This window comes from Prunus mume, linkage group LG3 (genome assembly GCF_029339155.1).
Source record: "Prunus mume cultivar Tortuosa linkage group LG3, ASM2933915v1, whole genome shotgun sequence".
In the NCBI taxonomy this organism is placed as follows: Eukaryota; Viridiplantae; Streptophyta; class Magnoliopsida; order Rosales; family Rosaceae; genus Prunus; species Prunus mume.
Genome location: NC_142700.1, coordinates 24,614,312 through 24,686,400, shown reverse-complemented (window position 1 = coordinate 24,686,400; position 72,089 = coordinate 24,614,312). Strand labels below are relative to the sequence as shown.

The window sequence follows — 72,089 nt, the reverse complement described above, 5'->3', positions numbered from 1 at the left end:
AGTGCAGTCAAATTAGGCAGGTGGCTGGGCAAATCATTGTCGAACATTTGTGTACTAACTACATGTACACGCAAATATATAAAGGTAAACGGAAACGAGGATACTTGCCAATCACATGCGCAGTTAAATCGGGCAGGTGGCTCGGAAAATCATTGTCGGAGAACTAACTATGATTTAAGCATAGGTACGCGAAATATTTGAAGGCAACCGAGAACAGAGAAACTGGTCAACCACGTGCAATCAAACCGGCGGTGGTTGGGAAATCATTGTCGGACACTGTATACTAAGTACACACAAATATATCCAAAGGCAACCGAATGGAAAAATTGGGCAACCACCTGCATCAAATCGGTCGGTGGTCGGAAATCATTGTCGCACAATTGTGTACTAACTACAGGTACACGCAAATCAGTAAAGGCAACCGGAAACGGGATCTTGCCAATCACATGCAATCAAATCTGTAGGTGGTGGAGAAATCATTATCGAAGAACTATAATCTATGCATAGGTATACGAAAATATTTAAAGGCAACCGGAAGGAGGAAACGGCCAACCACCTATGCATCAAATCGGGCAGGGTCGGGAAAATCATTATAGGAGAACTAACTATGATCTAAGCATACGAACACGAAATTATTTAAAGGAAACCGAACGGAGAAACTGGACAACCATCCGCGATCAAATCAGGCAGTGGTCGGGAAATCATTGTCGGACACTGTATACTAACTACTGGTACATGCAATTATGCAAAGGCAACCAAAATGGAGAAACTCACCAACCACCGTGCATCAAATCGGGCGGTGGTCGGGTAATCATTGTCGTACAACTATGACCTAAGCATAGGTACACTAAAATATTTAAAGGCAACGGGAGCGAGGAAACTGATCAACCACCTGCAATCAAATCGAGTAGGTGGCTAGGAAATCATTGCCGGACACCTGTGTACTAACTATAGGTACAGCAAATATGCAAAGGCAACCGAGAACTGGAAAACTTGTCAACCACCTATGCAGTCAAATCGGGTAGGTGGCTGCAGAAATCATTGTCGGACAACTAACTATGATCTAAGCATAGGTACCGTAAATATTTAAAGGCAACTAGGAGTGAGGAAACTGGTCAACCACCGCAATCAAATCGGTCGGTGGTGTGGAAATCATTATCGTTGACACTGTACTAACTATAGGTACACGCAAATCTGTAAAGGGAACCGAAAATGGGGATATCTTTGTGCATCAAATCGGGTAGGTGGTCAAGAAATCATTATCGGAGAACTATAATCTATGCATAGGTACACGAAAATATTTTAAGGCAAACGGGAAGGAGGAAATTGGCCAACCATCTATGCAGATCAAATCGAGAAGTGGCTGGGAAATCATTATTGGAGAACTAACTATGATCTAAGCATACGAACAAAAAATTATTTAAAGGCAACCGAACGGGAAACAGGGACAACTAACTATGATATAAGCATCAAATGGGGCATGTGGCTGGAAAATTCAATGTCGGACACTTGTGTACTAATTACAGTGTACGCAAATCTGCAAAGGCAACCAAAACGGAGATATCGCCAATCACCGCGTCAAATCGGGTAAGTCATTTGGAGAAATCGATGTCGGAGAACTATAATCTATGCATAGGTACACGAAAATATTTAAAGGCAACCGAAGAAGGAAATGGTCAACCACATGCATCAAATCGGGTAGCGGCTAGGAAAATCATTATAGGAGAACTAATTATGATCTAAGCATACGAATACGAAATTATTTAAAGGCAACCGAACGGGAAATGGATAACCACATGCGATCAAATGGGGCATGTGGTCGGAGAAACCATTGTCGGACACCGTATACTAACTACAGGTACATGCAATTATGTAAAGGCAACCGAGAATGGAGAACTCACCAACCACATGCGATCAAATCGGGCAGTGGTGGGTAATCATTGTCGTACAACTATGCATAGGTACACTAAAATATTTAAAGGCAATCGAACGAGGAAGCGATCAACCACATGCGTCAAATCGTGCGGTGGTCGAGGAAATCATTGTCGACACCGTGTCCCAAGCAGCACACAAATAGATCTAAAGGCAACCGAGAATCGAAAAATTGGGCGACGAACTGTATTGTCAAATCAATCAGGTCTTTGGGGAAATCATTGTCGGACAACTAACTATGATCTAAGCATAGGTATCCGAAAATATTTTAAGGTAACCGAACGAGGAAACTATTCAACCACCTGCGAGTCAAATCGGGCAAGTGGTGGGGAAATCATTGTCGGACACTTGTGTACTAACTATAGGTACACGCAAATATGCAAAGGCAACCGAGAACGGGAAAACTTGTCAACCACCTATGTCAAATCGGGCAGGTGGCTGCAAAATCATTGTCGGACAACTAACTATGATCTAAGCATAGGCACCGTAAATATTTAAAGGCAACTAGGAATGAGCTGGTCAACCACATGCGATCAAATTAGGCGGTGGTGAGAAATCATTGTCGGACACCTATTTACTAACTACAGTACACGCAAATATGTAAAGGCAACCGAGAACGGATACTTAGCCAACCACATTGCGATCAAATCGGACGGTGGTGGGAAATCATTGTCGGACAACTATAATCTAAGCAAATGTACCGAAAATATTTGAAGGCAACCCGGAATGAGAAACTAGTCAACCACCTGTGCATCAAATCGGGCGGTGGTGCAGAAATCATTGTCGGACAACTAATTACGATCTAAGCATAGGTACCCGTAAATATTTAAAGGCAACCAGAACGAGGAAACTAGTCAACCACATGCGTCAAATTGGGCAAGTGGTGAGGAATTCATTATCGGACACTTGCATACTAACTATAGGTACACGCAAATATGTAAAGGCAACCGAACGGAAATCGCCAACCACCGTGTCAAATCGAGCAAGTGGTCGAAATCATTGTCGGACATCGATGTACTAACTACAGGTACACACAAATATGTAAAGGCAACCGATAACGGGGATATTGGCCAACCACCGCGATCAAATCGGGCAGGTGGTTGGGAAATCATTATAGGAGAACTAACTATGTTCTAAGCATACGAACACGAAATTATTTAAAGGCAACCGAACGAGAAAACTAGACAACCACATGCGATCAAATCGGGCAGGTGGTGGAAATCATTGTCGGACACTGTGTACTAACTATAGGTACACGCAAATATGTAAAGGCAACCGAGAATGGGAAGTCCAACCACCAGCAGATCAAGTCGGGCAAGTGGTCGGGAAAATCATTGTCGACACTTGTGTACTAACTACTGTACACGCAAATGTGTAAAGGCAACCGAACGGGATATCGGCCAACCACATGCGAAGTCAAATCAGGCGGTGGCTAAGGAAATCGTAATAGGAGAACTATGATTTAAGCATACGAACACGAAATTATTTAAAGGCAACCGAGAACGGGAAATCGGACAACCACATGCGATCAAATTGGGGAGGTGGTGGGTAAATCATTATTGAACACACATATACTAACTACAAGTACATGCAATTATGTAAAGGCAACCGAATGGAGAAACTCACCAACCACATGCGTCAAATCGGGCGGTGGTGGGGTAATCATTGTCGCCCAACTATGACTGGTCAACCACCCGTAGTCAAATCGGCGCCGTGGATGGGGAAATCATTGCGGACACTGCGTGCCAGTACAGTACACAAATATATCTATAGGCAACCAGAACGGAAAAGCGGCCAACCACATGTGCAATCAAATTGGGCGGTAGCAGAGGAAATCATTGTCGGACAACTATGATCTAAGCATAGGTATCGAAAATATTCACAGCAACAAAACGAGGAAACTAGTCAACTATCTGTGCAGTCAAATTGGGCTAGTGGTGTGGAAATCATTGTCGGACACCTGTGTACTAACTATAGGTACACGCAAATATGTAAAGGCAACCGAGAATGGGGAAAGCGGCCGACCACATCTTTGTCTAATCGAGCAAGTGGTGGGAAATCATTGTCGGACACTGTACTAACTACAGGTACACGCAAATATGTAAAGGCAACCGAGAACAAGAAAACTTGCAAACCACATGTGCGAGTCAAATCGGGCAGGTGGTGTTGAAATCATTGTCGACAACTATGATCTAGGCATAAGTATCCGAAAATATTTAAAGGCAACCGTGAACGAGGAAACTATTCAACCACCTGTGCAGTCAAATTGGGCACGTGGCTGGGGAAATCATTGTCGGACAACTAACTATGATCTAAGCATAGGTATTCAAAAATATTTAAAGGCAACTGGGAACGAGGAAACTAGTCAACCACCTTTGCAGTCAAATTGGGCGGTGGTGGGAAATCATTATCGGACACTTGTGTACTAACTACAGTACACGCAAATATGTAAAGGCAACCGAGAATGAGGAACGAGCCAACCACATTGCGATCAAATCAGCTAGGTGGTCGGGAAATCATTATTGGACACCGTAAAGTACAAGTGCACACAAATATCTAAAAGCAATCGAGAACAGGAAATTGTCCAACCACCTATGCATCAAATCGGGCAGGTGGTCACAAATCATTGCCGATCAAGTAATCGTACTAAGCACAGTACAAGTAAATATTTAAAGGCAATCGAGAATGTGGAAACGGCCAAAGACTGTAGTCAAATCAAATGTGGCTTTGCAAATCATTGTTGAACAACTAACTTTGTACTAAGCAGAAGTACACCAAAACATTTAAAGGACAGGAACGGAGAAATCACCAATTGCTTGTGCGTTAAATAGGGTAGGTGACTGGGGAGATCATTGTTGAACACCTGTGTACTAAGTACAGGAACACGCAAATATCTATAGAAAACTAGGAACAGGGAAACTGGCCAACCACTTGTGCATTCAAATCGGGCTGGTGGCTAGGGAAATCTTGGTCATACAACTGTGTACTAAGCACAAGTACACACAAATATTTAAAGGCAAATGGGAACGGGAAAATGACCAACCACCGTGCCATCAAATCAGGCAGGTGGCTTTGAAAATCATTGTCGGAGAACTAATTATGTACTAAGCACAGGTACATGAAAATATTTAAAGGCAACTAGGAACGGAAAATTGGCCAACCACTTGTGCAATCAAATCGGCAAATGACTAGCGAAATCATTTTTGGACACCAGTGTACTAAGTGCAGTACATGCAAATATCTAAAAGCAATCTGCGAGGAAACTAGTCAACCACCGTGCATTCAAATCGATCAGTGGTCGAGGAAATCTTGGTCGGACAACGTGTACTAGGCACAGTACACGCAAATATCTAAATGCAATTGGGAACAGGAAAACTGGCTAACTACTTGTGCAATCAAATCGGGCAGGTGGCTGGGGAAATCATTGTCAAACACGTGTACTAAGCATAGGTACACAAATATCCAAAGGCAACTAGGAACATGGAAACTCGTCAATCACATGTGAAGTCAAATTGAGCATATTGATGGGGAAATCTTGGTCGGACAATAGTGTACTAAGAGATCTGAGTCCCAACTATAATCGAAATTCATTTCAAGGAAATTTCCCTCAGATCCATATTGTGATACAAAAGTACTACTTACATTATTTGATTATAGGTACCATAGAGATCTGCGCTAAAATAGGTTTCCAGCTCCTATACCCATTATTCCAATTTCTAATTTATATAAGCAACTGACGGCATAATTGCACTTAGTCCAAAGAAGAAGCGAATGAACACAACTATCTTATCACTGTTCTTGAAAAGATTATCCATAGTGCAAATTGTAATAATCGCAAAAGAAACTGCAAACTGCAGAGGAAATCAAACTACCAGAAGAAAAAAAAACCCCCACATAAAATTGTTAGGGATGACAAGCACTGAAAAGCCCAACGTTATATTTTCTACTCTTATTCAAATAGAACTTGATCTAGATTGCCACCAACGCACCATAACCTATCAATAGACCATCTCACTCTTCTTGCCTAGTGTACCTAATTATATTCATGATCTAACCTAACCCACAATACCTACGGTACATTAAGTCTACATTTTATCAATCAGAGGAGACACTTCCTTTCTTGCAAGTTGATCAATGTTGAGACTCAATCATTGTTCAACAATGCAAATACTAGAGCCATGCAACAATAGTTAGACTTCTATCCTACAAAGCCAAATAACTGAAAGTTTGAAGTATATTTCAAAAATACTCCAACAAAAACAAGAGCATGCAATGGTGGCAATAATTATTTACATAATAAATTTATAATATAAAAATATTATATAAAAAATGGGGTTACATTGATTGAATTATTGCTGAGACTTCTTCATAAATTAAACAAAAATACAAAAGAACAAAGAACCAACCTGCAAATCATATGCAATAAACCATGAGAGATGGAATATCCCATCTTCCAGCCCCATCATATAAAGACCTCTTTATCTTCTGTTCTTGAAACATTATGAATAAAAAACAAGTTGTAGTCAGGAACATAAAGGATGACAAACAAATTACTCTCGTCCAAAACATTAACCAAGAAAAAATAAACATAAAGAAATAAACAGAAACCATGAGGTGAATAAGGTAAATCTTGAGCTTTATTTCAAGTAAAATATAATAACAGGTAGCAAACCTTCTCAAACACAGAATAGCTGATCAACCGAGAAATTGGGTAGAGAAATCCCAAAAGATGCCTGCTCATCCAAGTTCCAAAACAACCAAACAGAAAATGTCAATATATTAATGCTAAGAAATATTGAAAGTGATCTGAAGATTACAACATGAACAATACAGAAATCGAAAAGCAAAAGAAAAAAACAGAAATAAAAAATTCAAGAGATACATACAGTACACACATGACACTTTTTATGATGGACTGGAACTCATCATCAGTGTATTCACGAGTTGGAAATGGGACTATTCGAATGTTTGACGGACCATAACTCGTCCATGGCACTTTAAGAGAGGAAGGTTCGCCAGAGGGCAAAGATGAAGGAAGTTCTATATTTTTGCTTGAGCAGACCTCCGACACCTATTCTCCAATTCAATAACCTGCAAAGTAAAAATATGAACGTAAAATAACAGGAAACTATGGCGCATGATTGAGCATGATTGCACATAAAATACAGACAGCACACAAGCACAAGCATGCATATACACAGATTCCTTCTGTATATCTAATGAACCTCCATTCAACATTTGCATCAACCACGTGGTAGTTACGGGTTTAAACATATAGGCAGTTTAAAAAATAGTAATCAAGAAAAAGCATAATTTTTTTATGAGGGAAAAGAATATACCTTGTCATAGAGGCGTTGGACACACTCCCTTGATGAAGGAGCTGACATTTTATCCATATGTGTAACCATCGGCCATCAAGTATGCTTGATTAACCAAAAACGGCATTGAATCTGCAGAAAATTAAAAACCCATCATCAGGATGAAAAACTAATTAACCCGATATTGTTTCTCAATAATATTTATAAATAATAAAAAAAAAGGCAGTCAAGGAAAGGATGAAGAACATAAAATAAAACCACATCATTTGAGCAACATATTTAGTTGACAGATTTCATGCTAAACATCCACCCAGATCAATCATTGTGAAAACCATCCATTATTACCCGCATATATATATATATATATATATCTAAATTTTATTTGACAACTTCTCAATTGTAAATATTTCAATATGTTATTGACTCTAAGAAAATCACAACATGCCATAATGGAATAGTCATGCCTTAAAATCCCAAAAGAGAAGATGAACTAAGTAGAAAACTTTGATGTATACACCTATGAATAAAGCCATAAAACAAAAAAATCAATATTTTTGCTTCAGCAGACCTCCGACACCTATTCTCCAATTCAATAACCTGCAAAGTAAAAATATGAACGTAAAATGACAGGAAACTATGGAGCATGATTGCACATAAAATACAGACAGCACACACGCACAAGCATGCATATACACAGATTCCTTCTGTATATCTAACAGAACCTCCATTCAACATTTGCATCAACCACGTGGTAGTTACGGGTTTAAACATATAGGCAGTTTAAAAAATAGTAATCAAGAAAAAGCATAATTTTTTTATGAGGGAAAAAAATATACCTTGTCATAGAGGCGTTGGGCACGCTCCCTTGATGAAGGAGCTGACATTTTATCCATATGTGTAACCATCGGCCATCAAGTATGCTTGATTAACCAAAAACGGCATTGAATCTGCAGAAAATTAAAAACCCATCATCAGGATGAAAAACTAATTAACCAGATATTGTTTCTCAATAATAAAAAAAAGGCAGTCAAGGAAAGGATGAAGAACATATAATAAAACCACATCATTTGAGCAACATATTTAGTTGACAGATTTCATGATAAACATCCACCCAGAACAATCATTGTGAAAACCATCCATTATTACCCGCTCATATATATATATATATATACATCTAAATTTTATTTTACAACTTCTCAATTGTAAATATTTCAATATGTTATTGACTCTAAGAAAATCACAACATGCCATAATGGAATAGTCATGCCTTAAAATCCCAAAAGAGAAGATGAACTAAGTAGAAAACTTTGATGAATACACCCATGAATAAAGCCATAAAACAAAAAAATCAATCAATCAAGGAGACAATAGTAGTGATCATGTACAAAAAGAATAAATCTCTACTGTAAAACCAAACATCTTACAAACCCAACAATACCATTAACAGTTTCTAAAACTCCTCTGTAACAATTCTAATCCATTCAACCAAAATGATGACTATTAAAGAGCTCAACCACATTGTCACCATGTTCCTTCTAACCATGGGAAAAGATTTCTCAGTCATAAAACTGTTGCTTCTTGTCATAGCATTAGCACAGGTCACAAAACCGTTCCGCATATGTCTTACTCATACAAATGGATGAAATGATTAAGCATTCCAACTCTATTCTTAAAATTGAAGCTTAGGAATTAGGATATGAAACAATAATTGCATACAACCACCTAATATTCATCAACAATTCAGATAATGGTGTATTATACCCTATGTGGCCGTCCGTTCCATAGCTGCGTGTTTTTTCTTTTCTATTTCCTCTTCCTTTCCTGGATTTTTGAGAAAAAGAAGCGAACAATCAATACAAAAAAAAACAATGAAAGAAGTGAATAACAACAGATCTACCTAACTTAGATTTCTAGAAAAAATTATTAAACTGAATTCTTTGTTTTTATTTATTTATTTATGAGTGATATATAGGGAGAGATGAATGAAGTTCTATAGTTTTTGTGTCAGATTGTTGGATTGCAAAAATTATAAAGGAATCCAGAACTTGCTAGAACTGCAATAGTATAAAGGCATAAAAAGAATGGACACACATTTTCACAAATATACATGCAGTTTCACTCACAATTTTATTGAAGATTAGAAGCTTATCAAGGCAGAATCAGAAAATATTTTGTGAAACAAAAAAAAAATTGTGACAATATTTAACAAGGATGAAAGTTAGAAGTTGCACTATTGTTAAATAACAATCATTAAACTTATTAAAGGTCAATACATCAAGTTTCAAAATCACTGATGATTGGTCTATAAGTGGATATCGTATTAACAATTGAATCATTCACCATTACAACAAATTTATGGGTCACACTATGAAACAATGAGAGAATGTCTGAGAAGGGACAAACAAGAACAACATCAGACGCCAGTATTGGTATAAATAAACCCTGTCCGACCAACATGAGTAAGCCCTATGTTTGGGGAAAAAAATATCAAACTTGGCACCAAACTTTGAGTATGACACAAACTACACTTGGCTCAACATTATGATTCTTTTGGAACAACATATAGAAAGACTCTGTTGAGGCCCAAAAAATCCACAGTTTGACCCAAAAAATTTATTGGCCCAATGCTATACCTTACTGATAAGAAACCAGTTTTGGGCACGCAGAAGTTCATCATATGCGCTTGCTCACACGCCACGCCAAGTAAGGAATTATTATTCTGCACTTAATCACGCCACAAGCTTAAATGGGCCCAAGCCACGCAAGATGCCTGGGGCTTGCTTGAGTGAGTTGTGGTATGAATGGTAATAAGTTGTCATGAGGTGAAACAACCTGATCCAATTTCCACTTTGGAATCGGGTCGAAACTTTAAAATGACACTGGTGATTGTGGGTCAAAATGACCAAAATGACCTGAAAAGGCTAACACAAACTCTGGGCCCTAACTTGTGGTTGCGCCGATAAATGTAGGCTGCCTCACGCACTTCTCGAGGATCAAGCCACACGTAGTTCTTTCCTCTGTTCTAACACTGCATTTGAAAAAAAGCTCTAGGGCTGACCATTCTGAGTATCGGGGACTTCGTTTTATGATCCGTCAAATACTATACAATCCTGAGAAAGTCTACATTAACATACTTGGAATTAACTACGATCCAACGGTTCAAACGTATTGAACCCGAAAATCGCACAGTAGGCAAGATCCGTTCGGGGTTCAAACGATATCCGAATTAAGATCCGCGAAATCCTACGCGCTCGTGAGGACTAGGGGATCATTTTAGGACTGACTGTGGTCCCCACCCTGCTGCCCACGCGCCGCCACACGCGCTAGCAGCGCGTGGTGCCTAAAGCGATAACGCCTCACCGGAAAAGCTCAACATCTCGGCTTAAGACTCCTATCCTAGGTAAAACACCCTATTTGGAACCACTTTTGTTCTTGGACCTACCCCAAAAAGTGGCCGGAAGTGGCTGGAAATTCAATTTGAAAATGGCCGAAACCTAATTTCAAAATCGAACTACAAACTCTCAAAATTTCTGGAATCCTATCCAATAGGCAGCTAGATCATGAAAAATAGTCGAGAATCCATACCTCATTCTTCCGATTTGGTGGAGAAATGAGAGAGTACGAGCGATTTGAAAATCTGTCAAAATCTGTCCGAAAACAGCTCGGATTTCTTCAATTTCCGCCAGACCGGCGGTTCCAACGGCTGAAATTGGTCGGGATGGGAAGAGGAAGGAAGCCCGGTCATTTTGGTACCGGCCCCGTCGAGTTTGGTGGCCGGACGAACGAACGGCCGCCAAAACGTGGCGCTACATCGTCGCGCAAGGAGAGAGAGACAGCACCCGAGAGAGAGAGAAACTGCGGTTTTAAAATCTAACTTTTCAAAAGTACCTTTTTGCCCTTGAGCGTATTTTGACCATATTTCTTCGTTATAATTCCGATTCGAGCCTAATACGTGTCTACGGACTCGTTTCGTCGCGCTCTACGCAACGGTGTAAGTGAAACGGTCAAGTTCTTTCTCGGTCAAAAGGTCAACCTTTTCCTCAATAAAATATTCTAAGGGCATTTTAGTCTTTTCATCTAATAAATTAATAATTAAATATTAATTTTTGGTTTGGGTTGTTACAATCTTCCCCCCTTATAAAATTTCGTCCTCGAAATTTACTTTCCCTCTAACGGAGGGGGTGAGGGTATCTTGGACCCACAATTGCTACTCGTTTGCAACTATAAGTCTGAGTATCTGCATCTATAATTCGAATAATAAAATCCGGGAGCAACCTATTTATATCTGTCTACCCTCACCTTTTCGAGTGATGGGTACTAAGCCTACATCTGTTACCCGGGGTTCTCAAGTCTGTCCCTCAAGTACTGTACTCACTACTTGCATCTCAATAATTGTATCTATAGGGTAATCAATAAAATCTGAGGGCCACACATTTATATCTGAATACCTGAGCTGGCTTAAGAAAATATAAAACTCGAAAAGATCTGCTAATTTACTGAATTTCTAATAGACTTAAAACTCACGCTCTTAATCGATAATCGCTTAAAACCCTTTTTCCCTCTGAGTATTTGACACTGCTAATGTTGGGCACAAAAACTAGTTTGCCCTTCTTAATTGAAATTAACTGAAATGCAAGTCGACTTCTACCAAAATTCGTAGTCTCCTAAACTGAGCATTCTCAAAAATGTTCGGCCTATAAAACAAGGATATATTTATATAACTCATCTGCCAGCATGCATTAAATCATATCCAAATAATCAAGCATCATAATATTTTGGCATCAGGCCACAACAATTCAAATAAATCAATCTGCTAATAAAATTCATCTCAACTTCTTGATCAACAAAGATACTCTGGCAATTCAACATGCTAACTTATGCATTCTTATTCATGCATGACTTATCAATTAATAATTCTGCTAAAAAAAAATACTGAATATATATAACTCATCATGTTCTGTAATCCTGGCTGGACTCGGAGACATCTGTTAACTGATCCGCAATTACGGCTCCCACGGTGCGGATAACTGTAAGATTAGTGGGGCAAAATATGCTAGAAATACTTGAACTGTTTAATATCATAACCAACAATAAAAATTACAGTCAACAATTTAAGTAACATAAAATAAGATAAATTAAAACACCCTGGATGAAAATAAAATGAAATAAACAAACTTTGAATAAACTTGCATCGAACTCATTTAAAATTCATAAGTAACCATGCGTGTGTATATATACATATATAGATGTAATGCTTAAGAAAATAATGGTAACTGTATAAAATCCTCTCCACCTAGGCGTACCCCCATATCTGATCCGTCAATTCCTAATATTCCGTCAATTCCTGTTATCCGTCAATTCCTCTAGCAGGTCTCGGTGACACAAAGTCAACCCGAGCCGCAACTAGCGAGACTCGGGGACCGTAGTAAGCTGATCCAAAGCAGTCTCGGAGACAACCTCTCAATCCGAGCCGCAGCACCACACGGTCCAAAGCGTCCCCGAACTCGTGGGGCAAAATAACTGTCTCAAGGCAACGGGGGGTACCCTCACGGTGGGTTTGAGAACCATAATCTGCTATTTACACAACTTTCAATAAATTGGTTTTCAACTGAGCTTAAAATATATTCATATATACATAAATATATACATATATTTATATATACCAAAATCTGATGAAAACCAAAAAAATTAAATTTCCTCCTTTTTCAACTCCTGAATATATGCATAAACTACTTTATACTCTGACAACACAATGAATTACATGAACAAATATAAATAGGTGATAAAGAAACAGATAATTAAATACTCACCTTGCTAACTTCAGTTCTCGACATAGGTGTGTATATACAATAACATGTATAACAAAAATTTTATATGAAAACCTCAACAAATTTTTCAAATCCTTCTGGATATCTGTTTTCCCAGTCACACCAATGCAATAAAATAAAATAACATAATAAAATAACAATTGGAATAAAACAACCTAATAATTGTCCAGCAATTCTGAAAATACGGATGCATATGTAATGCAGTGTCTAAGGAAGTTAACCTAATCCAATTTCCACTTTGGAATCTGGTGAAACACATTTAAAGCGACACGTAGTGACTGTGGGTCAAAAATGACCAAAATGACCTGAAAAGGCTAACACAAACTCTGGGGCCTAACTCGTGGCTACGCCGATAATCGTAGGTCTCACGTACCCTTCGAGGATCAAGCCACACGTAGTTCTTTCCTATGTTCTGACTGCATTGAACTGCTTTACGATAAAACTGCTCTAGGGCTGACCATTCTGGAGTATAGGGGACTTCGTTTTATGATCCGTCAAATACTATACAATCCTGAGAAAGTCTACATTAACATACTTGGAATTAACTACGATCCAACGGTTCAAACGTATTGAACCCGGAAATCGCACAGTAGGCAAGATCCGTTTGGGGTTCAAACGATATCCGAATTAAGATCCGCAAAATCCTACGCGCTCGTGAGGACTAGGGGATCATTTTAGGACTGACTGTGGTCCCCACCCTGCTGCCCACGCGCCGCCACACGCGTGGTGCCTAAAGCGATAACGCCTCGCCGGAAAAGCTCAACATCTCGGCTCAAGACTCCTATCCTAGGTAAAACACCCTATTTGGAACCACTTTTATTCTTGGACCTACCCCAAAAAGTGGCCGGAAGTGGCTGGAAATTCAATTTGAAAATCGGCCGAAACCTAATTTCAAAATCGAACTACAAACTCTCAAAATTTCTGGAATCCTATCCAACAGGCAGCTAGATCATGAACAATAGTCGAGAATCCATACCTCATTCATCCGATTTGGTGGAGAAATGAGAGAGAACGAGCGATTTGAAAATCTATCAAAATATGTCCGGAAACAGCTCGGATTTCTTCAATTTCCGGCCAGACCGGCGGTTCCAGCGGCTGAAATTGGTCGGGATGGGAAGAGGAAGGAAGCCGTCATTTTGGTACCGCCTGTCGAGTTTGGTGGCGGACGAACAACCGGCCAAAGCGTGGCGGCTACGCTCTTGTCGCTTGAAGGAGAGAGAGCAGACACCGAGAGAGAGAGAAGAGGTTTTAAAATCTAACTTTTCAAAATTACCTTTTTGCCCTTGAGCGTATTTTGACCATATTTTCTTCGTTATAATTCCGATTCGAGCCTAATACGTGTCTACGGACTCATTTAAATCGCACTCTACGCAACGGTGTAAGTGAAACAGTCAAGTTCTTTCTCAGTCAAAAGGTCAACGTTTTCCTCTATAAAATATTCTAAGGGCATTTTAGTCTTTTCATCTAATAAATTAATAATTAAATATTAATTTTTGGTTTGGGTTGTTACATGAGGCCCATTGATGAGCTGAGAAATGGAGGTTCCGGGTTGCTTGGGAGCCTCGGAACCCAAGCTCATTTCTTAGGCCCAAACATGTGGGTGAGCACAAGGAGAAAATATCCCAACCAAAATATCCTATTGACTCAACCAAAAAACCCAACACCTCAAGCCAAACCTTGGTAAAGTTGGCCCATTTATTTGATAAGCCAATCCATTGTTCTAGAAGGCCCAAATAAATAAAATAAAGACCTGCAAAACCATCAGCACTTTGTTGGAAAACAGAAGCCACGAAGAAGCATGGAAGACCACGCTGGTTGCTGGGAGGGAAGGAACAAGTTTTCAAGCAAGAAACTTCCAAATGACTAAGGGATATTGGAGCGCACATCACCCTTTGAACCAGCATGCATACCCATTTCTTTCCCTCATCAGACCTAGCCTTGGAAGAGGGGAGAAAAGAAGGAAGAAAGATGGCTGAAAATAGGAGTCTGAAACAGCCGCGGGAAAAAGGGGCTTTGAGCACCCAAAATCCTTGATTTTATGCAAATGGGCAGAGGAAATTTTACAAAAATAGGATGATTGAAGGGATGAGGGGAGAAAGGAAGGGAAATACTTGGCCAAATTGGATAGAAACCATTAGGGTTTCTTGGAAAATGTCAACTTCCAGCAGCTATAAAAGGGGGCCTCTTCTACCCAACAAGCATCAACCACATCAGAGAGCAAGCTTCCTCTCTTACTCACAAAACCCAGCAATTTCATGCTCAGCCCATCATTTTCCCTTAGTTTTTCCTCTTGGCAAGCTGTTCTGACACTTGACAGAGTCTCTGTCAAGATGCCGGAAAAACACTCAAGCCACCTTTTTCTCTCTTTTTCCTTATGCTCAACCAAACCTCTCTGCAAAATCCTTTCTCTCCAACCTTAATACCTCATCTTTCCCTTAGGAATACTTAGTTTTCTCTTCAGTGCTAAACTCATGAAAATTTTGCTCCCATGCCACAAGCTTCTCATGCCAAGCCAAGAATTTATCTGTAAGTTGCTGTTGTTTTGGTTTGTGAAGATAACCAAGATGTTTCCTAAGACTCTACTGCCATTTTGAAGCATTTTGGGGCTTGATTTTCGAACTCATGCTCAAGGGGGACAATTTCATCAATCTGCCCTTTACGGCAGCACATCCCATTTTAGCTGCCGGAAGAAAAAGCCCCTACAGACTCTTAATAATATACCACGTACTAACAATTTATATGTTACTAGAGACAGCATGTGCTATTATTTATATTGTGGGATTTACATACCAAAATTTTAAAAATCAATATTCTATAAGGGATATTTTTTTTCCACCGGCATATAGATGAATGAGTTAAGGAAGAAGCCAGGAAAAAAGATTGTCTATATCTGTGCCACTAATCAGTTGAAGTTTCACCTTAACATTCAGATTCAGAAAACCATCACCAATGATCTACTTAAACAAATGTTAAAAGAATGATTATTAAATTACTTTTAATTAGACCCTGAATTGCATAAAAAGAACTAATAATCCAAACCCAACTTTTTGTATAGACAAATTTTGGGAACACAACAGGAGAATAGAAAGCTTTTTAGAAAATATAAATATAGTTAATGACAAAGTTCCAAGTCATTAAGTTAGGGACCATTTGTGTCCATGATGGATTTAACGTCAGGAAATCTTGAGAAAGCCCATGTGTGATTGAGACATATGCTATAATCAAAAGATTGGGGACCTTGGTCATGAAATACTACTGCTCTGATTTTTGATTCGAGCAATTCCTAAACAAATAGTTCAGTTTATTCAATGACACAGCTAAATTTAATAATGTGACTTCTCATAGAATCAAACAGACTTGTGTTGTTCAAAAAATAGCCATCCAGTGATCACACAATGGCCATCACATAAGAAATACAGTATAGTAAGAGTCTTAAACTATAAGCATAAGTCACAGATAACTACTTAAAAAATAAATAAATAATTATAAAATATAAAATAAATAAAAAAGCAAAACACATTTTAATTTGTAAAGTAATTAGAGTGTGCAGATATTAAAACATACCATAACCAATGTAATATTGTAGGGGTCTTTTTATTCCAGCAGCCTGACAAATGGGCTTAGGTCCGAAAAGAGAAACATGCGTGAAATTGCCCCTTGAGTCTGAGTTCAAGGATCAGGCCCCAAGAGTGTTTCGAAAGGGTAGCTGAGCCTTAGGAAACACCTTGGTCTCCTTCACCAACGAAACCAACAGTTGCTTACAGATAAATTTTTAGGCTTGGCATGAGAGCTTGTGGCATGGGAGCTGAGTATTCGTGAGTTTAGCATCAGAGAGAGAAGGCTTGGGTTTCCTATGAGGAACAGTAAGCTTTGAGAGAGATGAAGCTTGCTCTCTAAATCTGTGTGGTGGAAAGAGAGGTAGAAGATGAAAGCATGGGTGTCTTTAGCATATTTCCAGCAGCTTGACGAAAGCTTCGTCGAGCTTCTGGATGGCTTGACAGAGGGGAAAAATGGAAGCAATGGAAGAACAAGGCTTGAAATCGAAAGGTTCCAGAGATGAGAGATGATGCTTGCTCTCTCTGGATGTGAGTTTTGAGAGAGAGAAAAGAGGAAGATGGAAGAACAAAACATGAAATTGAAGGGTCTAAAGGAGATGCCTGCCTTCGATGAATTCTCTCGGTTGCTGGGAGACTTGCAACAACCAAGATGAGTTGTTTTTGCTGGGTAGGAACTGGCTCCTTTTATAGGCGCTGAGAATCTTAATTTTGTCAAGCTTTCCTCCCTCTTTTCTTCACTTTCCTCCATTTAGTCTTGTTTGGTGAAACTTCTCTAGCCTGAGCATGTGGGCATGAAGCTTTTTGGAGTTCTAAGGCCCTTAGGCAGCTGGACTTCTTCATGTGGGTGAGGAGCCACCCACTTTTGTTTCTTGTTTTCTCACCAAAGCTTGAAGAGGAAAGAATGGGTAAGGGTGTTTGGTCAAAAAGGTGATCAGCACATGGGTTTGCTTGGTTTTGCTGGTTTGGCTTTGATATGGTTTTAACAGAGATGCTTGATGTTTTCCACGATGCTAGGCTGGACTATTGGTATTTTGTTTCCAGCGGCTTGTGAGTTACCTTTGATTTCGTCAGACTGCTGGAAGTTTTGGCTGATGTGGGATTTTTTATGGGCTATGGCTATTGGACATTTTTTAAAGATGTTTGGGCCTTTTCTTAAGGTGATGAGCTATTGGGTTTTCTCTCATGCTTGCTCATATGTTTGGACTCAAGGAATGGGCTTGAGTTTTGGCGCTCCCAAGTAGCCCAAAACTTCCACTCCTTGGACCATTAATGGCCTCGTGAATACTCGTAACCATCCATACCACAACCCGCTCAGCAAGCCCCAGGCATTAGCGTGGCTTGGGCCCACTTAAGCTTGTAGCGTGGCGTGTTGCTTATTTGTTTGGAGTGGCATGTGTGCAAGCGCATGAACTTTTGCGTGCCCAAATTGGGTTTCTTCTCGGTAAGGTATCGCATTGGGCCGAGAATTTATTTGGGCCGAAGCGTGAATTTTTGGGCCTCAACATTAGCCCCCTTGATTATTGGGGCCATGAATGTGTATTGAAATGGTCCAAATAATCAATTTCCAGCCCAAAATAAATTGCAGTGGCATGGCATGGCATGGCATGGCATGGGTTTAGGAGCAACTCAAGGATGACTAGTTAAGTGCCTCTGAAATTACTACCAGGTCTTTTCCAGGAAGGTTGGAGGGGTCGCAATGGTCCCGCTTAAAACCCAATCCTTCTTAAACACCGAGGGTGTTGCCTCGAAGAACTTTCCTAGACATTGTAATTTTTGGAGGTCACGTACTAGAGTTACTAAGAGTTGGCATGTATTCTTGGTATTTAGCTTGATGTTTGGCATTGGCATGTATGCTTGGTATTGCTTGGCATTGGCATGTATGCTTGGATGCTTAGCATTGGCATGTATACTTGGGTACTTGGCACTGTCATGTATGCTTGGGTGCTTGGCATTGACATGTATGCTTGGCTTTGGCTTGTATGCTTCAATGTTTGGCATTGGCATATATGCTTGGATGCTTGGCATTGGTATGTATGCTTGGATGCTTGGCATTGGCATGTATGCTTGGCTTTGGCTTGTATGCTTGGATGCTTGGATGCTTGGCATGTACGCTTGATTTGCAAAACCTCAGTGAAGGTGATAGCGTGCGACATGATGGCTAGATATTGGAAGAATGCTTGAAATAGGGCATGTGCTGGAAGGGTATTTGAAACATGGCATATGATGGAAGGATATTTGAAACAGGGCATGTGCTGGAATGATGTTTGAAATAGGGCATGTGCTGGAAGAATGTTTGAAATAGGGCATGTGCTTGAAGGATATTTTGTTTGGCATGGAATAGGTGCTGGAAAAAATGTGACTTGGCTTGGCATGATTAGCTTGGATTTGGATAATCTAATGGTTGAGTTGAATCAAGATATAGCTTGATTTGGCATGAGTCACTCTTCCGGCAACATGAATATAGAGCTTGTGTTATTTTCTGAGAGCATCTCGTACAACGCATCATTATCCTCCATGTTTTGCTTGGCTTGAATCTTGGTTATCGGGGTTTTGGAATTGTTGTTGGTGGTGACTGTAATGAATTCCTTCCTCAGCCCCCAAGTACACCATAATCATCATAAAAAGATTTGATTAGCATGAGCTGCAAAAAACTTTTGCTGCGTGGCCTTCTGAGTATTTGTTTGGGACATTGCATGGCGTGATGAACTTAGGATATCTCTTTGTTACAATGGGGACAATTTGGCATGATAGCATGGCTTCTTCTCTGTGCTTCCGACAGCTAGAAATGCCAAGTTCTCATTTTTTATGATGATTGTGTTACTTGAAAAGCTTGATCTTGTGATATCTGGTTTGGTTTGCTTGAAATGATTGCATTAAGTGAAATGCTTGAGTTGCATGGTTTGTGTGGATTAATTCACAAATGCTTGTATTGATGCATGGTGGGTTGAAGAAGAGATACGGGCTTGAGAGAGCATAAGAGAGCTGGGCGTGTTATGTCCTTGACTGGCTTGGCCTTCACATGGGCAAAATTGTGTTGCCCCTTCCTTTTGAATTTTTTTATTTGCAACTGGCTGCTATCCTTTCCTTTCATTTGGCATGTCATGCTTTATTTTCTGATTTTCTCTCATTCTCCTCTTTCTTCTTCTTCTTCAAGACCCAAACCCATGAGTATTGTGCATCAGTACATAAGTCATATTTCGGAAGCTCAGATCAGAAAACTTCCTTGATGAAAGTTGTTCATTTGCTTGAGTCCTATAGCCTGTAAAATTTGTAGAATTTGTAGAATTTTTCTGATACCTCAAAGCTGGTCTGAAACTTCTGCATTCATCCATGGCCGGTGAGTTTCTGCAGATTCTGCTTTTGCATGTGTCTTTAACTTATGATGCTTGGATGATTGCGCTTGCTTCACAAAACTTGCTCAAAATTATGTTGTTTATAACATATCCAAAATTGAGGATCATCCACCCATTCTAGTGCTCTTTGCCTCTATTTTTCTGAAGCATGTTCATGAGTTGATGTTGATGCCTTTGTTGCATGTTTGTTTTCTATGCTTGAATGCTTGAGTTCCTCTGTATTTCCCAGCATTTATGAACTAGAAATCAAATTCTGAGGTTGAGCTTCTGGTTTAGGATTCTAGCTTGGTGGTAAACAAGAATCATACAAGCTCACTTGGGTAATGCATGCCAAGTGTTTGTCAAAATATCTCAAAGTAGCTTGCTGGCTGTTTTTTGAACTTTTGAAATGTTTCTTTTCGAATCTGAGTTGAAGCTTTTAAGACATGAAAATGGACTTCTCAATGGTTACGTTGGAATTGGACTTGCATCACTTGAAAAAAAATGAATTTTTGGTGGAATTTCAAAGTAAGGGCTAAGCTGCTGGAGCTGTGCAGTTTCTGCTGCATGGGCTGTTTTGGAAATCTGTTTGACATGCTTCCCTAACTCGAAATGCAACGAACTATTGGGAGAATGGAGCTTGATATGTCTAGTTCTAATCTGGAAAGTTTGGGATTTGTGGGTTGTAAGCTTGATTTATAGTGATTTTCTAAAGGTGGGATGTTCTAGCTGGAATGGTTGGAAAGCTTGTGTGTAAGTTTTGCTTGGCATGCTGCTTTTGCTTGGGAATTTAGCATGTCCCTTATCTTAGCATTGAGCGCTGACCTAGGCATTGCTAGAGGATGATCTTGAGCAATATTGTTGTGAAAGCGTGAAGTTGTATGGCTTTGTCGCAAGAGCATGATTTATTGAATTTGCTTGAAATGCTTGAATTGCTTGGAATACTTGAATGAAATGAAATTTCTTGGCATGTGGATTGGTATTACGCCTTGTAAATTTGTCAAGTGCTTGACAGATGAGTTTGTTGAATTGTTGCCAGGATAAATTGAGCTTTTGGGGGTTGAGGAGCATATACAGTGGCATGATGTTTGAAATGAGGCAGGGGCTAAGAAGATTTGAAATAAGGCAAGTGCCAAAAATTCTTTGCTTGTAGAGTAGGAACTTGAAGAATTTAACTTGGCCAGGAATGATATAGCTTGGACTTGCTATGAGGATGTGAATAATGTTCACACAGCTCTTGGAACTGAGGTATAGCTTGGTTTAGCATGAGAAACTTTGAGGTGCCTTTGCTTGACTCCTTTTTTTTTTTTTCTTTTTTTCACAGATTTGCTTGGCACGAAGCCCCCAAGTATTTTGGAGTTTGCATGTGTAATTCGCTTCAATGGCATGAATGATGGATTTGCCTAAGCCTTCAGCCCTCATACAAGATCTGGTTTTGGTTGAGAATGAAGATCTAAGACACCAACAAAAGGCACATGTCAGTAACGCATGCTATGCTTGTTCTGCAAAGTAGATAGCCAACAAAAGGAAAATAGAAAAAGAAAGATGGATGTTCTTATCTCTTTATTTTCTCTAGTTTATTGCTTCTGATTAGAGGTATTGGTGAAGATAGCGACCTAATCCCCAGCAGAGTCGCCATTTTATGTAGGGTCTTTTTATTCCAGACTGACAAATGGGCTTAGGTGAAAAGAGAAACATCGTGAAATTGCCCCTTGAGTCTGAGTTCAAGGATCAGGCCCCAAGAGTATTTCGAAAGGGTAGCTGAGCCTTAGGAAACACTTTGGTCTTCTTCACCAACGAAACCAACAGTTGCTTACAGATAAATTTTTAGGCTTGGCATGAGAGCTTGTGGCATGGGAGCTGAGTATTCGTGAGTTTAGCATGAGAGAGAGAAGGCTTGGGTTTCCTATGAGGAACAGAAGCTTTGAGAGAGATGAAGCTTGCTCTCTAAATCTGTGTGGTGGAAAGAGAGGTAGAAGATGAAAGCATGGGTGTCTTTAGCATATTTCCAGCAGCTTGACGAAAGCTTCGTCGAGCTTCTGGATGGCTTGACAGAGGGGAAAAATGAAAGCAATGGAAGAACAAGGCTTGAAATCGAAAGGTTCCAGAGATGAGAGATGATGCTTGCTCTCTCTGGATGTGAGTTTTGAGAGATAGAAAAGAGGAAGATGGAAGAACAAAACATGAATTTGAAGGGTCCAAAGGGGATGCCTGCCTTCGATGAATTCTCCCGATTGCTGGGAGGCTTGCAACAACCAAGATGAGTTGTTTTTGCTGGGTAGGAACTGGCTCCTTTTATAGGCGCTGAGAATCTTAATTTTGTCAAGCTTTCCTCCCTCTTTTCTTCACTTTCCTCCATTTAGTCTTGTTTGGTGAAACTTCTCTAGCCTGAGCATGTGGGCATGAAGCTTTTTGGAGTTCCAAGGCCCTCAGGCAGCTGGACTTCTTCATGTGGGTGAGGAGCCACCCACTTTTGTTTCTTGTTTTCTCACCAAAGCTTGAAGAGGAAAGAATGGGTAAGGGTGCTTGGTCAAAAAGGTGATCAGCACATGGGTTTGCTTGGTTTTGCTGGTTTGGCTTTGATATGGTTTTAACAGAGACGCTTGATGTTTTCCACGATGCTAGGCTGAACTATTGGTATTTTGTTTTCAGTGGCTTGTGAGTTATCTTTGATTTCGTCAGACTGCTGGAAGTTTTGGCTGATGTGGGATTTTTTATGGGCCATGGCTATTGGACATTTTTTAAAGATGTTTGGGTCTTTTCTTAAGGTGATGAGCTATTGGGTTTTCTCTCATGCTTGCTCATATGTTTGGACTCAAGGAATGGGCTTGAGTTTTGGTGCTCCCAAGTAGCCCAAAACTTCCACTCCTTGGACCATCAATGGCCTCGTGAATACTCGTAACCATCCATACCACAACCCGCTCAGCAAGCCCCGGCATTAGCGTGGCTTGGGCCCACTTAAGCTTGTAGCGTGGCGTGTTGCTTATTTGTTTGGAGTGGCATGTGTGCAAGCGCATGAACTTTTGCGTGCCCAAATCGGGTTTCTTCTCGGTAAGGTATCGCATTGGGCCGAGAATTTATTTGGGCGGAAGCGTGGATTTTTGGGCCTCAACAAATATCTCCAGCACAGTTATCCACATTATGATAAAAACTCCATAAAACACCCAAAATAGGTGCTGAAATTATAAAAAAACCTAACACCCAAAACACTTTATAAACACACCCAAAACCCATCATTACACACACTCAAAAAATATACAATTGTTGACGTTGGGGTTGATTTTGGGTGTGTTTCTATGTTTAAATAGTGTTTGGGTTTTTTTATAAATACATGTCTAGGATTGGGTTTATTTATAAATTTGTAAACATTTAATTGGTGCAGGTATGATAGTTGGCTCCATTTTTTTCAAAAATCATGCATGCATGATCAGTGGCGGAGCCAGGAATCGAAACACAAGGGGTTTTAGTGTAAAAGTCCCAAAAAAAAATTTAGGATGGAATCAACATATATATTCTACATATGCGAAAAAATGAAAATAAAAACTCACATTGTTATTGAAAATTAGTGTGATAAACATCTCTAAGAATTTCATACTTCACTTACGCACTAAACACATAAACTTGAGACATCATTTTATTCGAGATCACATAGAAAAGGGAGGAGAGAGGAGATTATGTAGTTACCCTAAATTCCTTAATTAAACTGCTGCCTAAGTTTTAATTTAAAAAAAAATTAGAATGGCATGCACAGGCTGAGGCGCAAGAGTGGCGAAGTTGCGACCGATAGATATTAAAGTGTAAACTTTGTTATTACTGGGGGCAAGAATGCTTTGTGATGGTCCAGAGGCATTGCAATTTGCCATTCTGCTTTGACTTCAATTATAGTGTCTCATAGGCGGACCCAGAATTTTTTTAATGGAGGTGCAATATTGACTAAGTATGAAAAATGGTTTTTTGGAATAATCATTTTCTCAAGATAATTTTTGGCGGCTTTTATTCTCTACACGTCAAATAAGAAAACTTGATTTTATGGGATTTTAGTATGAAGTCTATTTTGACTTAATGAGTCATCATTTTTAGCCTAAATCATATTTTGCACTAAAACCGAATTTTCATATTTTGATTTGGTGAGAATTTGATTTTCTTGTATTTTTATTTGAATCCAAATGGGGGGTACTTCCTTATTTACATTGTAAACTTAAGTAAATGGAGTAATATAAAAATAAATAAAAGTAAAAGGACAAAGACATTTACTTAAATGTTGAAAATGGAAATAAGGACAGATTGGAGAAGCAGTAACAAAAGAAATTTGGGGGAAAATTGGGGGTTTTCGAATGGAGGAATCGGATTTGTGGAGAAGGAGAGGCTGGAGGATACGCTGGTCATTATCTTTTTTCTTTAGACCTGGCCCAAAACGACGTCATTTTGCCCAGGTTGTTTTTTAAAAAAAGACACGCCCCAGCCAGCCTCCTTCTTCTTCAACCTTTCAACGAACTCTTCCTTCTTCTTTCAGGCATTTCGTCGACCACGTGGTGTGCAGCTCCAAGAAGTCACACCAGCAGCTCCAAGGGACCTCTAAGCTTATTTTCATGGCTTCCAAAAGGTCGTGCGACCCCATTGACCCCACAGTGGCTCCGCCTCTGTGCATGATTAGACCTCGCATTCAATTCATGAAGAAGTGTGGATCATACAGATAATATCAGGAAGCCAAAGCCACATTTAAAAAGATGAAAACTATAATGCACTGAATCAATGCTTATTCACGCGAATCAAGCATACATGAATAGCTACAGTCATGTAGTCCAAGAGATCACTAATCTGCAAAATATTAGGCAGGAAACGTTTGACCAGTACTAGAAAACCATCAAAAGAAGCAATTTTGGCAATTTGCATTTCTCCACTAGTCTTTCATACTTATCTAGTCCCAAATATAATCGAAATTCATTTCAAGGAAATTTCCCTCAGATCCATACTGTAATACAAAAGTACGACTTACATTATTTGATTGCAGGTACCATAGAGATTTGAGCCTATATAGGTTTCCAGCTCCTGTTCATCTTTGTAAACTCTAGAAACATTATGAAATGGAGTTTATTTAGCTTGAGCCATGAAAACCCTTGTGAAGGAAATGAAAAGACACATTGTGAAACCTGTTATTTCATTTTCTAATTTATACAAGCAAATTCCAACTAACAAAGCCATGCTTGAATGTGACAAAGAGAACCATATGGGAATACAAAGCAAAGAACTTTGCAACTAATACGTGCAGTTAAAAGGAAGGGGCAGAAAATAAGATTTTTCTAATAAATAAAAAGCAACACATTCCATGCCTAATAATTAATGGCCATTGGGTCAATCACCTGAAACTACTAATACGAACATATACTACACTTGGTCTTAACCGAAAGGCCGAGAAAGTGCGAGAAAGCCAAGAACTTAACCCTAAATTTTTTTTATTAGGAAAAGGACAACAACAAAAAGAACAGAGCCTGATTGACCATGTCTCGCCCACAATACTGTACTAATGAATTATGATAGCCCCAAAATCATAATCTAAAGATGAAGCCTCCCCATGCAAATGGACACTATTTAAGGAAATCAAAGCAGGATGGTAATGTTAACAAAACATCTTCTTTTTCAATAGTTTGCTAGAATGAAGACAATACACTCTTGATATCTAATTGAGGGTAACTGGAGTCCCACACCAATATCATCCATTCTATGCAGGGTGGTTAACAAATCTCATATGTGACAAAGACTTCAATGCTTTTAAAAATAAATTTCAAAATAGAGAAGAGGTGTCAAAGCTCAGATGTGCTAAAGAAAAAGAATGCGCCTAGCATGTGCATGAACACACAACTACATACCAAAAGTAACAAAATCAGGCAATAAATAAGAATGGGTACCTTCAAGAGGGGAAATTTAACCGATATTATGTTAATCATTGACCTTGTTTCTTTAGTGTCTGGAGCAAAAGCCAGAAACTCTTCCTTATTCAACAGTAATTCCAAAACTTGCTCAAAGTTAGGTGATATTCCTTTGCTGCGACGGGTGAATCTGAGTATCAACACGCATCCTTATAGCTATTAACAACAACATTACTACGGTGGGGAGTAATATCTGCAAGAAAATCATAAAGAAGTTTCAGATTGGTTTCATCAACTTTTTCTTCACAAAAGTGAAGAAAAAAAATAAATAAATAAGAAAATTATTTTAATTTTAAACAATTATGAATAACACCTAATGAGAAACTGCCACTTAAAATCCAAATTTTTCTAAAATGTCGAAATTGCCATTGAACTTCTTTATATCACAACTCTTTCATTATAACTCGGATTTTTTTTGTGGTTTTACCCCTAAACGAGTTGCATATTGTCCATTTAGCCTTTTAACAATTTTTTTGGGTAAATTAAGGCTTTTTATCGCAAAACGTCCTTAAGGTTAACGAAACTATCAGATTGTGTCCTTCTTTTTTGTATCATTTGTGGTCCTCAAGGTTAACACGGGTGCTCACAAATAGTCCTTGTTGTTAGCTTCCGTCTAAAAATCTGTTAAATTGTTGAAGTGGCATATATATAAGACTCACATATCCAATGAAATGATGCCACGTGGATTATATCAAGAAATATATATTTCAAAAATAATTTTAAATTTGTAAACCATAAAACCCAAACTAATAATAAAAGAAATCAAAATTATTACAGACCCCAAAAAATAAAAAACTACTATCTCCATCGCACCTCACCCCCAAGCACCGCTACACCCCTTCCCCCTCCTTCCTCCTCTATCTGGTCTCTCTCTGCCCCCTCTCTTAGCCTCTCTCTTCCCTCCCTGACCCAACCCTAGCCCCCCTTCCCGTACCCAGATATCGTAGATTTTCCCCCACCTCATCGACTCTGCTAATTTGCCCAACCCAACCACCGCCACTGATATGCCTATGCCTACTACGGTTGGACGGTTTGATGATTCAAATTCAAGGGGAAAAAAAAATTATTTTCCTTTCATCATCAAGAATCAATAAATCAGCATCAATTCATAACCATAGTCCTTGATTATTTTCGTGAGGAGGGGGAACTGGGGGTTGGGGTTAGGTCACAGAGAGAGAGAGAGAGAGAGAGAGGCATAAAATGGAGCTAGTGGTTTTTTTTTTTTTGGGTAATAATTTTGTTTTATTTTATTATTAGTTTTCTATGGTTTATAAATTTAAAATTATTTTTGAAATATATATTTTTAAAATAATCCATGTGGCATCATTTCATTGGATATGTGAGTCCAACATGTATGCCACTTCAGCAATCTAACATATTTTTGGATGGAAATTAACTACAAGGACTATTTATGAGCACCCATGTTAACGTTGAGGACTACGAATGACACCAAAAAACAAGAAGGACGCAATCTAATAGTTTTGTTAACCTCAGGAATGTTTTGTGATTAAAAGTTGTAAATTAAAGGCTCAAACTTTTTAAAAATTACCAATTGAGGACCTACCGTCAATTTAGCCCTACACACGCATCAACCATGTTGCTCCCAACCCATTAGGCCATCCCCAATGGGGGCTCTAAAGTGGGCTACACCACCCTTGGGCTGCAATATATAGCAACTGAAGCAAAAAAGTCATCCCCAGTGGTTCAGTTTTGGGGCCTTAAATGATTGAGCCCCACTGGAGCTATACCCAGATTTATGTTCATGGTTGAAGCCCTTGAAACCGAATATGGCCCACATAAAGAAAAAGCTGCCAACCCATATGTGTTGTTGGTGACTTGCCTTGTGACTGCAGCTCATGATACTCTCTTTTTTACCAATGATTGCTTCTCTTTGTTTTATATTTTATTTAATGTGACCAATGAGATAGGATGGGCTAGATGGTGTTGAGCCGATTCCTAACAACTAAAATAAGTTATTAAAAACCGCAACTTTAATTCTCGCAAGTGCAAGAACCGTTTATAGTATAGCTTATGTAAATACGAGGTCGATCCCACAGAGAATGGTAACTTGGTTCCAAGTTAAATTACTTAGAATGCTAGAAAAACATAGAACAAAGAAACTGATTGACTAGCTAAAGGCAAGGTCGAATTCAACAATGCCTCTTGCTAATTACTCAAGGTCTAGGACAGAATCCTAGCACCACACACGCACTCGAAATGGGGGGTTTTGTTGTTGAAATGAAAAGAAGAAAGTGAAATGAAAGTGCTCGAAAGTAAATACTGGACAGATTGTGAAACAATAATTGAGAGGAGTTAGAGCCTTGGAATCCACCACTGACATGAAATCCCTCCCAAAACAAGAGTAAGGAAGCAATGATTTGAGCTCAAATTTTAATAAACATACATAATCATCAACCAAAATAATTCATATGATCAGCTGGAAAACAACGTAAAACTAGGGGACCATGATTCACATTATCCAAGACTTATTTAAAATCCTTAGCCACCTTGAAGGATTTGGATGCATGAATGTGATTTGCTATGAAAGCAAATCACGTAAGTGAGATTTAAAATCTTATAAGTTCTACAGAAATTTCCCATGTAAGTGAACATAATACATGTGCACAAATCCTGCACCAAGCACACAATTGAAACCTAATAAGTCCCTAAATTTACACATTTATTTACTTTTTATACTTAGTTTTTTTTAAGGACAATTGGGTTTAAAAAGGACTTATTACTTTATTTTCTCCATTTTTAGCTTTCCAAAGCAGTTAATTGATTTTCAACAAAAATACGACTTTTTGGTGGAGTTTTTATGTAAGGCCAGTTGCAGATTGAAGCTAAGACCTTGAAAATGATTGCGGAAGTTTTCTAGAATTTTCGGAGTAGCCAATAATAATAGTCTTTGAACTCAAGTCAACAAAAGTGCAATCCCGTCAGATTTGAGTTACTGTACGAAAAAGGAAATTTAAAGGTCTTCCCGATTTTTCCTAAAGGCATGCGACATGGTTGGAACGATAAGACAAAGATCTACATTTACATATTTTTCCCGAATTTTATTGAAGGAGGAACGAATCCAAACGTGCATGCAAAGCACTGATGTATTATCATAGTCAAAGTAGGAAGAGAAGTCAATTACTTACCTATTTTGGATTTATGTTTTAATTAGGTTTTTCTTTATTTTTGAGCAGCTATAAAAGCCCCGCTAGGGTAGGAATAGACGTGTAGTGTTTTTATTTAAACATGAAAAACAACTCCTTTCTGAGTTACGCTAGACTTGGAGAGATTGGAAAGACCGGAAGAGTACCGCATTTGGCTAAGTTTTATTATTTCTTTCTTATGTTTTTGCTCATGACAAATTCTATGACTGTGTGTAACTAATTTTCATTTGGCTAGGGCATGATGTAGCCTTAGTAGGATAATCTAGTTTTCTTACTTTACCTATCTAATGATTACCGTTTGATGTTGGATTCTTAATCACTGTGTTTAATAACTTGGTTTATTATCTTGATGCTTGATCACCATCTAGACTTTTAATTGAGTTAATATGATGCAAATTAGAGTAAATATCATACTTAATTTGAGGCTTGCTTCGTCCAGGGTAAATATCATACTCCTAGGGTTTACATGCTTGTTGGAGGTTTTCACTGATCTTAATGAGTTTCTATATATTGATATTTGACCTAAATGTTGGCGAGTCCTTACTTAGTTAGGATTTGGGTTCCTTACTATATTAGGACTTTGGTTATTTACCCATTCATCTAGTCCTATTATAATTGAGATTTATTTCATCTTATAATTTATATTTATTTTCTATTGTAATTTGGATTTATTTCCTATTTTATTTAGGATTGTACTTCTTTATAAATACCTCCATATTGGAGAAGAATAATAATACGAGCCAATATGAGCAAATATGAGCATATCTAAATATATTTTCCTTACTTTGTTTGACTTGGTATCAGAGTCAGATTTTCTTGTGACTTATGCTTGCATTCTCCTTGCAATTTAAGTGCTCCGGGGAGAGGGGAGGGGAGGGAGGGGAGTGAAAAGATATGTTTATTCACGCAGACAAACCCTTCTCTTCAGAGAGAGAAGGGGAGTGAAGAGAAGTTGTGTCTGCGTGAATTAGCTAAAGTTGATATGAAAGAATTTGTTGCCATTTTTTGCTGATGTTGTCGTTGCCATTGCTGATGCCCATTACTACAAAAAAGGATAAAGACGACGGGAATTCACCGTCGTGTATTCAGTTTTCAAACCGTCGTGGAATCGACCGACATCTATTTGGGTGTCAAACCACGATGCTAAATCACCGTCGTTGTTAAAACAAACAACGTCATTAACAAATAATAACCGACGTCTTTGTAATGGAAAAATAGATAAAAAAAACAGTCAAGGATGAGAATAGACGACCAATTCTAATAAAAAAAGGTCGTTAAAAAGGAAACATATGACATATATTAACAGAATATGGCCGCAAGATATACATACAACGACGAGAACTTAAATCCAGCGCCGTTAAATATACCTTTCACGACAAATAAAAATATGATGTCTTTAAATACATAATGGACGACGTTATTGACTCCTACTACGTCAGTATCTTTTCAACAACCGTTGTGAAATGAATTTTCCACTTCGATTTTTCTATTAATGATGACGTGGAAATAGATGTTTGGGTCATTACTTACGACACATATATTTAAACTGACGACGTTGTACTAATAAACAACGTCGGTTACAAATAATTGAGAGCCGTATTATAGAATTTATACGTCATCTCTTAAAATATAATCGTCGTCTAATGGATCTGACACGGCAAGGTTTCTCCGTTCACCGCGTTGTAAAATAGTTTTAACGACACGATCTTAAAATAAACGACGTGGAAAATATGTTTGGGTCATTACTTACGACATATTAATTTATAAAGACGACGTTGTCGTCAATATACAACGTCGTTATCATTCAAAAGACAGCTGTGTTTCATAATATATACGTCATCATTAAAAAAATTACCGTCGTCTAATTCCTATTAGACGGCGTTCTTAATCCAATATTAGCATTGTAAAGAAATTTTAACGACATTATCATAAGAAAAGAGACGTGGATACATTCATATAATGTTGTTTTTGTAAAGGAACGACGTCCAAATATATCTTAACGTCGACAAATTTACTAATGGATTTAAAATACCATCATGAATTCATCCTTTTCCACTTCGTTTATGAAATAACATGCGACGTGGTAAAGTTAAGACGACGTCGTCTTTTGTAACGTTCAGGTTAGATATCTCGTCTTTTAGACGTCGGTATTATGGGATTGGAGTCGTGTTATTTGGAATTACATGGCGGCTCTTTATGCTTCTCCGAAGTGATATCCTTAATAACTGTTTCACAATAGCGTCGTGGTTCTTCTTTGTTACGTTGCTTTAGGACGTCGGTAAATATATTGTGGTCGTTGAATGCTCTAAAACGTCATATTATTAGAACAGACGTTTGTTTTTCACATTTTTATCAAGACCGTCGTGTTTGTAATCTTGAACCAGTATTTTTGGTACTGATTGTTTTGTGGCCAAAACCTGTATAATGAAAGTGAAGAAATCACATTACAATATATTACAAAATTAATGTCATACACTGCCAATTACATAAGCATCATTCAATCCATATATCTTCACACCCATCTCGAATATTTTGACTCCCAAACTCACCCACTAGTTCATCAAATGTGTTAACATTTGGCATCCCTCTAGTAAATGGCTCACACTCAATTCTCACATCACCTAAGACATCATCATCACCAATAACATCATTATATTCTCTATTAGGCATTGATAGCACTACCAACCAACCACGATGCATTGGGTCGTCAACAAAAAATACTTGTTTGACTTGAGAAGCCAAAAAAAATTGGTCATTCCTATGTCCAATTTTACTCAAATCTACAAGGGTAAATCCAAGTTCGTCGACTATAAGACCAGAAGTACTATCTATCCAATTACACCTAAAGACTGGGATTGTAAACTTTTGGTAGTCAAGGTCCCAAATTTTTGAATGACACCATATAAACCCATATTTGAGAGAATTGGGTTTTTATCCTTGGCACTAACAACTTGCATGGTATGTGCAAGTAAATAAACTCCACTATTTTGAGTTGTCCGTACATCATCTTGTGCCTTGATGTTAAATTTAATACCTTTAATAAGATAGCTCCTATATGATGGCACTGCCATGTTTGGACCAGCTGCTAGCCACCTTAAATTTTCTGATACGCCATGATTGTCTTCCTCATTAAGTTCACTTTGAACCTGCAAATTAATCATATCTTAATTCAATCTAACATAGAAAGAAGAAAATTAAAAGTCCAATATGTTATTCAATAACATATACCTTGAAGCGTAGCCATTGAATGAAAGTGCTATTGTGCTTATCCTGCAGCCACTTTGTTCTCTTTCTAAATTTTGGATAAGCGGTCTTGATGTGGATCATATGTTGCCTACATGACACGAAAAATGCAAGCATTACGGTCCCAAACATATAAGATAAACATAATAAATAATTTAAAATAGAAACTTAAAGAATAAAACTCATACGTACTCGATATAAGGTAGGACTTCCTCCGTATTCTCCAAGACATATAGATGTGCTTGGTTCAATAGGTCCCGATCAACTACGCTCACTGTGCAACCTGATAATGGCTTTGAAACTCTCATCTTTTGGCTTGAAGGCACTCCAACTGTACTAACATCGATAAATGCTCGGTACAAAACTCTACAGTTTCTTGACTATATACCGCTCAGCAGTACAACCTTCGGGACGAGCACGATTCTGAACATACCCCTTTAGCACTTTCATATATCTTTCAAATGGGTACATCCATCTAAAATATACTGGCCCATATAGACGAACTTCTCTGACAAGATGTACTACTAGATGAACCATGATATCAAAGAATGAATGGGGAAAGTACTTCTCAAGCAAACACAAAGTAAATACTACATCTTCTTCCAACTTATCTAACTTGGAAACATCAACAGTCTTTGCACATATAGCATTGAAGAAGAAGCACAAACGAGTTATTGCATACCTTGCAGGCTTCTCCAAAACAGAACGAATTGCCACAGGGAGCAATTGTTGCATTAAGGTATGACAATCATGCGATTTAAGGCCAAAAATGTTGTAAATATACAAGATTTTTTATATTTGAAGAATAACCTTCAGGGACCTTCATACCATAGAAAGAATTGCAAACCTCTCTCTTCTCTGCTCTTGACAAATTCCAAGGCCCGGGAGGTAAACGAGTACGCTTTCTCCATACTCTGTTGCAAATCAGTTTTGACCCCATGTTCAATAAATCTAATTCAGCAGCAATCCCATCTTTATTTTTTTCAGGGATCTCCAGCAATGTACCAATGATACTATCGCAAACATTCTTCTCAATATGCATAACATCTAGGACATGCCTCACAGGAAGGTATTTCCAATATTTGAGATCAAAGAATATTGATTTCTTCTTCCAATAAACTTTGTCACCATCTTCAACCATATGCAGCACTTCTTCTCCGGTTAATGGCTCGGGAGGCGTGCCATATTCAGGTTTCCCATTAAAAGCTGCACGTTGCCTCCTATATGGATGATTGATTGGTAACCATTTTCTATGCCCAATGTAACAAATTTTGTGGCCATTTTTCAACCCGTGACTAGGTGTATCATCGCCGCATATTGGACAAGCTTTATATCTTTTAACAACACAACCAGATAAGTTTCCATAGGCGGAGAAATCATTAATTGTCCACATTAATGCAGCTCTGAATGTAAAGTATTCTCTATCATGTGCATCATACACTCCTCTAATCCCATCCCATAAAGATTTTAAATCATCAATCAAAGGCTCCAAGTAGACGTCTATACCATTTCCGGGTTGTTTAGGACCGGAAATCAATAAGGTCAACATCATGAAATTTAGTTTCATGCACAGCCATGGAAGGAGATTATATGTAACTAAGATAACTGGCCAACAACTATATCTGCTACTTAGAGAACTGTGGGGATTGAATCCATCAGATGAAAGAGCCAATCTCAAGTTTCTCGGCTCATTACCAAACTCGGGCCATTTATCATCAAGAAGTTTCCAAGACGGGAATCCGCCGGATGATACATCTGACCGTCAATTGATTTTCTAGCAGCATGCCAAGTCAAACTCTTAACTGTCTCATGTGATCGAAACATCCTTTTAAACCTTGGAATTGGAGGAAAGTACTACACCACCTTCGCTGGCACACCCTATTTCAAGATTGAATCTTTGCCTTCCTTCCACCTTGAGATACCACAAGTAGAACAATTAGTTGAATCTTCATACTCCTTCCTATACAAGATGCAATCATTGGGGCATGCATGCATTTTCTCATAACTCAGCCCCAATGCACACAAAGTCTTTTTTGCCTCATACATAGAGGCCGGTATTGTATTTCCTTATGGAAGCAAATCACCTTGAAGTATCAATATTTCTGTAAAACAGACATCACTCATCCCATGTTTTGCCTTCAAATTATACAACTTCACTAATGCCGATAACTTCGTGTACTTTCTACAACCAGGGTATAATGGTTGATCTCCATCCCCAATCACATTGGCAAACTCATAAGGATCGGATCCAAAATCACCAAAATAATTATCATCCATCTCTATTTCTTCAGACACAAAACTGTACCTACTATGATCATCATCTTCTTCAACATTTCTACTAGCATTAGTAGTTGCTTCCCAAGGTTCTCCGTGAAATGTCCAATTCTTATAGCTTTGGTCAACTCCATTAAAGTATAAGTGATCCCTTATAATTCCAACCCCAAACAATTTCAAATTAACACATTTAACACTTGGACAACGGATATGTGTTGTAGTTAGAAGATTTTCTACAGAAAAGTTCAAAAATGCTTCCACCCCTAACTCATATGCCTTCGATCTTCTATCCGAGTGCATCCATGACTTATCCATCTCCGACACTATACCCTATTATCTATAATAAAGTGAAAAGACAAGCAATGACCATCACTATAACAGATTATATAAAGTTTTAAAAGCAAGTAATATAATACAAAGACGACGGTTTTTAAACAAAACAGACGTATTTGACATATATAGACGACGGTTTATCGACAAACATCGTCTAATTATAACCACGACGGTAGATAAAGAACACCGTCGTGTATAAGTAATACAGACGACAGTTTATTAAAAAACCGTCGTCTTATGCCTAAAAAGGCGTCTATATCCCAGTTTATTTTCAAGAACCCAAAACCCTATTAAGAACACAACATATACATTAATTTTTATGTTAGGTATTAAGCATGAAACCAAGCATGAAACAACATATACTAAGCATGAAAACAATAAATCCATTCCCGATTCAACATAACAGAGAGTGATTAAAAGATCCGACAAAATTAAATCCATTCCCTATTCAACATAACAGAGAGTGATCATGAAAACATTAAACAAAAAATCCATGAACCCATACCTCCAACAACATTACTAAAAGATCGCACAACATATATCTAAAACCCTTTAACAAAACAACCTAATATCATTCAATGAATTTACAAGGGGAAAATAAGGGTTTGTACTTACAGGTTGGCAGAGCTCACATATTATGGCCTACTTGGATTTGACGGAGCTGGAGAGCCCAACTTTGAATTAGAGATTAAGGGAGAGAGCGAAATGTTACGTTGCCCGAAATCTGAAAATTTTAGAGTTCAGGGTTACAAGTATAAGACTTAGAGCGAAATCTGAAAATTTTAGGTCGGGCGAATTTTTTTTGGAAAGCGCGCTCTTTAAAACATCGACGAAAAAAACAATCAAAGTCGTCAAAACTAAGAGAAACCATGGTGAAAGTTTTAGCAAAACCAACGTAAATTCATTATTCCACGACTCAAACACTGAACTCAACACCGTTTATTTTAAAGAAACCACGTCGTCTGTTGAACCAATAGCGTCGTTTGAATAACCTTTTACGTTTTTTTTAAATAAATGACGTTGTTATTCATGTACAACGTCATTTTAAAGGAACATAAACACCGTCGTCAAAAAAATAAACATCGATCACAACATAAATACCGTCGTTAAAAAATAGGGAGTAATATACCCAAAATGGGACCTGAATTTATAAAAAAACCCCACATAGAATACACTTTATAAACACACCCAAAATCCATTTATTATATAACAAATTAGTGTTCAAGTTCCTATAAATTACAGGTCTGCCACTAACAAGCCCAACACCAAACAAACTCAAAAGACACCCAAAACAAACCCAGCCCAAACTTATAAACAAGCCCAAACCGTAACTTTCGTCCAAAAAAAAAGTAAACCGTAACTTCCAGCACTTTCATTAAACGTTCTCTGCAAAACGTCTCTTCACTTCACTCATCGTCTTCATCAAGTCAAATCGTCTTCATCAATTCGTCTTCATCGTCGTCGAAACCGAGACTCCATAACCACCACCAAGATTGATCTCGTTTCAAAAACAAACACCAGACACTGACCAAGACAAAATTTCAGAGAACCATTTCAACAAGAAAACGCTTCAAAGGTAAGACATTTACAAACCAAACCTTTACTGTAATATTGATTATTTGCTACAAAGATCCAGTCTAGGGTAATAACAGTATTTTAGATTCGAATGAAAGACAAAATCTTGAAACTATATTGGATTTCACTATAGGACTGACTGCATAGGACCATTACTCTAGTCACTAATTTAGCGGCTAGCATGCTGATTAATGGCTATAAAGTTCCAGTATATGGTAATAACACTGATTGTTCCCTATAAAATACTATATCTAAGGCATGTCTACCACTGTCAAGTTCCAGTATAGATAAAGTTCCAGTATATGGTAATAACACTGATTGTTCCCTATGAAATACTATTTCTAAGGCATGTCTACCACTGTCAAGTTCCAGTATATGGTAATAACACTGATTGTTCCCTATGAAATACTATTTCGAGGCATGTCTACCACTGTCAAGTTCCAGTATATGGTAATAACACTGATTGTTCCCTATGAAATACTATTTCTAAGGCATGTCTACCTCTGTCAAGTTCCAGTATGGGGTATTAACACCGATACTTTACTGTCGTGTTCCTATTTCTAATGCAGGTATAACAATTAAAAGATGAAGAAAGAAAGAGCCAGAAGAAACTCCAAAACAAAAGGCCAACAGTCATCATCCAAAACAACAACAAACAAGAAGCCAAGCAGATGGGAGGACCCAAATTATGTGCAGATCAAGAGCAACATGCTCTCTTTTGCAACAATAATTGACAACATCAGACAGAGACTTGAACGTCGGCATGATGTCTTAACACTGCTATCAAAGACACCTTTTTGGGCATTAATAGAAGCATATATCCAGAGAAGGTTAACAAAGGTAGAGTGCATGAAGTCTAACTACGACATTGTGAGACTCATACAAGTTTATGACACAAAGACAAAGAAGTTCAAGTTTAATGATGTTGACAGCGAGATGAAAAGCAATGATGTGGCTGAAATTTTTGGCTTGCCAAACAGTGGCAAGAAGTTACCAAGCACAACAACCTCAACAAGGCCAAAATTGCAGTTTGTAGAGAAATACTTCGCGCGGTATAAGAAGATAACAAAGACTTCAATTGATAAGTGCTTGAATTTAGCACTTGAAGATGAAACAGAAGAGGGTGCTATGGATGTAACAAGATTGATAATCCTACAACTCTTCATGACCAATCTATTCTGCAACTCTGGTTGTACACTTGCTTGGACATATACAACCACAATAGACACCTTAGAAGAGATGGGGAAATATAATTGGGCTCGAGGAGTTTTGGACTACATGTATTTTGGATTAGAACAAGCAAAGAAGAACAAGAAGGACAAAAAAAAGCAGCCAAGCGTGAGTGGCTGCCTAATCCTAATACTGGTAAGAACACAAATCTCCAAACTGCAAATTCGTAGCATTATTCTAATGATATGAATTGACACGTGATATTTCAAAAAAATATTGTGCAGTATTGGCTGTGTCAAAGATCTAACCTGCTCACTCCAATTCCTGGAAGAGAACAAATGACACCAGCTGCTGTCAAATGGAGTCTTCAAGAACTCAGCGCGAAGCTTCATCATCTAAAGAACAACCAGATAAAGGTACTCTTTCCTTTCAAATAATCTGCAGCTGATATGACAACATTGTTAATACCATGTCATGTACATACTTGTTAATACCATGTCATAGAAGTAAACTATGAATACCATGTCACAGAGGTAAACTATGAATACCATTTCATAGAAGTACACTATTAAAACCATGTCATAGAATTACACTCTTAATACCATGTCATAGAAGTGCACTCTTAATACTAACTCTACTCAACAAACAGATAAAAAGCACTAAAGCTCAAGAGCCAGATGATGATTCTGAAGAAGAGAATGAAGAGAATGATGATGATTCTGAAGAAGAGAATGAAGAGGAGGATGATGGTGCCGAAGAAGTGAATGAAGAGCATGATGATGATGCTGCTGAAGAAGTGAGTGAAGACAAGGATGATGCTGCTGAAGAGGTGAATGAAGAGCATGGTGATGCTGCCGAAGAAGAAAATGAAGAGGAGGAGGATGCTGAAGTGAATGGAGACCATGATGATGCTTCTTGAACATCAAGTCCAGCAACACCACCAGTACAAGAAGACCTCCAAAATGAAATCCCAGAATACCGGAATTCAACGTTGTTTGAGGAAATTGTTAGATCAGTACCAGAATACAAGGAGGATGAAATACAGCTTACAAAAGAGTATATGATGGCGATCAATAATGCTGCTGAATATTGGACGAAGAAAGGAGAGCATCAAAAGATCCGTGATGCAATAGCATCTTGCATTAAAAGAATAAATTGATTCAGATGCTGTACAATGAAAAAGAAGAATTATTGAAGCATCAGCAGCAACTGCAGAAGATGGTTAAGGAAGCAGCGCATCACAAGAAAGTCATACAATTAGATGTTCATCAGGAAAAATCCTACATGACAAAGCTGCAGCTAGAAAATGATCAACTTCTTGCAGAGAAGATTTCCTACTTGGACATTATTAATGAAAAGGAAGCTGTTATTGTCTCGTTGAGAGATCAAAAATTAGCGCAAGAACTGCAGAGTGAAGAGGATAAAGAAGAAAAGAAAGAAGGTGAAGCAGAAAAGATAAAATCAAGAAAACCAGATTCCTCATTCCCTAAAGCAGAGACGAGAGCACAAAAGAGAAAGGCACAAAAAAAACCAGCCAAATCAAAGAAGAAGGCCAAAGGTTCATTCCTGCAATGGAATACATATCAGGTCTACAACATGCTGGATGAACTCTCACAAGAAAAGCTGAGAAATTACTGGAAAAATTCAGTTGATGGGTAAGGCAATGTGTTTCATTCATTTTCAATGCAAGATGCTATTATTGAACATGCATTAGAAAATAGGATTTCATTGTGTTATTACCCTATACTAGAACTTTACAGGGGGTAGACATGCATTAGTTATAGGATTTCAGAGGAATCTAGCAGTGTTATTACCCTATATTGGAACTTTGCAGTGATAGACATGCATTAGATATAGGATTTCATAGGATACAAGCAGTGTTATTACCCTATACTGGAACTTTACAATGGTAGACATGCGTTAGAAAAAGGTTTTTTAGGAAACAAGCAGTATTATTACCCTATACTGGAACTTTATTGAACAGTTCTTTCAATTTTATTGCCATTTTTTCTAACTACAAATCTTTAAGTATACAACTGCTTTTTGGCAAGGGACAAGCATTTTGTTCAAAGATGACATACAAAGCTTATTAAGAGATGCTGAAATTTATGGACAAATCATAGATGCGTATGCCGAGATACTTCATCATGATGAAAAGAAGGACCCTAAAAGACAACAGAATGCATACATCACGTGCTACGCATACGTAAGATCATAGCTATCCCATTACTTCTAGTAAAAATCACAAATTATTCATCTTCCTATACTTTTCACTTTCTCTCTAATGCCGAAACTATTAATTTTGCAGAGGTATCTCACGAGATAAAATGCACCCAAGAACATTCGATGAATATTTTGTCAAACTCCTTGAATGCATAGGGAAAACTTCAAAGGTGTTCATACCAATAACGGATGGCGGACACCACACCCTGCTTGTCTTCGACACCAATTCATTGCAATGGACGCACTACAACTCATTGAGGGGGGAAACTGAGCAAACCGTTGAATACTACAACAAAAAAGCAATAATTTTGGTAAGACAGACTCCTACTATGAACTGTTAATACAAGGCATGAACAAAACAGTTAATCAGTGAAGCTAACAACATACTTGCCTACAATGCAGGCAGACGCAACAAATGTCTTCCTCAATAGTGTCAAGGAATGTGCTCCAACAATTTTAGAAAAAAACAGCTTCACACTTCTTGAGTTCAAGAAGCCCGTCTACAATGAAGAATTGACCGACGAGATTGCAAAACTTCTTCGAAACCTGAAAGTTACACCAGCAATTGCTCAAACAATACAATATCTGATGAAACATGATCCCACCAAATTCAACTTTAAGGAGGACAGGGAATGCGCCCAACAACCTGAAAAGTCGTAAGTTTCACAATAACACTTTTCTTCCCCCAATTCAAATTAAACTATGATTCACTAAATGTTGCATATATATATGTGTGTGTGTGTGTGAATTTGCAGAAACGATTGTGGAGTATTTGTCATGTACTACATGCAGAAGTTGTCACAAGGAAAACAAATTGAAGAAAGCTTGAGTACAGAGCATGTGTGGGAAATGAGAAAAGAAGTTTTATTGAAGACAATGGAAAGTGAAAAAAGTTGGTATTTCACAAAAGAGAATGAAGGATGAAAGCATGGATTTCACAAAATTTAGAACTATAAAATAGTAAATGTTCGGCTTCTAACTTCCAAATGTCAAATTGTTAATATGTAGCTTCTAACCAAAATCTTTTGATGCTTCTTAACTTTCAAATGTCAAATAGTTACTGTGTAGTGAGATTCAAATGTAAAAAATTGTTACTCTATAGCTTCTTCTATATTTCAAACTGCGAATTAACAGTGTTCAAAATGCGTATTAACAGTGACTTTCAAAAAGCCCAGCCCAAGTTGAGAAAATCAAGGTCAGAAACGAAATAAAGCCCAAAACAAATCAACCAAGCCATAGAAAAATACAGAAAAAAGGCCCAGTCTAATTTGACAAAAAAAAGCCCAAACAAACCAAAAAAAGAGCCCAGAAAACTCAACAAGCCAATAAAGCCCAATTTCACTAAGCCCATTGAAAAAAAAGAAAATATCTCAACGCAGAGTACACGCACGCACCCAAAAAGCGAAAAACCCACTCACCCTCTCACTCCGATCTTTGCGACGCGACCCATTCCAAAAGCAGGCGAAAACCTCCATAACCACCAGGCAGGAGACAACCTCCATAACCACCAATCAACGACAAACTCCATAACGAGAAAGCCGGCGAATCGAAGTTATATTCTGCCATAGCCAAAAGTCTTCAAAATCGACACTACAAAAAGCAACTGAGCACAAGGACAACCAGGAAAAAGGGAAGAAAATTTCTTCCATAAACATCGACAGAAAGGTACAATCTCAAAAACCCACAATGACTTTCCACTTTCGTCTTAAGATTCTGCTAACTAATGCAAGAGTACCACGTTTAATACAGGTAACCAACGAAAAGGTCCAACAATGACAGAAACAAACACTCAAGATTCTTCACAAATGGCTGACAAAGCATCACTATCAGACTCCCAGGTATTACAAAATCTCTTAACGTCAAAGTCCAATAGCAATGTTTTGAAAAGACGCATGTTTCGACTGCAAATGTATACGTTTCACAACTGTTCATACCATGTCATAGAACTTGAACTGTTAATACCATGCATCTTGCTCTTCTAGGGCACGCTGCGAAGCAGTGCACTTGAAGACCAAAATATATAGCATCCTTTGTTAATCAAAATCTGTGATGCTATGCATCTTTCTCTTCTTGTGCATCGCTTTGCAAAGGCACTTGAAGACTCAAAATATATAGCATGCTATGTATCTTGCTCTTCTAGTGCACTGCAAGCAGTGCACTTGAAGAACCAAAATATGTAGCATCCTTTGTTAATCAAAATCTGGGACTTCTATGCATCTTGCTCTTCTAGTGCAACATGCACTAGAAATGTATATGAAAAAAAATCGTAGTGCACTAGAAAAGAAGTAAATGGTTAATACCATGTCATAGAAGTATTAATACTTATGTTTCATCTTTCTTTTGTTTAGTTAAAGTAACCTATTTGTTTCACTTTGCAGGTGGTCATATGGAAAAAGGTAACCGGGTTGAAATTCAAAAAAAAAGCATACAAAAGGATCACAAGCCAGCAAAAGCACAAAACAGCATCAAGAAACACACAAGGCACACCACCAACAACAGCAAAAGCCAAACTATCCACACCCAAATCCGCAAACACACTGAAACCAAAGAAAACAACGAAGACAAAAAAAACACAATCCCAAACACAAAAACCTCAACCAAACAGACGCAATAACCCAGATTATGTGCAGATCAAGAGCAACATGCTCACATTTGACAACACATTGCAAACGGTAAAAGACAAGCTTGCAGCAAGAAAGGACGTCCTCAAGATCCTACAAAAAACGCCATTCTGGAGCATCATCAAGGCTTACATGGAAGGTCAGTTAACCAAGGTAGAATGCCAGAAGTCTAATTATCAAATAATTAAACTAATCAGACTCTACAACCCCGCAACCAAAAAATTCAAATTCAGTGAAGGCAACGAGCATGAAATTACAAGCAATGATGTGTCTGACATCTTTGGATTGCCAAACAAAGGAAACAAGTTGCCAAGCACAACAACTTCCACAAGAACAAATTTGGCCTTCGAAAAGAAGTACTTCGAGAAGTCAAAAAAAATCACAAAAACTGAGATTGATAGGTGTCCGAACACAGCAATAGCAGATGATGAAAGAAGAATGCAATGGATGTTGTCAGGTTGTTAATCCTAGAGCTCTTCATCACAAATCTCTTTTGCAACTCTGGGGCGACAATGGCTTGGACCTTTTTGACTATGATCGACTCATTAGAAGCTATGAACAGCTACAACTCGGGCACAAGGAGTCTTGATTACATGCATTATGGACTGGACCAAGCCAAAAAAAATAAAAAGGACAAGACAAATCAACCAAGCGTCAGTGGTTGCCTTGTGCTAATCCTGGTAAGAAACTACATCCATTTGTTAATCCTGTTATATTATTTGTTTTCATGTGCATTAACACTTTATATTGAAAAACATGTTTGCAGTATTGGCTGTGTGAAAGAACTAACTGATCACCCAATTCGGAAGAGAAGATCACAAACCAATGTCAAATGGAGCCTTCCGGAGCTCAATATCAAGCTGAATATTGCAACATATGAAAACATTAAGGCATTTTTCTTACTTCCATAAACATATATAATGTTAGTACACCATAATTACTACTGACTCCAATAATTCAACAGATAAAAGCTGCTGACAATGAAAAAGAAGAAGCAACAAAGACTGATCATGCAGACCATGAAGAACAAGAAGAAAATGAAGAGGATGATGACTTTGTTATCACACTTAAAGATTGGGTAAGATAACCTACAATGATCCAACATTTATATTTCAAAACTGAATTGATAGTGTACAAACACATATACATGTATATAAATTTGCTAATACTTTTTTTTTCCTTTCTAATATTTGTGACAGTTAAAGAGTCAAACACAAAAAGGAAAAAGCGATCATATTACCTGTAAATGCGAACTTCAGCTTCCATGAAAATGTGGACCAAAGTGCAACCCAGACAAAAACTCCACAACAGAACAAAATGAAGACAATGCACAATCATTGGGATGCAAAGCAGATGATGAAATTGAAGAACCACCAGCACAATCATTGGAATGCGAAGCAGATGATGAAATTGAAGAACAAGGAGTTGACCTTAGTGCAGACTCAGTGACGGAGGAGGACACTTAATGTCCAAAGAATGAACCTTAACTTGACAAACCAAGAAGAAGACTTCGACTCCATTTTTGTGGACATAGTGGGGTCAATCCCAGAGTACTACAAGCATGAAATAGCCCCTACCCATGAGAAAATCCAACAACTGAAAGAAGCAGTCGACTATTGGATTGAAAAGGTAGATACTCGAAGGATATGATGCAGACTGCTATAGAATCCTGCATAAAGAAAAATTCATTCATTCAACAAATATGGACTGAAAAAGAAGAGTTGGAGCAACAAATTGAAATACTGAAAAAGCAGCTTGAGCAAGAGAAAAAGAAGGTGCAAAATTACAAGGGGAACTTCATGCACTCAAATCAAATAGGAGACAGCTACAGGAACAACATGAACTACTTGAAGGGGAAAAGTTGTCCTGCATTGAGAGCATGAAAGAAAAAGACACTGTTATTGCCTCTTTGCAACATGTGATGGGAAAAAAAATCAAACAAGGTGAACAAGGAGAAATTCCGATGAAAGAACAAGCTGATAAGGAGAAAAAAGATGAGAGAATAGCAGAAGAAAGTGAATTGGAGATGCAAGAATCTCCTAATGATGAAGATGAGAACGCCGATGGAAAAACTCCTGAAAAGTTAGTTATCATGCAAGCAAAAGAAGTAGGAACACGGCAGTTGCGTTCGCATCAAAATAATCAAAGACAAAAAGATGAAAGCCCGCAAAGAAATCAGATTACACATACCCCGAAGCACATAAGAAAGGCCGAAAAAGAGCAAGCCAAAGCGAAGATGAAGCAGCCAACAAAAAAAAGGAGGACAAAGATACATACCTTCAGTTGCACATGTATGAGGTCTACAACAGGCTGGATGAAATATCAAAGAAGAAGTTGGAAAATTACCGGAAATCAGCATCGATTCTGATGAGTAAGCCAATCATCACTGAATTACACTGTTAATACTATGCCTTAGAACTGTCATAGAATTACACTGTTAATACTATGTCATAGAACTGTCTTGTTATTAAACTATTATGAGATTATCATTTTTAAACAACATTATTGTCGCAGGGACGCTTTTTACCTACAAAATAGGACAATATTGTACAAACATAACATTGAAAAGCTGATGGGAGATGGTCCAATTTCTGCACTAATCATCGATGCTTATGGAGAGGCACTTAATGATGATGCGAAGCAGAACCCTCAGAAACAGAAAAATGCATATTTGTCCGCCAATAACTATGTAAGATCACATCTAATACATCAATTTTATATCATCAACATGCTCACTAATCACCAACACATGACTTTTGCAGATGTTTTTGCGAGGTGCCTCACACAAGCTGACATATCATGCTTTCTATATGCCACTCCTAGAAAATATTGGAAGAGTTGATAGAGTGTTCATACCAATTACAGATGAGAACCACCATACGCTGCTTGTCTTTGACACCGGTGCAGCAAAATGGACACACTTCAACTCATTCAGGGGGACATCAGAACGAACTCTCCAATATTATCACAAGAAGGCAATTGTTTTGGTAAGTAAGACTGGTGATTAACACTGTTAATACATAGGACACTAAATTTAAAGGAAACTAAGCACATACTTGACTATGATGCAGGTTGAGACAGCAAATATATTCCTCTGTCTTCTTAAGGAATGTGCTGCAGTATCACTGAAAACAAAACTCGTCCAAATTCCTGATTTTGATGCCAAGATGCCGAGAGGGCTTAATGAAGCTTCAGCTAGAATGATATCAAAAATACTTGCCAGCAACGAACTTACACCAGAATATGCTCAGACAATGAAGTATCTGATTTGTCATGATACTACTAACTTCAAGCTGACTGAGAACAGAGAATGTCCCCAACAAGCAAACAATTCGTAAGTTACGCAATAACAGTGAAACTTTCATCCTATTCAACTAAAAAAATACTGAAATAACTCCTGCATGCGTATCTCTATTATGCAGCAATGATTGTGGCGTCTTTGTCATGCACTTCATGAAGCAGCTTTCCAAAGACCAACAAATAGAATCAGATTTCAACAAAGAAAAGGTCTGGCAAATGAGAAAAGAAGTCCTCATGAAAATTATGAGCAATGAAAGAAGTTGGATTTCCATCAAAGAAAGAGAAGAGAGAAATGCAAAATAATGAAGTTGTAATCAAATATTTTGCCAAAATTCTTGCTTATATTGTAGTTTCTTAGGACTTGTGTAGGTTTAGAACATTGAAGTAAAGTGATTTTCAAATTCAAGTTATGTACTTATTCAAAAACCAGTTTATTTACGTGAATTAACAGTGTATGTAACCTGAAATAATGGTCTCCATAGCACTAAAACAACTAAAAAGGTGAACTGCAACAAATAACAACGCACTCTCAATACGATGTTAATGCTATTTGATAGAAATAAATTGTTAATACCATGTCATAGAACTATCTTTCAATTTCAACAATGGCATGAACAGTGAGCATTAAATAGCGTTCGTTCATTTATAGATTATTCAAACAGCAGTAATGCTTAATTCATATCAAACTTCAAAACCGAAATTTGCAAAATACCAAAAATGGTAAATATTATGTATTAATACCAAAAATTCAAAGTGTATTCATATGCAGTGACTGCTATTTCACCGTATTAACAACTTGCATATCAATTTCTATTCCTTTCAACTATGATTGTCATTAATCAATCACATAGCACTTTAACTAGTTAAAAACTAACTACTCTCATTCAAGTCTTTATACTCAGAACCTTTACATCAAATAGGAACCTTGCAAGTCCTCCTATTATGACGATCACAAGAACCGCATCTCTTGCACTTCACCTGCCTTTTAGTTTCACTGCTTGACTTGAAGCGCTTTGTCGGAGGTCGTCCCGGAGGCTTTCTTGTATGAGGAGGTAGAAGAAAAACATCTCCAGGAGGAGGCTTCTCAATATCAGGTATGGGAAATATAGGGGTTGCATAAGTAGCCTTATAAAAGTCTGCCTTGTAATACTCATCCACAAAGTTGTACAAACATAACCCGGAATGTTGGATAACTTGAATCGCATGCTGACACGGAAACCCAAGCAATTGCCACTGATAACAGGAGCAAAACCTCTCGTCCAAATTGACCATAACACTCAAATCAGCATGAACTTCAAAAACAGATTCACTCGCGCGACATATCCTCCAATGACGACCCTTTGCAGCTAAATTCTTCAACTCATCCTCAATAACAGGACACAAAACACTACTCCATTTCTCGGATGCAAGCTTCCTCCTAGAAATCATCTCCATCATTTTGATCCTAACAGTGTCAATCATCTCATAAATTGGAAGCCTACGCACATCCTTAACCCATGAATTAAACGACTCGGACAAGGCATTACTAACCTCCCCATACCTCTTTCCCGGAAAAAATGCATTAGCAAAATTTTGGACAGGGAGATCAGCCAAAAACTTATCAATTATTTTTGAACCGCCATCATCTCTTAATTTTTTCAACGTATCTTGATATTCCTCAACAGTCGGTGCATACAACAACTTACAAAAAAGCCATAAAATATGATCCTTGAAAGAGGAACCAACAAAGCATGCGGATACTTCTTTTTCAAGTTCTCTTTCAAATGATATAGACAAAAACCATGGGGAGAAGCAGGAAAAACAGTCCTAACAGCATCGATAATAGCACCATGCCTATCAGAAATGAATGTAAGTTGCCTACCTTCATCAACCAAGACTTCAGATATCCTTTGCAGAAACCACCTCCAATTATCCACAGTTTCACCGGATACAATCGCAAAGGCAAAAGGGAATACTTCTACAAGAAACAGAGAACTATATTAGTTAGTTTGAACTGTAACAGTGTTACCACATAAAGCAGAGTAAAACTACAATGCATAAAAATACTCAGATGCAGTGGTATGAACAGTATAGAAACTGTTCATACCACTCAATGGAAGTCAATAACTACAGCATTTACATTTGCATAACTACACTGTTCATACCACTCAATGGAAGTCAACAACTACAGCATTTACATTTGCATAACTACACTGTTCATACCACTCAATGGAAGTCAACAACTACAGCATTTACATTACATACCTTTATTTCCATTCTTTGCAGTAGCTCCTAGAAGAGTACCCTTGTACTTGTTTGTGACGAAAGTACCATCAATGAACAGCATAGGCCTACACCACCGAAAACCATCAATGGAGGCCTTAAAACATATAAAGATCCGCTGGAAACGAGAACCATCCTCGCCACAGTCAAGCACACAATGAGATCCGACATTGCTGGCCTTCAAAACATTCACATACCAAGGCAGGTGAGCATAAGACAACTCCTCATCACCATGCAAATCCTTAGTAGCCGACTCCTTCCCATACCACGCAACATGATAAGGGATATCCAATCCATAATTCTCCTTCAAATCAGTAATCAGCTCAATAGGCCTTACCAAAGGATTGCTACGAACCTTATCTTTGACAATTGAAGACACCAAACGAGACCCCATTGCCTTATTTCTCTTCTCACGGATCAAACCACTGCAACTGTGTGCATTATTTAAGTTCTTAATATAAAAAAATCCATTTACATTCGACTTAACAGCATGCACATGCCACTCACAGCCATTTGATTCCTTCTTAGCACACACAGCAGTAACACGACGAGGCTCATTTTTCAAATATTTCATCTTAAAACCATTCTCAATCGAGTACTTAGCCAACTTATCACGGAATTCACAAACTCCACCCTCAAACTTCTGACCCTCATGAGTAATATAACCCTCCCAATCAGTAGACAAATACTTACGACCTCCACAACTACCATATTTGCCTAAATATTCACTTCCATACTCACTGCTAATACCATCAAAATCCATACCCAAACAAGAAGGAGAAGCTGCACTTGAATCAACAATACTACCAGTTTGAATTGAATATTTACATGTATCCTCATCTTGTGCAAAACTGTAATTGTTAGGAACAGCCTCCAACAAAAAAGGAGAAGCAATTATGTTCGTATTAACAGCTTGAACATAATTCACTACAGCCTTATCCCTAACAGCAATGTGAATTAATTGATCCTTCGTCACTCCACATACCATAAACATGATTTTCAAATCATCATCCAATTCCAATAAACAATTGGAGCAATCCGTATAAGAGTACCTCAACTCAAAATGACCTAACTTCAGCTTGAACCTACTACACAACTCGTTAGACAGCCAATCAAAAGTAGTAGTTGAAGACAAAATAAGCATTAAAGTTCCACCACCATAGGTGCACTTTGCCACTCTCGAATCATCCATATCTATACAAAAAAACAACAAACAAAACAAAAATGACTACTAGCAATAACAGTGGATGCCGAGTATTAACAGTGAATTATAGTCGACTCAAAAACCAATAGTGCATAAACAGAAAAAACACGAATATACTCAGATTCAACTGAAAAAACCTCAATTAATATGAAAACCAAATCGAATATCACAAAAGTTTCACCACACCTCAAATCAAAACACAAGAGCAAATCCACAATCAAAACGAATCTGAAATCAATCCAAATTATAAACAAAAAGAAACGAAAACCTAATCAGCAACTTAATTAATCGAACATGAAATCACCAAAAATCAGACTACAATATAATCGAATCCTCAAAAAACGAATATGAATTCACAAGAAAAAATCGAAATACCTCAAAATCGAAGATCACAGATCGCACCAAGCTCCAATCGAGTCTCTTGCAGCGCAATATCAATCCAAAAATTACCAAATCAAACAACAAAGAACAAAAAAATTGAAGCAATAGAACTCCAATCTACACCATACTGAGCTGAAGAATCCAAAAGAAGATCAAAACCACATCATACCGAGCTTCGTCAAGAGGTGAACGAAGCTCGCTTCGCTCAAGAACCGAACGGCTCGCTTGGAATATTTGATCCGCGAGGTCGCCAAATGTTTTCGCTATGAGGTCACCAACGTAAATTTTCAGAAATTCCTATCCTAGCTGGCGAATTTTGGGCATGTTTCAAAGAATTCAGACCAAAAGGTCAAAACCGTAATCTAACATAAAAAATAAATCCAAAAATTGACAGCTGTTGGTTTTTGGGTTTATTTTGGGTGTGTTTATATGTTTTAAATAGTCTAGGGTTTTATTATAGTTTAATGTCTAGAATTGGGTGTTTCACTAATTTTCTATAAAAAATAATACCCTAAACCCTAAATTATATATTACTAAAATATAATTTTATAAAAGGGTTTATGGTTTTACAGCCTAATATATAACGTCTTTTAAACCGTAAACCCCAAAAATGATCCTTTAATCCTAAACCCTAATAAATAACAACCCTAAACCATCAAACTACAAGTGATGTTATGACTCATTAAACAATTTATTTTTGGGTGGTCATTTTAAATTTGTATTACTCAAAATGAATTTTTTTAAGGTTTAGAGGGAAGAAAATATATCAATGACTTCATAGGAGTTGACGTTTCATTTTTTGGATTTATTTTATATTTATTTTGAATATTTTGAATTAAAAATAATAAAATATTCTTATATCAACTACAAACCACGTCGGGGTTAATAAATTAAAGACGTTGTAAATCATAATAAACGACTCACTTGTAAAAAGGACGTCGTTTAAAAGAGAAATCATGGTGGATGTTTCACCATCCGACGTAAACTCAATATTCCACGACTCAATCACCGTCGTTAAAAAGTAATACCCTAAACCCTAATATTTTTAAAATATAATTTTATAAAAGGGTTTATAGTTTTACAGCCTAATATATACCAAACATAAACCGTAAACCCCAAAAATTATCTTTTAATCCTAAACCCCAATAAATAACAACCCTAAACCCTAAACCATCAAACTACAAGTGATGTTATGACTCATCAAAACAATTTATTTTTGGGTGGTCATTTTAAATTTGTATTACTCAAACTGAATTTTTTTAAGATTTAGGGGGAAGAAAATATATCAATGACTTCATAGGGGTTGACGTTGCATTTTTTTGATATATTTTATATTTATTATGAATATTTTGAATGAAATAGAATAAAATATTCCTACAAACACAACAAACCACGTCCACTTTAAGAAAGTAACGATGTTGTAAATATAATAAACGACTTACTTGTTGAAAGGACGTCGTTTAAAAGCGAAACCATGGTGAAATTTTCACTAAAACGACGTCCTATCGACGTACAAACGTTATATCACGACTTAAACAAAAAAGGTGTCGCCGTGTAATTTAATTACCACGTCATACCTGTCGTCTAAATATCCTTTTACGTTGGTTTTGTTTCAAACTACTACACGTTGGTTACGCAATTTATTTATTTATTTTTTTAAATTAAGAAAACCTCAACAAATTTTCAGGGAAAAAACGGATGTATATTATAGACAAAATTTGTACATTATATATTATAGACAAAATTTGTACATTATATAAAAATATCAAGTGTTCTAAAAATCCTCTAGTCCACATGAAGGCAAACAAACTCTGCACATTCATTCTTGACTTCATCAATGGCTGCTTGGGAGTATGGCGCTTGCTCTTTTCCTTGACAAACTGCAATCCATAAACAATGATTATTAAGCTTTATAAATAAAAAGAAATTCAATCACAGACGACGCTATTTTCATAACCGACGTAGTATATCGATTCAACGACGGTAATTTTAAAGGACCATCGTTGATAATACAAAAAACGACATAAAATGTATCTGAAAATTTTCTTCTTACCGTCCTCTCAAACTCCAGGGAAGGATCCATGATGATATCTCTCATGAAGCGCATGACATAATACCCGCATTCGACACTGCTGGGTTGCTTTGGTGTGCCTGGCAGAGTTTTCCAAATGGGTGCTTTACGGCCTTGTCTGCCTATGTGGGAATTATAAATTTACAAATTTATAAATAAACCCAATCCTAGACATGTATTTATAAAAAAACCCAAGCACTATTTAAACATAGAAACACACCCAAAATTAACCCCAAAGTCAACTTTTTGGGTGTGTTTATAAATGGGTTTTGAGTGTGTGTAATGATGGGTTTTGGGTGTGTTTATATGTTTAAATAGTGCTTGGGTTTTTTTATAATTTCAACTCCCATTTTGGGTGTTTTAGTGAAACTCCCTTATAAATTTTTATAGCACTGTTCACCATGTTTTTGGCCTCCTCATTAACCACACGATTTTCAGGCAGAGGATCCAGAAAATAGACGATTTCCTTCTTTGCTCTCACAATCAGCAAGACCCAATGACGGCTGCACAAAATTAATATAAAACAAATATATATAAAAAAGTCAGCACAAGAAAACAAACGACGATTATTTATAAAAACGACGTATTATATAGTTTCACACGACGAAATAACGTAGCAATCGACGTCATTATAAATTTATCACGACGGTAATTAACTAACGACGTGGTTAGTCGTTTCAAACGACTCAATAAATAAAGAACCGACGTGGTTAGATGTTTCAAACGGCACAAAATTAGTTAAACAATTTTATACGCAGTGCATCATACAAACAAAATCCTGTTAAGGAGACTAACCCTGGATTGTAAGGCATCATGAAAATCTGTTCACCATCTGTCTTCAAGTCGATCGGCTACAATTCGTGATCTGTCAGTTAGTGACCCAGCGTTGGCACTAACTTGAGCAGGGTCGATAAAGCCAACCATGTTGAGCATATTTGCTACTTTCAAATGATCATATAAGCACCTAAATATATAAAACAAAGATATATAAAAAAGTCAGCATAAAAAACACATGACGGTTATTTATAAAAAACGACGTATTATACAATTTCACACGATGAAATGAAATAGAAATTGACGTTATACTTAATTTATAACGACGGTACATAACTAACGACGTGGTTAGTAGTTTCAAACGACGCAATAAATAAACCACCGACGTCTTATGCTATAATGATTTTTTTTTTCAAACACAAATTTGAGTGTGAAATAAATATTTGATAAGGACAAACCTCATATATACTGCAAGCACAGTAGCCCCAATTTCTTCCATGCCTGCTAACTGTGTAATATCTTCAGGCAAGACGAAGGTACTACGATCTGCACCAAACACCTCCTTCCCAATTGTAAAGGTCACGATCTTCTCCTGAGGCTTTAGTGTGGTTTCCACATAACAATAAAGGGATTGTAAGGAAGATGGCACCTCCACCTTTGAATAATCAGCTACTTCAATACCCTGTTTAAAGAAATAAAGCAAAATAAAATGACGTGGTAATTCAATAAACACGACGGTTTAAAGAAAAAACGTCGTCTGATAATAATTTAAACGACGGTAACAAAACACCGTTGTGTTGAATAATTTATTACGTCATAGGAAACAAATTACGACGTCTAATTTGAAAACAAACGACGGTTTAAAGAAACTATTGATGTCTGAAATTTGAAAAACAAATAAAAAAGGCAAAGTTATGAGAATATACCTTTTCATCATGCTTTTCTTCATCTTCTTTTTTTTCTTCTCTTCATCTTCTTTTCTTCTTTCTTCTCTTCATCTTTTTCTTCTTTTTTTCTTCATCTTTTTTTTCTTCTTTATTCTCTTCAACTTTTTTTTCTTCTTTCTTCTCTTCATCTTGATTTTCTAAATCCCCAGATTTCTATTTTAAGTAAAAAAGAAATATATATATATATATATAAGATGATTGTACAGAAAGTAAAAATTAAATCAAAACGTCGTTGTAAGCCATAACTTAAGACGGTATGTAAAAATTATGGACGTCTTAAAATTATTAAACGATGGTAAATAACAAACGTCGTGGGGATTCAAATATTACGTCGTTAAGGACTAAAACCGTCGTCTAAATCACCACAAAAGTTTTCAAAAATAACGACTTCTAATGGCGTGTAAAACAAGTAAACTAAATACGACGTTGTATTGAAATACAAAAGACGGTTTATTAATAAAATCGTCGTGGTATGTATTTCAAACGACGGTTTGCTTCATAATAACGACGTCTAATAGCTCTTTTAAAAAATAGAGAATTCAAAGTTCAGATATGTTACCATTTTTTCCTGCTTTTCCCCATTTTTGGTAGTATCATCCTCAAAATGTAGGGATCTCACATCCCCAGAGCAGCTTGCTTTGTCAGACATTGGATTTTCGGGACTTTGCTCTAGACCTTGGTTTTGACAGGGGCTAGTTTTCGGTTTAAGCATGCTTGGATCAAAATTGGGGATGAGTTGGGAAAGCTGATTCAGTAAATATTCCTTCTCAGCCTCTACCAATTGCTTGGTTCTAGCCTCCATCCTTAAAGTCTCTTCCCTTGATCTAGTTCCATCTTCTTAGTCTCTTCTTGAAGGACAATTCTTACACTTTCCTTCAATTGATCGGCAAACTTTACCCTTTGTTGTCTAGGTAAATTGAAGTATTGCCTAGGAAAATCCCAGCACCTACCCCTCTTACTCTCCCTGGATGCTCGGGACCCAAAGCCAAGGTCAACACATCATTACTGCCAGATACAATGAGACTGCCTTCAGCGACTTGTTTTTGCAATTCATCCTAAAACAAAGACATATAAAAAAGTCAGCACAAGAAAACACACGACGGTTATTTATAAAAAAAATGACGTATTATATAATTTCACACTACGCAGTAATATAGAAATCGACGTTATAATATATTTATAACGACGTTACTTAAAGAACGACGTGGTTAGTTGTTTCAAACGACGCAATAAATAAACCACCGACGTCTTATGCTATAATTAAAAAAAACAGAGTAGCGATTCCAAATTCAGATCTGTAACGACGTTTTTAAAACATCTCGACGTAGTAATATATTCAAACGATGAAATAAATAAAACACCGACGAGACAATCTTTGTCTTGTCTAGCTTTCTTCCATAAGGTAGATCGATCAATTTCTACCTCAGGCATGGTTTCCTCCAATTGATCCTCCAAACCAGCATATCCTTTTCGAGACAATCGATGATTGTACTCAAGTTTCTCCCTAATCTTTGAATGTTGAGAATGCACAGACACAAATTCTTGGGATAACCTTGAAGCCACAAAGGCATCCCATTCTGCTTTCTCTATGAATTTATATAGTTCAGGGGGTTGGCTTAATTTCTCCCTCTCCTTGATGTATGGAAGGATATAATGCCTCGTTAGTGGTGAAATCCTTTCATTTCTTGGCAGCATAAGATAACACTAGGTTCTTGCCTCCTTGACCTACCACAAAAGCCATGTCAACGGCTTCCCAAATCTGCTCCTTTATATCCTTGGGGATTTCAGCCCATTTCTTGTCCACAAGTGGGACTCTGGAGCGTGCCAACACACCAATGTAAGACTGCATCTCAGTATGTGCAGGGCCACATCCTTTCCCCCTTTTATTGTACTCAACAACTGGCTTGATTTTCTGAAATTTTCTCTTCACAACACGAGGCATTGTGCTCATACCTCGACCTGACTTTGAATCCTCAGAAATTGTTGTCGTGCTGGCTAGTTCTGTCTCAGCAGATGAAACAAACTTCATCTTCTTCAAGGACTTGTCTTGAGGAGTTACCATTCCAAGCTCCTTACATCCATTTTTTTTGGAGCCAGAGTCCTTACTTTGGTCTTGAGAAACCATGGTAACAGACAAATCAAACCTGCAAGTGAAAATATTTCAGAAAAAATTCATAACACAAACGACGGTTATTCATAAAACACGACGTATGATAAAATTTTACACGACGCAATGACATAACATCAGACGTAATAAATGTTTAAAATGATGGTACTTAAACAACGATGAAACAATACAAAAGAAGACGTAATAAGAAGTTATTACAGCGATATTTACACTCCGTCGTGATATTTAAATTCAAACGACGTTAATATTAATATAACGTCGTGGTATTAAAATTAACACGACATGAATAATAAGATACGTCTATATAAGATTCCAAACCCTTCTTTCTTTGTATGTGAATGTTTGATTGCAGGTTTGATTTCTCTGAACCATGGTTTTTATTTTTCCTAATTTGATAAAATACAAAGACAAAGAAAGAAGGTTTTGGAATCTTATATAGATGACGGTATCTTAGTATAACGTCGTGGTATTAACATTCACACGACGTGAATAATAGTATTAACATTCACACGACGTGAATAATAAGATACCGTCGTCTATATAAGATCCCAAACCCTACTTTCTTTTTCTTTGTATTTTATCAAATGAGGAAGAACAAAAACCATGGTTCAGAGAAATCAAACCTGCAATCAAACAAGAAAATAAAAAAACGACGGTCATTTTAAAAACAACTTAGATCAATTTTCAGACGACGCTAGGGCGACTGATGAACCGTCGTGGTCTACATATTTAACCACGTAAATAAGAAGCTACCGTCGTCTTATTTAGTTGAAGTAGTTGTGTTCGAAGTTGAAAAATTTCCCTCTTGTCTGTATATTTTATCAAACTTGAAAGAATTAAAATGATTTTGGCCAAAAAAAAGGTAAAAAGATTTTCAAAACAAAAACCGTATGAGCATGCAAAACAGCAACAAAAATAGTGAGAAATGAAAGCTTACCTTTTGCGTACAATGAAAGCTTCCTCTCGGAGTTTGGTGTTTAAGTTCGTAGAAGACGATTTAAGACGATGAGATACACCGACTTCTCGACAAGGAAAAAGATTTATAAGTTTTCTCTGAGATTGAAATTTTTATTGGGTTTAAACAGTGCATGTGTAAATCAGGTAGACGAAAAGTTGAATATATACACAAACCGTTTCATAAAAATAAGACGGTGGTTTACAGAGAACGACAACATATAAATAAATAACTACGACGATAATTTGAACTTAGGGCGTGGTAAATAAATACAACAGTAGTGTTGTAGGTACCGTCGTAGTAAACTCCAAAATAAAAGTCGATAAATTAATATCTCGCGTCAAGGTACAAGGATTTAACACGTCGTTTTTTTGTAATACACCGACGTGGATGTTTATAATATACTATGTATATTAAATAATAACCGACGTGGATTTTACAATTAAACAGCGTTTTTTGTGTAATGACCGCCGTGGGTTTTAAAAATTTATTGTATAAATTTATCGCTTTCTTTTAGTTTCAGTTTTCATTTAGGGTTCCAAGTTCTTCCTCTCTCACAGACACTCTCTCTCACCTCTCAAAGACAATAATTTGGATGTCTTTCTCAAAGAGAAATTAAGCTTACTCTCCAACAAATCTATGTCCACAAGAAGAAGCTTGTCATCTAGACTTCTCACTTACGTGATCAGGCCTGATAGGAGACTTAGTGCTTCTGAATACTCCTTGCTTTCCATCAAAAGAGATGCAAGCCTGGCCTCCACTCGCTGTCGAAGGAAAGTTCGCTTCTCAAAGACGGGTCCACTGTGCCATTTCTTTGCAAAGGGAAATCAAGATCGATGTGCCTGATCCTCTGTCAGATTTGTGATAGCCTGTTCCTTTATCCGTAGAGCTTCAGAAGAAGAAGATGGGTTTTCAAGAATGCTATAAAGAATAGAAATTGCTTCAGATGGCCTCTAAAGCCTGAGCAATCGAATTTGTAAAGACATTGTCAATGCTTTGAACTATCCAAGTCCTGCAGAAAGAGAACATATCAAATTTGAAATAACGACGGTTTTTTGTTCTATCGTCGTCTTTTTTGTCGTCGTAGTATATTAAAGTAAGATGGCGGTAGGCAGAGGCGACTGTTACGCAAGAAGGTGCAATGCATCTTCTCTCGCCCGGAAAAACTATTGTAGGTGCTTCAAATTGCCCATTTTCTCAACTGGTGTACATATTACCGTATTTCCATTTTCAAAATTTAAGTAAATGTCTTTGTCCTTTTACTTTCATTTATTTTTATATTACTTTATTTACTTAAGTTTACAATGTAAATAAGGAAGTACCCCTCATTTGAATTCAAACAAAAATACTAGAAAATCAAATTCCCACCAAATCAAAATATGAAAAATCGGTTTTAGTGCAAAATACGATTTAGGCTGAAAATGATGGCTCATTAAGTCAATATATACTTCATACTAAAATCCCATAAAATCAAATTTTCTTATTTGATGTGTAAGGAATAAAAGCCACCAAAAATTATCTTGAGAAAATGATTTTCCGAAAAACTATTTTTCATACTTAGTCAATATTGCACCTCCGTTAAAAAATTTCTAGGTCCGCCAGTGGCGGTAGGTTTATAATTACCGATGTAGATTATTTTTGTTAACGTCGTTAAGTGTAATATAACCGACATGGATTTGATTTTTTAATTATAAATAGAGTTTTTTTTTCTGAGTTCTTTCAGTTTTAGTTTTCAATTACAGTGCGTTATAAATAAAGTTTTTTTTCTCGAGGAAATTTAAATGACGGAAATTAATGTTCTAGAATTTGTAAAGTTTTTGTTTGAGTGATTGATTTAAATCAAATACGAATATAAAAACAACGACGGTTTTTTGTTCTACCGTCATCTTTTTTGACGTAAGATGGCGGTAGGTTTATAATTTCGCTCGCCTTTAATTTTTACATCGCCATTTTAATTGATTCTCGCTGCTGGTTTTTGCTCGAGACTAAGACGACGCAATATATTTGTTTCGCGACATGGATTCTTTTTGTTAAATGTCGTTAGGTGTAATATAACCGATCGTGGATTTGATTTTTTAATTATAAATAGATTTTTTTTTCCCGAGTTCTTTCAGTTTTAGTTTTCAATTACAGTGCGTTATAAATAGAGTTTTTTTTCCCGAGGAAATTTAAATGACGGAAATTAATGTTCTAGAATTTGTAAAGTTTCTTGTTTGGGTGACTGATTTAAATCAAATACGAATATAAAAACAACGACGGTTTTTTGTTCTACCGTCGTCGTTTTTTGTCGTAAGATGGCGGTAGGTTTATAATTTCCGACGTCTTTAATTTCTACGTCAGTTACTTAATTGATTATATCGTTGGTTTTTTGCTCTGAGACTAAGACGACGCAATATATTTGTTTCGGGACGTGGATTCGTTTTGTTAAACGTTGTTATGTGTAATATAACCGACGTGGATTTGATTTTTTAATTATAAATAGATTTTTTTTCACGAGTTCTTTCAGTTTTAGTTTTCAATTAGGGTTTCAACTTCTTCTTGCCCTTTTCTCTGTCTCACCTCACCTCTTAGGAGGCAATTGTTTGGATGTTGGTGTGTGTGTATGTTTGTGTATCTGATTCACAAACATACACACATCACCAATTTTCAAAAAATTGTCTATCTGATTGCAAATCTGTGGCTGCGGTCGTGAAATTTTAGGAGGCAATTGTTTGGATGTTGATGTGTGTGTGCGTTTGTGTAAATACACAAACACACACATCATCAACTTCCAAAAATTGTCTCTCCGATTGCAAACTGAGGCTGCCGTCGTCAAATTTCAGAGGCAATTTTTTGAATGTTAATGTGTATGTGCGTTTGTGTATCTCAAAGACACAAATACACATACATCATTAACCTCTAAAATATTGTCTTTCTGGTAAGATTATGATGAGGAATAGAGTTCCATCTGGTAAGATTTCGTAACCCTTGGGATCTCAGAAAAATGTGATTATGTCGGCGGTTTTCTATATAAACCGTCGTGCTTATTTCAATTCTTGTCATTAAGTTGATCTACCGACGTAGGATAACAAAATCCAAGAAATAAATTGTTAAAAAAAATTCTTATTTAGACAACGGTTTAAATATAAGGTATGACGTATAAAGTGAATAAATACGACGTTAAAGTTTATAATACATCGTTAAATGAAAACCCCCAACGTAGTGAGAGTTAAAGATACCGTCGTAGAATTATACGAGAAAGACGTCGATATATTTATCTATGCCGTAGTTGTACATTAATTTAATACGACGGTATTTTGTATTATACCGCCGTGGATTTATTTATAATTATACGGCGCCTTATACGAAAACTTGGTCGTGTTAATTTCTGAGTAAAAACAGCGGCTTTTTTTTACATTGTCGTCTATACTTTCTACGTCGATCTATTCATAACTTCTGCCGTTCTTTGTTGGCTTAGATTTTTGTCTGCGGAAATCTCATTTCAATAAGACGTCGGTTTTTTAATTAGGTGCATCGTCTTTTATGAACAACCATTAGAATCTCCATTTTTAGGTGTCTAAGGTGTTATTACACGGCGGTTTTATAGAACCGTCATCTTTTAAAAAACAACGACGGTTTTTCCTTAGACCGTCGTTTTTTTCTGGTCGTCTTTGTCACTTTTTGTAGGGTCCCATCTAAGCTGCTATTGATTCTGAGATATGCATCATGCATATCTCTGAATCAACAACTGCCAATTAATCTCTGTAATTTGACTAACCTTTTTTTTGTTTTGATTCAAACATTTTTCCCTCTTTCGATCCTCGGTTGTCCTTTTGGGTTTTCTGCTCAAAGGCAAAGGCCATTATTATGTCACACTGTCTTCTTCACACCCACATACTTTATTATTTTACTCACTGATAAGATTGTGGAGTTTATTTATTTGCATGTATTTGAAGATTATTAAATTTTTCTCTTGACAAAGTGATAATTAAAATGATTCGAATGTATGATAGGCCTTGATCATTGATCTTAATGCTGGAAAGTGAATTTTTTTTTTTTAAATGGAACGTAATGAATCTAACTAAAGCTTTTTCTTTTCTGAAACTGCATATGGTACACTGTTTCCATATCAAATATATACGATTTATGATATGTTGTATAAATACCAGACCATCAACAAACTTCTTTGAGGGCAAATTTCTCCCCACCAGATGTGTAGTTCTGAGTTTTCACAAAATGATGTAGGGGTCTCTGTTCTTTGGAAAGAGTTATGTTCACATTCTCTGTGAAGGATGTCCATTATTACATAAGAGGATGTTCAATGTATTCATATGCCAATTACCTTCGTACATGTGATTGTGGGCCAATTACCTGTATTTTTTTTATGGTAGCAAAAGTTCAGTCTTGATGATTGCCACAAGAAATACACTTTTCGAAAGTTACGCAAACTTTGGAGGGATCATCGATCTAATTTAGTGAAAATGGTGATGAAGCAAGCTCAAGTGGTTGGCCTACCACACGCTGCTTCTCTTCTCAAACCGGACAATGTAAAAACTATGGACGAATGGCTCTCATTTCTCAAAGAACGAACTAGTCAAGAAACTAGAGTAAGTGTGGCTTTACTTTTTCATCTTTATTGTGTCTTAATCTTTGGTGTTGGCTGCCATTGATGATGTTGTAGATATTGATTGAGTGTTTCACGAATTTGATTTGAGTGATACATCTTATATTTGGATATGTACCTATGTTTGTTGGGTCAAATTGATTTATATTTTAGCGTTAATTTGTTATGTTCTCTCTTTGCGTAGGGAAAGTGTCAAAACTTCAAGGAAATGAGGGCAACACAAACTTTAGTGCATAGGACAAGCTGTAAAAGCTTTGCCTGCATAGAGGATGAACTGGTAAGAATGATATTAGTTTGATCTCAATTTGTAGTGTGAGTATTGACTTTTTTTTTTCTTTTTTTTTTTCCAGCTACAGAAAAGTGAGACACCAAATGCAATTTCAAGGACCGATGTTTGAATCTATGGATACGAAAAGAGAAAGAAGAATGAGGATGATGACGTTGAAGATCCAGATTTAGTGGTAAAAACTGTTTGCTGCATATTTTTAGTGCTTATCCTGTGATTGATATTTAAGTTTTTATTTTTGTGGTGGTAAATTTTCAGAAAGAAGAGAAAAGTACAAAAAAGAACAAGGACAACAGAAATGTTCTATTAAAGACGATGCTGTAGCAAAAGTAGTTGGTCCTGATCCACGAGGACGAGTAAGAGGAATGGGGTTTGGGGTTTGGGGTTTGTGTTCGTGATCAATTCAATAGATTGGAAAATGAGGTTATAGAATTGAAAAACCAAATGACAGATCTTCTTACTCGAATAGCAACAGGGGAGATTAACATTGTAAGTCCTATTCATATAACAAATATTCTTACTCGAATACCAAATGTTTGAGTTATAAATTTGTTATTCAATTAATGTCTTCCTTAATGTTATAGGAGAAGGAAAACTTAAGTGTCCAACATTCTGCTAATGAGAGTGTACAAAGCAAACAAAAGGTAATCAAGTCATGACTGTGATATATATATATATATATATATATATATATATTGTAAATTGTCATGTTTTCTACTCATTGGGATCCTGTAGGTTTTTCTCAAACGGTCAAAGAATGCTCATGAATATTGTCTACTGATAAAGGACATTATTTTAGCATAGGTTCATGTTAGAGACTTATTTTTGTTGTTATCTTCACTAGTGAATGGATTCGAGGCTGTGAAAATGTTTGGGAATGTTTGGCAGCACTCTTATGTGTTTCTTATGTACTCTTAAGAGTTCGAATTTTGAATTGATTATGATGGTGATTTCAATGATTAGTTTTTTTATATATCTCGTATATTTATTTGAACTGAAAGTGTTTCTTTGTTAAACTCAAATGCCAAGGTTAATAATGAAGAAATATATTGTCAAATTGAATTGGAATAATCAGGAAATTGGATTATATTTATAATAATAAAAAAATTTAAAAAAACACACACAGACACGGCGTGCAAAATGCGCCGTTAGTAAGTACGAAATTAAAGCTTTTATGGCGTGCTTAAGAAGCCGTGTAATGTATGCCAATTAAAGCGTAAACAATGAGCCGTAAATATATATCAAATAAAGCTTTTATGGTGCACCAAAAGTGCAGTGTAATGTAGATGCAAAAAAAAAAGAAAAAAAAGAGTAGTGTAATGTATACCAATTAAGGCGTGCAAAATGTGTTGTAAATAGTTGTTCAAACCTGGTACGAGAACTCAATCATGGCGCGCCTTATTAACGCTTGCGGCAAGCGGATGCACACCGTAAAAAGAAAAGGCTTTTTACGGCTTGGTCTTTCGTGGCACGCAATCGCATGCCGTGAATGTAAATACCTGATTTTCTTGTAGTGCATGGTTGTCGCCTAGCAGTAAGTCACGGTTATCCGAGCTAAATAAGACGTTGTGAAAGAACCTATTCAAAGTGGAATGACCATGCAATTGAATCCTTTTCTTATGTCAATACTCCTTATTCACATTATTAGATTATGGAATTCCATTGTCAATTTCCTAATGTGAATCATTCCTTTTATATGATTATCCTGGTAAGATTTGAAGACTTCTTCTTTCAAGTCTTATCCACTACTCTGCACAGAGATTTAACCAATCATATCTTGGAGTATTCTCACCCCTTTACTGAGAGTAGAGATTCCTTATTATACATTCATTTGCTTCCATGACTCTATTGAAAATCCTGATGAGCACCTTTAAGCTATGCCTAATTTAGTATAACGGTATAGTGCCCTCAAAGATTAACAACATAGCCTCTATGAGGCCTTAGGTCTAAGGATTAGTTCGCACAATTACAATTTATGAGTTCCAGCTTGACATGTGAGTAAAGACTTGTTGGTTGACCACAATTTTTCCCTTTACTGATTGATTGTTTTATCCATTTCTCACGAGCTCAATATTTCACTGCCTATCATATCCCATTGTAAATATGAAAAATTTGCAATGTTTACGTGGAAATGGCATTCGATTCTACTTAGTTCAATATCAATATCAATTTCGAAGCTATTGTTATTGGTATAATGTTGCTTCATGATAAGCCTATAATATATATATATATATATATATATTATGCCTCATTTGCTTATTTATTTGTTAATTTCCTTAGATTAAATTGGTTGTTTTAATTGGTTTTGTGAGATTTGTGAAAGAATTGTGAAATATGAGAAATTGAGGTAAAAAGGGGCAAGAAGATGAAGATTGGAGATTAATTAAAAAGAAGCCAAATCATTCATTTTGTTGCAAGGAGTGCTATCAAATTTCTTAGTTCAAGATGATTCAAGTCAAACAAGGAGAAATAAAGAATACCTTATATTAGAAGAAATCCTATTTTTATAATAATTGTAATTATACCTTAGATAGGTAGGATTTCTAGGAGTACTATAAATAAGGAGTTTCGATCATTGATCAAAGGATCCTCGATCATCTACCATCAAATTCCTACATATTCATATTCATAGCCAAAACACCCAAAGGAGAATACGAAGAGCTTGCGCAACCTTGGCGTTCTACTTGGAGAAATCGGTGCCATAGTGCTTTACCATCTTTTTCATCCTTTACATTATTTACTTAATCTCAATTTCTTTTACTTGCTTAATTAGATTTTAATCATCATAATTCTCTCATCGTTTAATTCAAATATAATTATAAATAAATCACTCTAGTATTTAATAGAATAACTTGATTCATGTTGGAACAATACTCTATTTACTACTATATTAATTTGAGAGATATTGTCTACTCACAATTAATCACATCACTTCACATTTTTCATGTATTGTTTTCCATTGTATTCCCACCTGCCCAATTCTACATTTTTACTTGGCTTTCTGCTACAAATTATCTTGCAATTTTGAATGGTTGTTTATTATTATTATTTTTTTAAAGAGAAAATGGTTGTGGTTTTTTAAGTTATGCGTTACTTGGTAGTTAAAGTCAGCATGGTGAAGGATAAAGGAGATGACGGTGCAGGCACACATGTCGGGACAAATAATCTGGGTAGGTGCCCAATCAGGCAGTCACTCAGATGCTTGTGCTGCCCCAACATAATGGAAATTCCCTTCCCACATTACGTTCAATTATGCAAGAAAAGATGTAAGATGCATTTCCTTTGGTGTCATATCCTTATTTATAAGGATATTGAATTGCTTGTTATCATGTCGACTTCTTTATTCTTTGCTCATTTCTTTCAAGTGTGCTATTCTTTGCTTTATGTGAAACAAGATTTGTGTCCTGCAAACCACAGATGAATTCTATGAGTGCAACACAATATCTAGTATTTGAAGCCTCTCTCTCTCTCTCTCTCTCTCTCTCTCTCTCTCTCTCTCTCTCTCTTCCATATTTATGAAAATTGTTGATGCAAAAAAATGGTTCGACACTTTTGCTCAACTTAGTTGTGTTGAGCCTTTGGAATGCTCTGGGCCTCGGTAAGACCTAGGGCACCAGTGTGGTATCGGCCGAAAGAGAGACAAAACCTGACCCAAATTCCACTTTGGGATTCGAGCTGAACCCTGTGCGTGTCCAACACTTGGCGGGTGCCGAGCACAATGACTAAATTGCCCTTCTAGTTAAAATTCAAGTTTATTACAAGTTCGACATCTACCGAAAATTTGGCAAAGCCTCCCCAGTAATTTGATCATTTCCCATAATTTCCACCTGTCCAAAGCATGTATATACATATCCCAACTGCCAGCATGAAATCAATCTACATCCAGACCATTCAATCTGAACTAAACAGCCTCAGGCTATACAAAAAGTCCTAGGGCAATTCATCAGAGCAACTAATTCAAGAATTTACAACAGCACAATTTGATTTCAAAAGAAAATCCTACATAAAAGAGAGAGAGTGGAGTGGAGTGTGGAATCTGTCCGATGGTGTCGCTCTGGTCCACATCTAATGCCTGGGGGCGCAAAACATTCAAAAAAAATGTGAGTGGACAAAAATAAAGTTTTAGAAAATAATATGTGAACATACTAACCCCAGTGTAAAAACGGTTAGAAAACTCAATTATCTCAAGATTCTATATTCGTACAGAAATCAAGCATGCATATTTATATTTATATAACCACTCCCTCATTCAAACAATTCAACAAACCAAAAGCAAACATCGAAAAAGAAATAATTTCCTTTCACCGAGGTGTACCCATTATATTTCAGTCAATTCCTTAATTTCTGTCAATTCCTTTAGTTTCCATCAATTCCTTTATTTTCCACAATTCCCTTATTTTCCGTCAATTCCTCATGCCACCAAAGTGACACGTCCTCGCAAGTCGACCCAAGCCGCAATCCTCGCAAGATTCAGGGGACATTTAGTCGGCCTGATCTGCATTCCTCGCTCCCATGACCCGAGCGTCCTCAAAACTCGTGGGGCAAATGTCAAGCGCGCTAACAAAACCGAAGGCAACTAGGATGTCCGTGGACATCGTCATATCCGAAGGCAACCATTTTATCCGAAGGCAACTTTTATTCTGAAGGCAACATTTTAATCCGAAGGCAACCTTGGGTACCTAGGGTGGTTTTTAAAATAAATATATGTTTCTAAAAAAGATTGAAATTTATAAAACTATTTCTTAATTATCCATAAATCCTGCTGCCACTCAATCCAACAAATTATCTCAATTCTTACTTTCCATACCCCTTTTTAACACATTCACTAGGCAGCATATAAATAAAAATATTTAAATTCATCAATCATGCTAGGAAAATCACAATCAATAAAACTTATTCAATATCAAATAATGAAATTCAATTGCATAAAAATCATTTATAAAACAAAAGTCCACTCACTGAGCGTCCGAGCTCGCCTGACCCTTTGAGGGTCCCTCCTACTGGTCAACTGGTGCCCGAGTACCTATTTATGCCATTACAAACATTTAATTAATAGAATTACTCAACATAAATATTTACTCCAAAACCTTGACTCCTGGCTTCTAAAAGTGTGTGCACTTATGTTAAGACCATTCCTATGCCCACTTAAACATTTCAGACGGTTAGAATGGTCCAAAAAGACCTGAGACTCGATAAGCGATAAATTTCCATATTGGTCAACTCAGGACCCCGTGGGGTCCACGACCTCCAATTATCAATCCGAGAGTTCCTATAGGTTCCACATATTTTAATAGCTATGCCCTGCAAGTTTGGTCCCAAATCAGACGGTCGGATTAATCACGAACGCTCGATCAGACGGTTATCGATTATTTAAATTTTAAATTGTTGAATCAGAACATTCAGGGCTCCGATTCACGATCCGTGAAATCCTACATGATCCTAGGAGTGCCTGGATCAACATATATTAAATTGGAGACGATCCAACGGTTCGATCATATCGAACCCGGATAAAGCATAATATGCAATATCCGATCGACGATCAAACGGTAACCAAATTAGAATCCGAGCATACCGTCATGCTCGGGACGACGTGGGGAGCATTCTAGGACAAAAAACCAACATTGACGCCCCGACGACGCGCTGCCACCGCCGACGAGTGTATTGAGTAATTTTCCGGCGATCGGAAAATTCCAAACCGCCGGCCAATAATCATACCTACGGATTAAGCACATCAAGGGGAGTAACTTTATACCTTGACTCGACGATCAATTCCAACCTTAAAGCCCTCGAACGAAGCTTTCTGTCACTTGAAAACCTAGAAAATTTAGTTTCAAAATCAACGAAATTGGAATGGATTCACGTTAGGTTTCGAGGGACAACACAAAGGGAAGGTAGGAGAGTAGTTTAGGTGTAAGAAAGCATCACCCAATCCGGAAAGTGAGAACCTAAGCAGCTATGTGAGTGTGAGCGCGAGGGAAAGAGCAGAGTCAGCAAGGGGAATTTACTCTTAGCTGTACTTCGGTTTGCTTCTTCATGGAGAGTTCTTGGCTATACTTTGAAACTTACTCTTCTAACTTGTTTGACTGTTTTATGTTATACCAGACTATATGTTCACACTACTTGCACTAGTCCTTTACCTACCTACAGGTATAATTTGATTCCTATCATCAAAAGAGAAAGAGAAAGAAACATAAGTCATAGTTTCGTTTGCCACAACTCATCGTTGACACAGGTTTTAAAAGGTTCTCTATGTTTTCTAAGTTTACGAACTTACGAAACCTCTCTAGTACAATTTGTGACGTCCTTCGTGTCAAAGGAGCACTATTCCGCACCAGAACACATCATACTACCAAAACTTAAGGATGCACACAAGGTGCAGACTCTACAGGAATTTGAACCTAATGCTCTGATACCAAGTTGATAGGACTCGACCCAAAGTCCACTTTGAATCAAACCCTGTGCGTACCCGACACTTGGCAAGTGTCGGGCACTTTGACCAAAATGCCCTTTTAAGTTTCCAAATTCTTTTCTTCAAGTTTGACTTCACAAAATTCGCGATTCTCCTCTGAATTCGCTCGTTTCCCAAAAATTTTACCTATATAAAACATGATTTCATAATCCCAAACGTTCAGCATGCACAATAATAGAATTCATGTAACCAAACATAACATCATTTCGGCCTCAGGCCTCTTTAACTCAAATAAATCATTCTGCCATCTGAAATTGATCTCAACTTTTAGAACATCCAGAGTGCATTAGCAATTTCAAAATAGCTTAGTAGAACAACCTTTCAAACACTTAAACTTATGGCTGCACCTAGTAACTATAGGTTGCCTACGTACCCTTACTGGGGGATCAAACCATGCATAGTTCTTTCACTTAGTATATTTACACATAAATAGGCTACTCAAAGAATTTCCTCAAATCCATGAATCAATTTAAATTTTACTTGCGTAAATCATATGTAAAAACAAACAAACTCACAGAAAGCTCATGTACGTGAATGAAGAACAAAAACCACTCATTACTTGCCTCATAAAATCAGAAAAATAGTTATTAAAACTTTTACCCAAAAATACCAAGATAAAATCCTCAGTTTTTTTTTTTTAACCTCTTAAAAACCCAAATATTCTCCACCTAGGCGTACCCCCATTCATATTATGTCAATTCCTTTAATATACCATCAATTCCAATATTAATCTGTCAATTCCAGTAATAATCCATCAATTCCAATATTCTTCCGTCAATTCCAGTAATAATCCACAATTCCAGTAATAATATGTCAATTCCTTGTGCCACATAATGCGACACATCCTCGCAGGTCTCGGAAATTCAAAGTCACCCGAGCCGCATTCCTCGCAAGACTCGGGGGATATTTAGTCAGCCTAAGCCGCATTGCTCGCAAGGCCTCGGAGACATAAAGTCAACCGAATAGCAATATTCGCACCACACAGTTCAGGCGTCCCCGAAACTCGTGGGGCATTGTCGTAAATGACAAAACTGTTTCGAAGTCAACGAGGGCTACTCCTATGGTGGGTTTGAAAACTGTGGTCTGAAACTCATCATAAATTTTCCCTTATTTCACAATCCATTTTCCAACCTTTTATATCAACTTTCCAATAAATTAATTCTCAATTACACTTAAAATATACACCACATTCTGATAAAAGCCAATATCCATGATTCATCATCTTTAAACCACTAAGTATATATATATATATATATATATATTTATACATATAATAAACATTTAGTTAATTTCTCGTCTACACCAAAATCCAGTTAATAAACTGTCCCCCAACTTTACACAACCAGTCATAGCATAAAACCCTTAGAAAATAAAAGCGATTACTCGATAACCCATAATCATTTGAATAATCCAATACCACCCAATCGTCACTTTTTTAATACTCGTAATAATAATAAATAAATAATTAACACGCTAAACTACGAATATCAGATTAACACCTAATAATATTATCAAACACTATAACATAAACTTGTAATCCAAACATCATTAGAAAAGTTCACAAATAGTCAAACCTTGTTTACACGGTCGTTCTTGTACTACTCGAAGGGTGATACTATTTCAGAAGACTCACGATCAACCGAGGATCAAACTTCTGACATTGAGTCCACCAGGCTCGCGGGGCCTACGACCTCCGATTTTCGATCCGAAAGTTCATACGGGTTCAACAAGGTTTAATAAGCAAGTCCTGCCTGTTTGGTCCGAATCGAAAGGTCGGATAACTCATGATAGCATGATCGGGCAATCGCTATTCCTCAACTTTGAATTATTGAATCGAAGCATCCGAGACTTCGATTCACGATCTGCGAATTCCTACATGCTCCTAGGTATGCCTAGATCAACATATATTAAATTGAGATCGATCCAATGGTCCGAACATATAAAACCTGGGTAACGCCTAATATGCGATATCCGATCATATCCGAGCATACCGTCGTGCTAAGAACAACATGAGGATGATTTTAAGGCTTTAGGATTGTCCAAAAGTAGCCCACGCGCCGCCACACGGGCTAAAAATGCGTGGGTTTCCAAAGCGATTCCGGAAATATGAAAATCTCCAAATCACCAGTCAAGACTTACACCTACATGATCAGCACATAGAGTGGAGCAAATTTTGTTCTTGGACCTACCCCAAAAATTCGACGAAAGTGGCTGGAATCGGAGGTCGAAACTGGCCAAAACTTACATCACTTATTTACGTCTCAAAACGTAGAAATTTATATTAAATGTCACAACCAGCAGCTAGAACACATTGAAAGGATAGAAAAGCATACCAAATTTGAAGAAAATGGTGCCGGATGTGTCCAAACGAGCTTCGGGAATTTCTCAAGAAAACCGCCAGCTTTGTGCAAAATCTAGCGATCGCCCTCGCGTGAAGGGGCGAAAGAGAGGATAAGACAACGGTTCTTTTGGCATCGTGCGAGCAATCGCCGAAAGTGGCATTGTGGCCTCCAAAGTGCTGTGAATAAGATCGGGGTGGTTTGTCGATGAGGGAGGAACTGGGGAGAGAGAGAGAGAGAGAGAAATTCTGTTTTTAAAAACCAATTTTGAGAAAATTACAATACTGCCACTGGACTATTTTTGGTCGTAATTTCTTCATTACAACTCCTATTCGAGCTAGTACGTGTCTACGGCCTCATCTCGGTACAATCTACATTCCAGCGTATGAGAAGATTATGTATATTGCTTGGAATCATCACACATGGCATTGGAAGTTCTGGTGTGTGATGATGTAGTCTGCGCGCGTAGGACTTAGTATTAGAGCTATACGTGGAGTTGGAAGTTCTGGCGTGTGAGCTATGGAGTTTCGTCCCCCGCTTGGACCGCTCATCCCTAGACGCAGGATAGCACTGAAATCCTGCGGCTAGCCAAACAATCCCCCGGTGCTGGATTGTTTCCCAGACCTACGTAGTGTGATTAGTATTATGTAAATTTATACTTATATATATGTGGGTTTAATTCAGTATAAGTTTGTGAATGAGGTTTGTGGATGGAGTGATTGGTTTTAAAGGGTTGGAGATTTATGTTTTTGATGATTTAATGAAAGTTATGTATCTGCATGTCTTGAGCATTCTTTTTACACGGTGGGGTTATTATGTTGTTTTAAATGCAAACTTTGTTTTTTTCCACTCACATGTTTTTTGTTTTGCACCCCCTAGACTGTAGTCGCTCCAGGAAGGTTGCAAGCTGTGTTCGAGGGCCGAACCGTACATCCGTAGATTAGGATTTGAGTAATTTCTTTCTACTCAACTGGTTGTTGTAAACTAAATCTATTAAATGCTCTGTTATTGCCCATGTTAGGTTTTACTTGTGATGCCAGAGGCCATTTTAGTGTGTACTGTTGATTGTTGAAAGCATGCTGCTGGTTGGGATTATTATGTATTTTATGCAGGTTGAATTTTTGTTGGGATCGTTCAATGTACGGGGAGACTCACAAAATTTTGGTAGGAAGTCTCGCTTTTAGTATGTGGGCCCAAAGATCGGGCGATGTCGGTAATAAGACGGATTCGTCCCGGTTTCGAGGAATTTCAAGTAGTCCTGCCATAAGAGGTGTCATACCCAGAAATAGTACGTGTTGGAAGTGGATTTCCTTGGGACTGTCATTTTAGTAGAACGAATTTATGTAAAACAAATTAATGGTAGTTTGGATGCAGTCTACCAATGTGATTAATGGAAGGAGTTTTCTTAGTTTGCGCAGGTTACTATCATCGTTTTGTAGGAGATGTCTCTACAATAGCTGCACACTTGGCTCAGTTGATGAGTCAGGGAATCAAGTTGTGTGGACCGGGGAGTGTGAACTGAGTTCTCAGGGATTCAAAAGGTGGTTGATCACCACACCAATTTTAACTCTTTTCGATGACAAAGGAAACTTTCTGATGTATAGTGGTGCATCAAAGCAAGGCTTTAGGATGCGTGTAAATGCAACGTGATTGGGTGACTACTTATGCCTCTAGGTAGCTCCGGAACCATGAGTAGAATTACACTACCCATAACATAGAGCTTACTACAGTCGCAGTGCCCTTAAATTTTGGGGACATTACTTGTGTTAGGAGGCGTGTCAAATCTTAACGGATCACAAAACCTTAGGTACTTATAAACCTAGAGAATTGATTTTAGTGACAAATGCGTTGACCAGAGTCAATCAAGGATTAT

The 72,089-nt window shown here is 37.3% G+C and overlaps 2 protein-coding genes, 4 long non-coding RNA genes and 1 pseudogene across 9 annotated transcripts; 4 read left to right on the top strand and 3 right to left on the bottom strand.

The window, feature by feature from the left end:
- Positions 1-6,178: 6,178 nt before the first annotated feature.
- Positions 6,179-8,235, bottom strand: LOC148919196 (uncharacterized). 3 transcript variants are annotated; one of them, XR_016124979.1, is made up of 6 exons: positions 8,087-8,235; positions 7,768-7,847; positions 7,272-7,382; positions 6,819-7,023; positions 6,605-6,665; positions 6,179-6,417 (listed from the first exon to the last, which is right to left on the bottom strand). It is a non-coding gene; the product is annotated as an uncharacterized LOC148919196 (long non-coding RNA). The 3 variants fall into 3 exon arrangements; XR_016124978.1 differs by having other exon boundaries at positions 7,819-7,847; positions 8,087-8,234; XR_016124977.1 differs by lacking the exon at positions 7,768-7,847 and having other exon boundaries at positions 8,087-8,233.
- A 28,833-nt stretch (positions 8,236-37,068) lies between these two features.
- On the top strand, positions 37,069-38,572 carry LOC148919195 (uncharacterized). The gene is made up of 3 exons (XM_089048804.1): positions 37,069-37,848; positions 37,938-38,069; positions 38,303-38,572. The coding sequence occupies exons 1-3, from the start codon at positions 37,069-37,071 to the stop codon at positions 38,570-38,572; spliced, it is 1,182 nt and encodes a 393-aa protein (XP_088904930.1).
- A 1,414-nt stretch (positions 38,573-39,986) lies between these two features.
- LOC148919194 (uncharacterized) lies at positions 39,987-41,242 on the top strand. The gene is made up of 3 exons (XR_016125447.1): positions 39,987-40,187; positions 40,279-40,532; positions 40,632-41,242. It is a non-coding gene; the product is annotated as an uncharacterized LOC148919194 (long non-coding RNA).
- Positions 41,243-45,161: 3,919 nt separating this feature from the next.
- LOC107880309 (uncharacterized) lies at positions 45,162-46,160 on the top strand. Its single transcript, XR_016125668.1, has 3 exons — positions 45,162-45,484; positions 45,569-45,831; positions 45,920-46,160. It is a non-coding gene; the product is annotated as an uncharacterized LOC107880309 (long non-coding RNA).
- Positions 46,161-46,709: 549 nt separating this feature from the next.
- Positions 46,710-49,762, bottom strand: LOC107881243 (uncharacterized). The gene is made up of 3 exons (XM_089048803.1): positions 48,042-49,762; positions 47,519-47,754; positions 46,710-47,477 (listed from the first exon to the last, which is right to left on the bottom strand). Exons 1-3 carry the CDS (start codon positions 49,249-49,251, stop codon positions 46,710-46,712), a joined length of 2,214 nt encoding a protein of 737 aa, XP_088904929.1. The 5' UTR covers positions 49,252-49,762.
- A 9,051-nt stretch (positions 49,763-58,813) lies between these two features.
- On the top strand, positions 58,814-62,355 carry LOC148919193 (uncharacterized; annotated as a pseudogene). The gene is made up of 6 exons (XR_016125343.1): positions 58,814-58,819; positions 60,890-61,105; positions 61,307-61,399; positions 61,473-61,592; positions 61,681-61,897; positions 62,144-62,355. The product of XR_016125343.1 is annotated as an uncharacterized LOC148919193 (transcript).
- A 2,833-nt stretch (positions 62,356-65,188) lies between these two features.
- LOC148919192 (uncharacterized) lies at positions 65,189-67,316 on the bottom strand. Its single transcript, XR_016125384.1, has 2 exons — positions 66,368-67,316; positions 65,189-65,480 (listed from the first exon to the last, which is right to left on the bottom strand). It is a non-coding gene; the product is annotated as an uncharacterized LOC148919192 (long non-coding RNA).
- Positions 67,317-72,089: the final 4,773 nt, after the last annotated feature.

Bases quoted from the DNA above. Each gene is read 5' to 3' on its own strand.
- LOC148919195 (XM_089048804.1), top strand. From the start codon at position 37,069: ATGAAGAAAGAAAGAGCCAGAAGAAACTCCAAAACAAAAGGCCAACAG. The intron at 37,849-37,937 runs GTAAGAACACAA...AATATTGTGCAG, and splicing joins GCTGCCTAATCCTAATACTG to TATTGGCTGTGTCAAAGATC. The intron at 38,070-38,302 runs GTACTCTTTCCT...CTCAACAAACAG, and splicing joins TAAAGAACAACCAGATAAAG to ATAAAAAGCACTAAAGCTCA.
- LOC107881243 (XM_089048803.1), bottom strand. From the start codon at position 49,251: ATGGATGATTCGAGAGTGGCAAAGTGCACCTATGGTGGTGGAACTTTA. The intron at 47,755-48,041 runs GTATGTAATGTA...TGTTTCTTGTAG, and splicing joins TGCAAAGAATGGAAATAAAG to AAGTATTCCCTTTTGCCTTT. The intron at 47,478-47,518 runs GTTCCTCTTTCA...CTTTTTTGTAAG, and splicing joins AGTATCCGCATGCTTTGTTG to TTGTTGTATGCACCGACTGT.